General features: G+C 45.7%; 2 protein-coding genes across 6 annotated transcripts in view; both read right to left on the bottom strand.

The window, feature by feature from the left end:
- Nucleotides 1-4,158: 4,158 nt before the first annotated feature.
- On the bottom strand, nucleotides 4,159-32,123 carry nrg1 (neuregulin 1). Its single transcript, XM_056432804.1, has 9 exons — nucleotides 31,670-32,123; nucleotides 20,069-20,207; nucleotides 16,654-16,712; nucleotides 13,698-13,721; nucleotides 10,674-10,776; nucleotides 9,425-9,584; nucleotides 8,010-8,122; nucleotides 5,985-6,187; nucleotides 4,159-4,235 (listed from the first exon to the last, which is right to left on the bottom strand). The coding sequence occupies exons 1-8, from the start codon at nucleotides 32,109-32,111 to the stop codon at nucleotides 6,019-6,021; spliced, it is 1,209 nt and encodes a 402-aa protein (XP_056288779.1). The 5' UTR covers nucleotides 32,112-32,123; the 3' UTR covers nucleotides 4,159-4,235; nucleotides 5,985-6,018.
- An 8,342-nt stretch (nucleotides 32,124-40,465) lies between these two features.
- Nucleotides 40,466-64,614, bottom strand: part of slc38a9 (solute carrier family 38 member 9) — a 25,845-nt gene continuing 1,696 nt past the window's right edge. The window contains exons 2-16 of one of the 5 annotated variants that reach the window (XM_056433287.1): nucleotides 53,415-53,554; nucleotides 51,367-51,496; nucleotides 50,852-50,970; nucleotides 50,706-50,769; nucleotides 50,094-50,187; nucleotides 47,762-47,932; nucleotides 47,029-47,088; nucleotides 46,197-46,403; nucleotides 45,221-45,328; nucleotides 44,626-44,732; nucleotides 44,392-44,505; nucleotides 42,310-42,458; nucleotides 42,139-42,228; nucleotides 41,127-41,319; nucleotides 40,466-40,993 (exon numbers count right to left, since the gene is read on the bottom strand). In XM_056433287.1, coding sequence (XP_056289262.1) covers nucleotides 41,154-41,319; nucleotides 42,139-42,228; nucleotides 42,310-42,458; nucleotides 44,392-44,505; nucleotides 44,626-44,732; nucleotides 45,221-45,328; nucleotides 46,197-46,403; nucleotides 47,029-47,088; nucleotides 47,762-47,932; nucleotides 50,094-50,187; nucleotides 50,706-50,769; nucleotides 50,852-50,970; nucleotides 51,367-51,496; nucleotides 53,415-53,512 — 1,677 coding nt within the window. In that variant the 5' untranslated portion in view covers nucleotides 53,513-53,554 and the 3' untranslated portion in view covers nucleotides 40,466-40,993; nucleotides 41,127-41,153. Of the gene's footprint in view, nucleotides 41,649-42,138; nucleotides 42,229-42,309; nucleotides 42,459-44,391; nucleotides 44,506-44,625; nucleotides 44,733-45,220; nucleotides 45,329-46,196; nucleotides 46,404-47,028; nucleotides 47,089-47,761; nucleotides 47,933-50,093; nucleotides 50,188-50,705; nucleotides 50,770-50,851; nucleotides 50,971-51,366; nucleotides 51,497-53,414; nucleotides 53,555-64,614 lie in introns of all 5 variants that reach the window. The other 4 variants (XR_008833972.1, XM_056433286.1, XM_056433288.1 and 1 more) reach the window with 4 other exon arrangements.

Genomic DNA, 64,614 nt, shown 5'->3' with positions numbered 1-64,614 from the left:
AACATCTATAGACCGTCCTACATCTGTAGACCGTCTAACATCTGTTGACCGTTCTATCTGTAGACCGTCTAACATCTGTAGACCGTCCTACATCTGTAGACCGTCTAACATCTGTAGACCGTCCTACATCTGTTGACCGTTCTATCTGTAGACCGTCTAACATCTGTAGACCGTCTAACATCTGTAGACCGTCCTATCTGTAGACCGTCCTACATCTGTAGACCGTCTAACATCTGTAGACCGTCCTACATCTGTAGACCGTCCAACATCTGTAGACCGTCCTACATCTGTAGACCGTCTAACATCTGTAGACCGTCCTACATCTGTAGACCGTCCTATCTGTAGACCGTCCTACATCTGTAGACCGTCCAACATCTGTAGACCGTCCAACATCTGTAGACCGTCCTATCTGTAGACCGTCCAACATCTGTAGACCGTCCTATATCTGTAGACCGTCTAACATCTGTAGACCGTCTAACATCTGTAGACCGTCCTATCTGTAGACCGTCTAACATCTGTAGACCGTCCTACATCTGTAGACCGTCTAACATCTGTAGACCGTCCTACATCTGTAGACCGTCCTATCTGTAGACCGTCCTACATCTGTAGACCGTCCAACATCTGTAGACCGTCCTATCTGTAGACCGTCCAACATCTGTAGACCGTCTAACATCTGTAGACCGTCCTATCTGTAGACCGTCTAACATCTGTAGACCGTCCTATCTGTAGACCGTCCAACATCTGTAGACCGTCCTATCTGTAGACCGTCTAACATCTGTTGACCGTCCTATCTGTAGACCGTCCTACATCTGTAGACCATCCAACATCTGTAGACCGTCCTCTCTGTAGACCGTCTAACATCTGTAGACCGTCCTACATCTGTAGGCCGTCTAACATCTGTAGACCGTCTAACATCTGTAGACCGTTCTATCTTTCTGGGCAGATTTCTTTCAAGAGTTAAAAAGAAGAGAAGAACCCATCCAATTTATTTCTAAGGGCAAAGTTCATGTGGCAGTTAAGACTTGAGACTGAGTGGTCCAACCTGAGGTCTCTATTCAGTCTACGATGATCTTTGGGAATCTAATTTCACAAAATGTTCATTTTTAAATGTTTGCATAAATAAGGAAATCTGAAACTTCATAATGTGTCTCTCAAAATAATCGTTCTCGTTGCATTCTTCATTAGTAAAGAAAGCCAAAAACACTTTTAAAGTTTACATGTTGACACTTTGATGCACAAAACACAAAAAAATGATTTCATATTTAATAAGAATCAACAGGATTGAAGGTTTTAATGGTGTATTTACATAATTTAAAGACTCCTACACCTAAAAGCAATGCATCGTGAGTTATGTTTAGCATACAAGTGACAAAATATGCAAGTAGATAATTTCTAGTTTGGACTAATAACCATGTGACAGATGGTTATATTTATATTTTACATTCTAAACTCCACTGTTAAAATATAAATGTATACAGTACAATCTGTAATTGAACACACATTTCTAAACGAAGGATAAATAATCTTAAAATAACTTAATACACAGAAGAAGTATGAGTACTTACTCACACGCTAGGCTGATTCTACATACATACATGTTAAGAAACTATGGTTACAGAGCCCAATAATGGAGATGTTCATTTACTTTTTGCTACATTTCTTTCTCTTCTCTAAAGTCTAGAAGTCTTTGGCAGATTTTCATCAAATATGCTCACGTTAGCAGACGTTATAAAACCTTTTTTTTCTAAATCACACATACAATGAGACTTCAGATGTGAACACAAGCTGGGGTAGTAACATAAACAATAAATGCATATGCACTTATGTAATTTTGGAAAACAATACATGTCTGTCATAAACTAGATAAGACAAAGTACAGCAGTTAAACAGGTTTATATTTAGCCATCGAATTGAATCATCCAAAATGCATTAAAAACACTCTACAAAGAATATATAGTCATATATTCAATTCTCCATTCGGTTCACACAGAAAAATAAAGGTTCTTAAATTGTTCTTTAAGAGGCTTTGTGGTTCTACGAAGAACCATCACCGACTGGAGAACCATTCTTTTATTTGAGACACGTTTATAGGTTCTTTGAAGAACTCTTTAAGGAAATGGTTCCTTAGAGAACCCTGGCTTGAAAGGTTCTTTGTGGAACCATAAATGGTTCTTCTATGGCATCACTCTGAAGAATCATTTTCGGTTCCAGATGGCGCCTTAATTTTTCTGTGTGTAAGAAGATGAAGAAGAAGAAGAAGAAGAAGGAGAAGAAGGAGAAGAAGAAGAAGAAGAAGAGTGTTACTGGTCTTCATGCTCGTCGTTTTCTTGGTGGCACCACCTTCATCTGTGACGATGAAGATGTGGATACGTGCCAGCAAAGAAAGACGTGAAACTGAAGTTTCATAATGATGCGTTCAAGCATTATGGGAAATGTGGGATCCAGCATTTTTGCGTAAGTCATGATATTAGACCTCTGATGTCTCAGCATTTATTTTATTTCTCTATCTTGTCAGTAACTAAGTGCAATACTACACCAGTGGAGTACCCATTTAATCTTAATCGTAAACTTGAAATGTGTAAATCAAATCACAATATATAATTTAATTGAAATTAAATATCTACAAGAATGACGTTAAGCATATTAAGTGACAGTATTAGTAACACTACAGAGCCGCACCATTTATCTATCAGTTCTGAGGACTCCAGATGAGATGATCAATAAAACCATTTTGATTTGAGCCATCTCTCATCAGGATGCAGGTTAATAAGCTGATTTGTTGGAAGTTTAGTCTCAGGTCAATTGGTTAGAGAGGAATTTAAGGACGTAGCATGCACCTCGTGTGAATGTGACCCTTGTGCAGCTCTTCCAGCTGCAGGACATCAAAAGCAGCCAGCGAGTTATTTTTTGGATTGTTAAGATGGTGAATATATGTCCCAGAATGCAATGCTGCAGTTCCCTTTTAAGCACACTAAATAGAAAGGCACCGTTGATATTCTTCTGCACTGTAAATATACCGTCGTCCGTTGCTGCATACTAGTGTGTGGCACTTTACCTACAAGACATGAACACTTTGTAAATGTTTTTTCTTCTTTTCTTTCATGTATAAAACTCTTTATTCACTACATCACTAAAATAATTCATTTTTATTTTAGTCTTTACAAAGCAAATAGTTTATAGAAAATAAAGGTTTAATAGTGATTTGGTTTTCCCCTCGGCATCGGATGCTGCGCCATTTTAAAAAAAAACTCTACACGGCGACCGGATCTGGTTTGGTGGGGGAACCGGAAGACGGGTCTAGCACGTCATGAGTTGGTGATGCTGGGTTAGTCCTGCTGCGGTCCATAGCCCAGAGGGTTGTAGTGCTATCAGTACCATGAACCTCCTCTTCATCACCACTGGACTCCAGGATGTGCTGCACATGGCCATTGATGACTCCGTTGGCGACTTCGGTGACGACTCCGTTGGCGACTACATTGGCGACTCTATTGGCGACTCCCTTGGACACTCCATTGGTGATTCCATTCGTGATTCCATTGGTGACTCCATTGGACACTCCATTGGTGATTCCATTGGTGACTCCATTGGACACTCCATTGGTGATTCCATTGGTGATTCCATTGGTGACTCCATTGGTGACTCCATTGGTGATTCCATTGGTGACTCCATTGGACACTCCATTGGTGATTCCATTGGTGACTCCATTGGTGATTCCATTGGACACTCCATTGGTGATTCCATTGGTGACTCCATTGGTGATTCCATTGGTGACTCCATTGGTGATTCCATTGGACACTCCATTGGTGATTCCATTGGTGACTCCATTGGACACTCCATTGGTGCTGCAGCTGTTGATGTTGTTGTTTGTATTTATCAGCTTCTCAGGTAACGCTGAGAACATGTTGTTGTCCTGGTCACCTCCGTAGTGACCATCCTCCAGCAGGCTGGGCGGTAAGCTGTCCGCCACTTGGCCGTGGTTGTCGTGGGCCGAGCGCCTCTTCTGCTCGTCCCGGCTCACGGACCGGCGATGTGGCCGACGCGGGTTCGACAGCAGCAAGGGGCGCTCCTCCTCTTCCTCCTCCTCCTCGCCAGAGGGGCTCAGGGCCAAAGACGGGACGGAGATGGCGAGGCTGGACAAGGCGGCGTACGTCTCTGACGGAGGAGACCCCGGAGTCGCGGGAGAGGTCTGGGACTCGAGAGACAGCGGCGTCTGGGATGTGGCGGCGGCTGCACCCCTACAACACAAAGATGCTCACGTCAATGTTTGTGGACAATGCTTTGAATTGTAACATAAGAATAATAGTCTGATACACAATGAAATCAGTGTTTATTTTAGGAAAATAAATGTCCAGAAGGCTGTGGACCGACCACATGCCCCCTTGACCCCGTCCCGTCTCACATCCTCCAGGCTGTTGCTCCTGACCTTCTGACCTTTCTCACCGATCTTATTAACAGCTCCCTCTCACCTGGCTGTTTCCCTAACTCTCTGAAGGAGGCGAGAGTCAACCCTCTCCTGAAGAAACCCACCTATCTTTAACCAAGTGTCCTCCTATCTCCACAGTAACAGCCTTCTTGACCCTCACCAGTCTGGATTCAAGGCCGGCCACTCGACAGAGACTGCCCTCCTTGCTGTCTCTGAGCAGCTTCACTCTGCTAGAGCAGCCTCTCTCTCCTCTGTCCTTATCCTTCTAGACCTTTCTGCAGCATTTGACACAGTGAACCACCAGATCCTTATCTCTTCCCTTCAGGACCTGGTATCTCAGACTCGACTCTCCCTTTTCTCTTCCTACCTCAACGACCGCACTTATCGTGTAACTTGGAGAGGATCTGTGTCTGATCCTCTTCCTCTCACTACTGGGGTCCCTCAAGGCTCAGTCCTGGGTCCCCTCCTCTTCCTCTCACTACTGGGGTCCCTCAAGGCTCTGTCCTGGGTCCCCATCTCTAATCCTGGAACGTTATCTTTGTCTCAGGAAGGCGCTCTCACACTGTGAGTTCTCTCCAGCATCTTATAGTATTCAAGACAAACAGTATGAATGGAGGAGGAGGAAGCAGCCATTTAGTTAGCCAGCGGTCGGGGTGGAGCTTTTTGGATGGCCGTCAAGAGACCAATGTGATGGAAATGAAGGGATGTGTACGGTTAAAAGACGGGTAGAGAAAGGTATGTAGGGATGCTTTCATCCCTACATACCTTTCTCTACACTAGACATGGGCATATTGTGAATTCAGTGATCACAGAGACGTAAAGAAGGTCAAAGTAATCGGACCCCCAGTGACGTCACATGAGACGACCCCGAGGAAGCCTGAGGTCGGTAGAGCGTTCCAGAGATCTTGTTTGGGCAGATGGAATGAAGGAGCACGTCAGATATTTGTCTGTAGTTCGCGATCCATGGTGAGTTGGTTTTAATCAAAGCTATAGTGTTTGCTTTACTTTTAGATAGATGGATAAACATGATTAAGTCTGATGGTACTTATGCAGTGACCCCGTTGCTTAAGGTCACGGCGGATGCTTGTAGTTTAGTTTCGACGCGTGCAGTAAACATATGCAATCTCAAGTTTGTAATATGAAAGGTTATTTATTTATAAAGTTGTACGGCTTCCAACACAAACACAAATATGCTTCATTGTCCAACTGTTCCCAAAAAATGAAAGAAATCCAAAACACATTGTCACCTGATCTCACCTGGCAGATACTATTGAATATAAATATAAAGCCTTCTACATGTTTTTTTAGATATAACTCTAATTTCTGCTAATATGTACTTATTGAGAGTATTTGCAGCATTGTTGTCAGTTTAATATAAATATCTAGCCTTCTACATTATATTTAATTCTATTACTTGCAGCATTGTCGTCAGTTTAATATAAATATCTAGCCTTCTACATTTAATTTAATTCTAATTCCTGCACATGTACTTCCTGAGAGTATTTTCTGCCTAGTCGTCAGTTTATGAGCCTCTTGAACAGGTCAACGTATCACCAGTTACCTTGTACTTTAAGGCTGTTGGAGGCGGGTGTGTCTCAGCACTTCTCTGAGTGAGCACTTAAGTCTCTGCCGCCGCCGCCGGTGGCGTACAGACGACCTCGGCCGCCCTGTGAGGCGGCGGCGCGTTGGCTATTCTCCGGCAATGACATCACCGAGACAGACTCAGTGTCGGACAGAAGACTGCTGCCCCAGTCATTAGTCCAGCTGCAGAGACAGGGAGGGGTCGTTTAGATGGAGACAGAGATCATCGGGCCTCCGGACGAGACATGAAGAGAGTGCAGGTCAGATCTGTGACCCCTGGAGGCTTTTTACTGTTTTTCAATCCGTTTGCATGAATTCAAAGTCGTATTTAAGGATAATTAAAGCGACTGGAACTCCTTTTAAATGTGCAAGTACAGCCAATCAGTATTAGAGGATGGATTCCAGGGAACAGACATTACGGGGAAAGCAAAGACAACTGTCGTCTTTTTTGGGGCGATAATAGATATTAATAGAGAACACATATCTGTCTATTTCCAGAAGACGTGTCATTGGAGTTTTACCCAACATGCACCAGCGGAGGGTCAAGCTGGTTCCACCTCATTTCTCCAGTGAAGGAAAAGCTGCATCCACCTTTACAGGTAGAGAACACTAGACTTCTGCATTTGATGCTGAGTCACGGCGTCAGGGTTTTAGAGTTTTAAATGAATGTCTAGTTCCAGTATAGTTACTCAATAAACTGCACATGCTGGTGCAGAATGAAGGCTGTGTTTACATATTCCTTTATTCATACTCTATGCCACTGGCTTGGTAATCAGTGTTTTTAATATAAATGTGATTATTAAGGTTCCTGATCATCCATAGAGAATCTTCAATCTCATATTATAATCTTATATCTGCACATAAAGCCTCAGTAACTCTGGCACATTTTTCATGAATTATTTCCTGAATCTTTCAACATATTTTAGACTTGTGTGAAATTTCGGAAAGTAATGTTTAGTTTGACGTCATGTAGTCTTAATGAAATATAACCTTCATGGTCTCTTAAAATATGTTCTCTACAACACCGTGTCGTGTTTAGTGCGTTGAACTTTCTGCTAACGAGGTTAAACGGTTAGAGCGCCCGTGTCTCGGTCATTAGACATTTATTTTTGCACATTTTTGCAGATTATAAGAAAATAAATCATCTGTCTGTCAGAGATCGTGTTTATGAGGCATCTTACTTTGACATAGTAAATCATATTAACCAGTTAAAAGTGTGTTTTCAGTAAAGGGGTGGGGGGGGGGGGGGTGATGATGTGATATGATAGAACTATTAAATCAAAGATAACCTTCAGGCTACAACATGGAGGTCATACAAAGAGCAGCATTGCATCATCGAACCAGACGACCAACCAACAGTGAACTCTCCTACAGACATCTACAGCTAAACAACAAGCTGCTCATCAGTTATACAAATATATAAAGCCTTAGATATCCAGTAAAGGACAAAACTCAGACCATTATTCTGACAATAAACCAGCTTCATGGACACCACGGCGGATGCCACAAGCATTATTTATTTACATATGTATATATATATATTTATATATATATATATAAATATATATTTATATATGTATATATTTATATATATAAATATATATGTATATATATATATTTATATATGTATATATATATATATATGACATAAGCACACATCATAGAATATTCATTTGTTTTCTTCTTTTTGTTCACTTTATATGCATGTTGTGTGTAAGTAACCCTTAATATGTCATCATACACACAGGAACATGAAGGTGCCATCTAGAACCAAAAATGGTTCTTCAGAGTGATGCCATAGAAGAACCATTTATGGTTCTTTAAAGAACCTTTCAATCCAGGGTTCTTTAGAGAACCCTGTGCTTAAAGAGTTCTTCAGAGAACCTCTAAAGGTGTCTCAAAGGAAACACTGGTTCTCCAGTAGGCGATGGTTCTTCGTAGAACCACAAAGCCTTTACAGAACCCTTATGGTTCTGTGTGTCTGATGAACTGAAGAGGTTCTCACCTCTTGACGGACATGTCGGTGCTGGCTGAAGGTTCGTGACCCAGTAACGCCTTCTTACTCGTGGAGAGGTTCGTCTCCGTCTCCCCGTCACGCAGCGCAGGCCCAACGCACCGCTACGACCCAGAGAGGAGAACACACACTGAGGTCACACGGAGGTCACACTGAGGTCACACGGAGGTCACACTGAGGTCACACTGAGGTCACAGTAAGGTCACACTGAGGTCACACTGAGGTCACACTAAGGCCACACTAAGGTCACACTGAGGTCACACTGAGGTCACAGTAAGGTCACACTGAGGTCACACTGAGGTCACACTAAGGCCACACTAAGGCCACACTGAGGTCACACTGAGGTCACACTGAGGTCACACTGAGGTCACACTGAGGTCACACTAAGGCCACACTAAGGCCACACTAAGGTCATACTAAGGTCATGCTAAGGTCACACTAAGGTCATACTAAGGTCACACTAAGGGCATACTAAGGTCACGCTAAGGTCACACTGAGGTCACAGTAAGGTCATACTAAGGCCACACTAAGGTCACACTAAGGTCATACTAAGGTCACGCTAAGGTCACACTGAGGTCACAGTAAGGCCACACTAAGGTCACACTGAGGTCACACTAAGGTCATACTAAGGTCACACTAAGGTCATACTAAGGCCACACTAAGGTCACACTGAGGTCACAGTAAGGTCATACTAAGGCCACACTAAGGTCATACTAAGGTCACACTAAGGTCATACTAAGGTCACGCTAAGGTCACACTGAAGTCACAGTAAGTCATACTAAGGCCACACTAAGATCACACTAAGGTCATACTAAGGTCACGCTAAGGTCACACTGAGGTCACAGTAAGGTCATACTAAGGCCACACTAAGGTCACACTGAGGTCACACTAAGGTCATACTAAGGCCACACTAAGGTCACACTGAGGTCACAGTAAGGTCACACTGAGGTCACAGTAAGGTCATACTAAGGCCACACTAAGGTCACACTGAGGTCATACTAAGGTCACGCTAAGGTCACACTGAGGTCACAGTAAGGTCATACTAAGGCCACACTTAGGTCACACTGAGGTCACACTAAGGTCATACTAAGGTCACACTAAGGTCATACTAAGGCCACACTAAGGTCACACTGAGGTCACAGTAAGGTCATACTAAGGCCACACTAAGGTCACACTAAGGTCACACTAAGGTCATACTAAGGCCACACTAAGGTCACACTGAGGTCACAGTAAGGTCATACTAAGGCCACACTAAGGTCACGCTAAGGTCACACTGTGGTCATAGTAAGGTCATACTAAGGCCACACTAAGGTCACTCTGAGGTCACTCTGATGTCACACTAAGGTCACTCTGAGGTCACACTGAGGTCACACTGAGGTCATACTGAGGTCACACTGAAGCCGTACATCGGTGAGCTGCAGGTCCTGCAGCTGCAGGTCCTGCAGCGGCAGGCCGGAGCCCTGACGGCCTCTAGCTGAGCTCGTCAGGTTGGTGTTGTTGTTGTTGTTCCTCTTCTTCTTCCTCAGACTCTGCCTCAGGTGGTCGTGGAGCTTCTTCCTCTGCTTCCTGTTGGAGAACAACCGGAGACGGGGAAGTTCCCAACGTAGTTAAAAGAGAAATCGTTACCCCCATTTCATCTGACGGTATTATGGCTTGACTGTAGGAATGGTAATTATTGTTTACATATTTAGGTCACATTAACGTCACATTATTGCCTCCGATAGTTCTTCAACATCCTCACATACATCACCTCTTATAGTTTGGCTGCATCTCTCATCTATTTATGAATGTTATAATCTGGTTACTTTACATAATTTGTCTGAATAAGGTCAATTAGACATTTTTTAATGTTACATTCGATCACTTGGAGTGAAATTTATCTCAAAATGTTCACAAATATGTCAAAAAACTAAAAATATGAGTTAAAAATGTGTTTGTAGATCATTAAATGTAACATTTAAAACCATTTAAAGATTAATTTTACTCCATATCTGGCTACTAACTCAAAGTGTGTTTCTAAAAAACACTGTTTATTAATTCTTTAATGAAATCTTGACGATTGTAATGTAGATAAAGACAAAGATCAGTGTGCACATCATAATGAGAGCTTTTTAACATTTACATTGTGTTCTAAAATGTTGAGACAAGTTCAAGTTAAAAGTTAAAAGGTTATTAAACATTCTCCATATCTCTAACACCTACTCAACATGTTTGCTGACATTTAATTTTTCTTTTAGAAAGACAACACAGTTCATATTTATGGAGATTTGGGGACTCAAGGCACGATTAAAAGGGCGTCCTGTACCTTTAAGTGCTTAATAAAGCGTAATTACTTGTAGATAAAGAAAAAGATCATTATATACATCATACTGAGACCTTTTTGTTTTGAGCTTTGGGGACTTGAGGGACTATTGGGTCCTAAATGGTGTCCTGTCCCTTTAAGAGATGATACAACGTTGATTACATGGCATAGTTAATTGTTAATTAAACATGTCTCCATATCTCTAACACCTACTCATCATGTTTGCTGACAGTTAATATTTCATTCTGAAAGGCAACACAGATCATATTTGAGGAGCTTTGGGGACTTGAGGGACTTTTGGGTCCTAAAGTAAAAAGGTGTCCTGTCCCTTTAAGAGAGTAAAAGTTGATTACTTGGTCTTGCAGTAGGCGACGACGCACATGACCCCCACCACGAGGAGCGCGATGCAGATCCCTGTTATTGTTAAAATGCGTTTCTGATACAGCTCCTCGGCTTCTGGAAGAGAGAACAGGGCGATGTTCAAACACAGGTACACACACACACACACACACACACACACACACACACACACACACACACACACACACACACACACACACACACACACACACACACACACACACACACACACACACACACACACACACACACACACACACACACACACACACACACACACACACACACACACACACACACAACATTACAGCCCAAAACAATAAGAAAATGCTCTGCATGGAGTTTTTTTTAAACATTTACAGCAATCAACAGTCCAAATGCTTCTTGTATTAATATTTCATACCAATGCATTAATGTTTAATAATATTAATATTTAATACTATTAATATTTAATAATATTAATGTTTAATAATATTAATGTTTAATAGTATTAATATTTAAGCTGATGCAGCAGCGTGAGTTTCAATGTCATCAGAAATGTAAAAATATATGTTTGAGACCAATTAAATTAATTATTAAAACACGTTTTCTCCGGGTGGATCCACATAAAACATTTTGGTTTTAGTTTTTTTAATGTTTAAATCAGATTATCTGTAAATTATTTATAAATCCTAAATATTGGCTTTATTAATCTTTAGGGCTCCAGTCAGCAAAAAAACAACAACATGCAATCCATGAGAGCGATGATGCAACACTCAAAGCTCATATCTTTAAATGTAGGTGACAGTTGTGCATTATATTAAATAACACGTATCATTTGGTTATTTTGATCTCTCCGAGGTGACTCCTCGTTTCCTCTCTTCCGTTCTTCATTTATAAAATTATCCTCCATTGTTCATCAACGCTGACTCTGTAGCGCTGAGTTTGAACCACATATTAAATATATTTCTGCAAATTATGTATATTATATTATAATTCTGTCAAACCAGAAGCTCAATTAAACATTAATTTATCCATGTTGATTTTCTCTGGGACTGAAGTCATGTTTTCTGTATTTTAGCTGCTAATATTAAGAGATTTCTATATTATGACAAACACATATTAAAAGTGCATTTCCATATTGCTTGCATACCAAGTGGTATTTTCAAAATACAACATGTAATACATATTGTGATACTTATTCCCTCAATGGAGGAGCAGCAGCTCACTGTGTCATAATTATGTAATTATGGTGAATCCCAAAGTCAGTTGATGAATTAATTAAGATTTAACACTTAAATTGGGCGTAAAGTAGGAAATAGTTTTTTCTTAATTTAATGCAATTTACCAAAGTGCAATGAAATAATAATAATACTGCCGGTTTATGACATCAGTGTTTCATAAAGAGAGGATTGTTTAAATGTGATGAATAAACGGTTTGATGGAGAAATTTTAGTCTGTGCAGGTTGATATATCACACTTAAGTGCATTTTTTTACACAATTTAGCATTTCTAACGTGACTCTGTGATGATAATAAGAGGCAGAATCTCGAGAGCTGCAGAGGAAGACGAGGAAGAGTTGAAACCTCCACGTTCTCATTCCCAATTCGTCAAATACCAAAACACGTGACCAGAAGCTTCAAACCACGACGCCTAGCGTGTGTTAAGAAACGCTCATTAAATGTCTTTTCACAATAAACTTCATCGAAATAATTGTTTCGGGTCCATGACCAAAAAGTTTGTCATGGACGTTATTTTCACTATTTATTTATGAACTTTTATGACTAACGAGACGAACGCGTGACGAAATATATCCACTTCCACCCTAAATGCTAAATTAACTTTTATTAGTGACTTTCTAGTCTTCTGACCGCTAAAATAACTTTACACTACGCGTCAATGATCAACCCCGAAACATACATTCATACACGGAAGGAAGGTCAACGGCAAATATACATATTTTAAAACAGGTCCACGTTTACACAATGTTTGCATACAAATGGCACAGAGGTTGAGGTTAACGTTTTGAGCTGCATTCACAGCAGAAGCGTTGAAAATTGTTCGACGCGGCGCGAATAGAGCAAAGTGAAAAATGTGCCTGATAAAATATTTAAACTTCAGCGTTGAGCTGCTCCTCCGTTGGTGAATCTAACTGCTCTAATGACGCTGGAAGAGACAGTTATTCAGACAAGAGGTGAAGGTCACCGAGCTGTGTGAGTCTACGGGTGATGTCATGTATAAATATATATATATGATATTATTTTATGAACCCAGACACGAGGGCGTTACATGCTACCACGTTTGTGGGACGTCCTCAACAAGTATAACGTACAAATAATGGTTAATTATTCCGTGGTGGATGAAGGAAATGATAACTGTTTCCATGGAGTACAACCACAGAGATAAGCCCCGCCCCCTCGAAGGCGGGAATGACTCAAATCACGCGAAAAGCGACAAAAGTTCATGCGAATAAAGTCACGCGAGTAAAGTGTGAACGCAGCGCTACGCCTAACTGAGCTGACTAACTTAAAGACGACCGCAGCCCGGAGCGAGGGGCTCTGATCGCTGATCTGGGATCAGTATTCGACAAGTTGGGAGTGAAACCATGGCAACGGGAAGGCAGGTGGAAGGAGATGGGTAGAGTTAGGAGAGGCTCTATTGGCTCATGCTGAATACAACAGAAGATGCAGGAATGGAGAGCTGGAGGTTGTGAACATACAGCATTAAAATATAGAAATATAGACATATACAGCCTTATTTTAGGCTTTCATGTACACAAATAAATCAGCAGCATTTGGACTGTTTACTGGAATCAAATTGACATCATCGTGCTTTGTGTCTTAAATAATGTAGATGTGCTGTTCAGTCTTTATTGCTGTAATATGTATTCTATGTTATTTATGCTCATAATCAAGGCTGTATGGTCCGTTCACCTGGCAGAGGAAACTAGATCTACTGGAGAGTGTTTTAAAATTTGTTTTAAGCTTACAGTCTTACATCTGCAAACTAGGAGGAAGCAATAATCCATTAATCCATACCCATAAACTCAATCCCAAGATGTTCTGTCAGTGCAGAAAGGTGACAAAAGAAAGAAAATGTGGTTTTTCAGACGAGATGATAAAATATTTGTAGTTGTCACAGTATATTTATGGTAAAAGAGATGTAGCTTGAGGGAATAAGGGTAACACAGTAATTATACACACATTATACACTTTAGACTTTCTATAGGAACTTAAATCTATCTTTAATAAAGAACCGATAAGAAACTGAATACAATCACACATTGTGTTTCCACCTATAAAGGCACAACTACGCCCTGGTGGTGGCTCGGTGCATGCGCCTCCATCAGTGCGTCGCATCGACACCATGCCACACAGTCCACAGACGATACGGCAGAACAGGAGACAACAGTCAACACTCTGAAGTCAGCATGCGGTGACGGTCATGCAGAACGCCGAAACATAAAACTCAGTTAAAATTTAAAAATCTGTGAATTTATCAGATCATTACCGTCTGCTACAGAGACGCTGGCGTGTGTTTGTCATCTGTCAGCTGTGTAAATGCACTTGAGTCCTGCCTGAAACCAAGCAGGGCTACGAAGGATCAGATTGTGGCCTTTTATTTGTTAAATTAGACCTTTTTTTAAAATACATTGAAATTTAGTCTGTTGAGAGGACTGTTCTGAATGTTCTGAATGTCATTTTCGAACTAAGCTTAAGCTTTCTGAATTGCCGGAACGCCCCCAAATATGGATTAAAGTAGAATATTCAATCAGATACATCTGGAGAAGAGACGGTAGAGCCATGTTTCTGCAGAGGCGTCCAAACAAAAAACACATTGGGACAACAGCTGCAGGAACCGTGGAGGCAAATATCCTCACGAGGGAGAATGTAGAGCCCGTGGTCAGAGCAATGTCGTTCTAAAACTAAAGACAGGAACACAAGAGGACCACAGGACCAGGCTAACAACACCCTCAAGAAGTCCATCACGTAATGAAGGTCAAGAAACAGAGATCAACTCTTCCAGCACTGATGACGCCGATGTGTTTGGAGTGGATGCTGACACAGTCAAAGATACATGGCAGGCGCATGCTAGTTTGACTTCAATTAGGAGCCTCAGCAAACTGTTCAGTAAAAATAAGTTTAGAGAAACTGACGCCCCGTGCAGCCCCACCAGCACCAAGATCTACCCCTTCTGTCCACTGCGGGGCAGTAGGGTTTGGACAGGAGAAGAAAAATGTGCATTCTTTGTAATAAAATGGGACGAATTCAACGTTCTTAGCTACAAAACATCAAAAGTACTGGGACTGATTCAAAATAGCCACAGCAGTATCATTCCCACAGTGAAACTGGGTTTTAAAGAGGCCATCTAACATCTGTAGAGATCTCCACTCACTATTCTCCACGAAGACGATGCAAACGCATCAGCCACAGGGATGTTTACATCGTATCACACCTATGAAGCCATGCAGAAGGTTGTCAGTGTCCATGTCTCTACATTATATAAAGGACCCTATGAAGCCATGCAGAAGGTTGTCAGTGTCCATGTCTCTGCATTGGAAAAGGACCCAGGAAAGACGCACAGTCCTTGATGACGATGCTCCCAAAAGCCGTTGAGTGTTTGGTCTTCGCAGCTCGGCCTGAAACCATCTCATTATGCACAGCGAGACGGGAATGCTGTAGAGACATGGACACTGACAACCTTCTGCATGGCTTCATAGGGTCCTTTATATAATGTAGAGACATGTATATTGACAACCTTCTGCATGGCTTCATAGGGTCCTATCACACGCATTCCCGTATATATTGTTTAACTTTCTTCTCTCAGCCAGCCAAGTGAAAGGCTTGTTGTACCTTACACCGAAACCAGGAGGAGCGGATTAAGCTTGTGCGGTTACGTTGAGAGGAATCCCAATCAACAGGTAGATCAACCGCAGCTCTAGCACATGCTTAGTATTCAGGAATGGAAAGCCTTTGGAACATGTAGGCCACGCCGTGTCACTTTAAAAACATGGCCAAGATCACTGTGACAGAGACGAGGACTTCCTCCAATCGAGGTAGAAACATGGGATGCTGATAACTGCCTGCAAAGCGTCACTTCTTCTCAAAGAGCCACGTCTTCAATTGAGAGCTCTGCTTCATCAGACAACCGGGTCAGTAATAGTTGGTTGGTAGGTTGGTTCCAACGTTGGTGTCAAACACACTTCATCTCCGCATTCTGGTGAATCTTTCTGCATTCATTTAGAATTTATTTTGGTAGAGAAAAGCGCTACATCCAGGTGCCTTAAACCTCAGGAGGAACAGATCCCATTTGTCTGTGTTGTCTGGATTAAAAGGCATAAATCTCACACTAGTGAGCCAGAACAATGACATAAGCACCTTTCAATACTTCTAGGACAAATACTATAATGAATCAGAGCAGAGTGCTGCTTGGTCATCATTATTGATTTAGAAAAGCCACGATAGCAGCGCCAGCGCCGCCGGTAGTGGTCTCCATTGTTGTTGTTATTACTCTTCGGTTCCAAAGCCTGACAACGACATTAGTCCCGCCCCTGGTGCTGATTGGCTCATCTTTAGTCCCCCTGATGTGTTGATTACTTTTTATTGGAGAAATCGCTGTCACGATGCCAGTCGATTATCAATACTCTCAATACTCTCAATACTTTATACTTGACCCAGGCCAGTTTGATTGTGTTCTAATATAAAGAAATCTGGTGTTTTGTACATATATGTATTTAAACATACAGACAGTAAATAAAACCTTCCAGTTTAACGTAAATATGCAATACCCTTACTTTTATTTTGAAATACAGTCTACAACTTCTACGATACCACATGCAGCTTAAACAAAAACAAATATGTCGTGAATCAAAACTTCACCATGCAAAATGTTTCAGGCCGCGTGAATCACCTCAAGAACCGGTCGACCGCATGAGGACCGCTAACTGAGCATGCTCCAATCCAAGAACACACACAGCACAGGAAAGAGACTTACTGTAGAAGCTGGCCATTACATATTTTTGGCAGCGATCTCCAGTAAATTCATTTGGACATCTAAGCAGGGGGAAAAAAGAAAAAAGAAAGAAACAAGAAGAGAGGAGTTAGTTCACAGAGCCGGCAAGACCCACGACAGTCATCACTGGTGTTGGCAGGAAGGGCCAGAGAGACCACCCCGTCGAGCTGTGGTCTGTGAGGCTATCGATGGTCGCAGACCTTCACACACATCGGATCATAATCGGCTCAGGGCGTCATGTGGGTAAACAGATCGATTGTGCACAGGCCCTCCATCAAACTCTAAAACTGTAAAGGTCTTGGGAGCAGACTGAAATGTGCATGTACTCATGTCTAGTCTGGAGGAGGTGTCGCGACCCCTCGGAGACCAAGATGCATGGCGGTCGTACAGGATGGCAATCTGTTAGTTTACGATGTGCCAGCAGCCCAAAACCTCGGCATCAGAGAGCGACGCGCCAGCTACCCCACGAGCATTATTGATAAACGGCATTAGATGCACGGTGTCCTTTGAAAGGAAGTTTAGGTTTAGGCGAAACATCCACGAGTGTGGTTGACGATCATTTGACTGACGACTGGCATGAAAAGCTACCCCAGAGACTCGCTCAGTGCAACGCCAGAGCGGGCCTCCATGCGTCTCTCTCCGATGCCAAGGGGCAATGACCGAGCAGGCATTTAGAAACCATCGCTGCCTCACCAACCACCGAGTGGTCAGTCTAGGACTGCACCGTTGAGACGACGCGGGGGATGCAGGGAATACCTGTTCTGAGAGTGTTCTCTTGGGTGTGGGGCTGAATGGGAAGAACAGTAGATAGCGTGTCATATACCTGCTGACAAGGCAACTTCAACCATAGATGAAGGCAGTTTGGATGGGGTGTGTGATGAGATGTGAAGTACATGCATATTTTAGTGCACTAGTGTGCTGAAGACTTTTGGACCCATTTAGAGGGCTTTCCCCTGAGCTCACAGGAATAGAAGTACAGGTGTAATGCCTAGCTGAGCATCAGATTGTGGTTATCTGCATCTATGAGGGAAAGAAATGGAATTCTTCCACGAAATTCTTGACGAAAACATGGCACGGGTGAAACACCAGCAATGACGTGTGGGATTGATTACAGCTGTATTCACATACGTTTTGGGTCTGAGACTTTCTTAAGCACAGCTTGTTCACATCGGTGCCCAGTGAATCCAGCCAAGCACTTGGGCGGTGGGTAGAAAGGAAAGAGATCAACAGTACTGACATTTTACACACGAGACATGAGAACACAAAGACATCCGTTCATTCACAAAACACGGAAGGATCCCTACGACACATACGACCTGACGGCTCAGCAACGATGCGGTCTACCAAGTGTTTCACTGAGCATACCCCACAGAGTTAGAAGAACAGGTGTGTGCTATGATTCTCCATTCCACTGTCCTGACCCAGAGACCCTCTCTATGGTGCGATCAGCTTATCAATTTAGCCTTTCAACTATGTGTCATGAGGTCTGTCTTCATCTACAACTCGGCAGTCCTCAAAGGCACTTGCAATACCTTTTTGGTATTACCTTTTTTATATGAGTTTGATTTAGAACATTTCCTCAAATACTTGTACACTTGTGCACAGGGCACGGTACCACTTTGCTTTGAGGAGACCGAAGAAGTAGAGGAAGACTCTCCTCTTGAGAATGCGTAGGTCTACTGAGAGCCGGTCAAAGCAGAAGCTTGTCTCAAGCATAGAGATGGAGTCTCGACAACGGCTCCCTGTGTAAGATCTGTGATAATGGAGAATGATGTCACCACAACCTCATGAATCGTGGTCACACATGTGTAGTTGGACTGTACACTCGCCGACAGTCAGACATCAGGGGGTTTGCGTGTCCCTGTGGCCTTGGGAACTGGGTTTTCTGGGGTAAGAGCTCCTGGTAGTGTCTCCCTAGTCAAAGTACTCCCAGAGGAGGAGCCAGACTAAGACCCTATAATATATATATCGGCAAAAAAAGGAGCTGCAGCACAGAAAAGTGAATCTTTGGCAACCTTCTGACCCGGGAGGGGAGCTCACCAGCAAGCCTCTGGCGGCCCTGCCTTGAACCATTGGGCCCAACAACATGGAGCCATGGCCAACACTGCTTGGGTTGGGTGCATTGGGTGGAGAACTGAGCGTAACATCGAGGGACGTGGCTAGGGACCTCTCTGGAGCCGCGGTGGGAGGGGCAGACATAGATATGGCCGACTCACCTCGACGCAGAAAACCGCCAAACTGAAACCAAACTCCCGTAGAGGGGCTGGAGTTGCATTTTTCTAGAGTTGTCCAGGTTGTTCCGGGAAAGGTGCGCTCCCCAGGGGAGGAGACTCCTCCTCCATGCGACAGGCTGTGACTGTGGTTTTATGCACCAGAAGCAGCTCTTAGCACCCGGTTGAGTTTTTTGGTTGTGGTGAATCAGCAGAATGCTAAAAGTTTCCTGGCTGCAGAATAACACACGGAGACTGTAAGTGAAACTAACTATCTGGCATCTCTGGCCTCTTCCCCTTTGCCAGCTGCAAAATGTAAGTGATGCACACAATAAAATACATATATTATTCTGCATAACGACGACTGTAACTTTTAGCTGAGAGTGTTTCAAGTGAGGTTTGCAAAATAAGATACTTCATTTTATAGATTATACTCAATATGACCTCTGAGCATATACATAACTCTCTATAAATAGATTATATTCCTGTTAAAGGTTTTTTTTGGGAGAGTTTTTTCTCTTTATCCAATGCAAGTGTCCAAGGACTGAGGGTATTCCATGTTGTACACATCGTAAAGTACTCTTTGGGAGTTTTTCGGCAATACAAAAACATTTAAAATGTATTTTTTTTACAAATTGAAAACCTTTTAATGCCTGTTTTAAACCGCCATTGACTACTTTCTGACTGCTCCCTCACAACTCTTAACCCCTGATGACAGCCAAGTTCATTACCTCCAGACGCTCCTCACACACACACACAGTGCAGAAACAGCTTCATGAGTTTTTTTGTCAGATTGTCTTAAAGGATGTTTTTTATAACCGATTCTCTGCAAACGTTTCTGCTTGTGTATTCTAGAAAGCCTTAAAGGGCCTCTCGGTGTCCAGACGCATCGATAGCCCGTTGTTGGGTTGTTTGCATTGCATCACCAACACAGCTGAGGAGATCTGACCCGTCTGGTTAGTGTCTACTTCAGCTTATGATTCTAACAACCGATGTTTGCACTGTTTGGTTAATGATTGTAGTATCTGATGACAAACAATCACAAGATCCCTGATCACGACTCATCAGTCACACACCTACAATGAGTGATGTCATGTTTGCATCGCCCCGCATGTCGTGGATATCATTGATTACAGTAACTGTGTTTTTTAGCATATTCATTGAATCAAAGTCAGTGTTCTTCATACCTGCAAAGAAACTTGGTGGTGCCCGGCAGGATCTCCAGGGTGAAGCACTTCCCGCCGTTGACGCAGTAGTTCCTCTGTCGGTCGCTGCAGCGCGTCACGTGACTGGAGGTCTTGGCCGTGGTGGTGGTGCTGGTGGCGGCTGCAGGAGACACAAACCGCGGTTAGAGCGGCAAGAACCCCAGACTCAGTGGGACTGCACATGAGAAATAATATAAAAATACACGTAGAAACATTGCAAAACACTAACTCTATATGCATATGTTCAAAACACTCATACTGTGCACCGGCGTCATGGGCACTGTTCATTTATCTGCAAAGAACACATGTGAAATAAAAGCTATTCAGAAATATTATGGTGAGAATAGTATTTGGAGCAAGTTGTATTGCATTCTGGGAGTCCACACTACAAGTTGTGAACTTGTATTCTATCTACTAGCCAGCAGGGGCGACTGCTCTGGTTGCAAAAAAGAAGACTTTTCACTTGATTTATTACCTCAGTAAACATGATACATGTTAATATATACACATACATATATACATACATATATACATGCATATACTGTATATACATACATATATAGACATACAAGTCTAGCCTGACAGCAGAGTTTAGTGTATCTGGCACTCTGTTGGCATCACATATCAATCATCACCAGGTCCAGGGTCTGTGTCCCCACAGCGGCTCCTGAATGAAAGTATCCAGCGGGCCATGAACGAGACAGAGTGGTCACTACGCTCTCATTGCTCAACACAGACGCCTCGCACAGAGGCGTCATCAAGTGTCAATGTGGTGCCATCATGAGACTTGGACTTGTCTTTGTGTCTGTGAGGACGAACAGAATAGAGACGCTTGTCTGCTAAGACAACACTTCTGCTCGCTATCGCATCAGCGGAGCCAGTGGATGAACTCTACGCCCTATGAGCTCATAGGACCTCTGTCACCTCTCATAGGACCTCTATCACCTCTCATAGGACCTCTGTCACCTCTCATTGGACCTCTATCACCTCTCATAGGACCTATATCACCTCTCATAGGACCTCTGTCACCTCTCATAGGACCTCTATCACCTCTCATAGGACCTCTATCACCTCTCATAGGACCTCTGTCACCTCTCATTGGACCTCTGTCACCTCTCATTGGACCTCTATCACCTCTCATAGGACCTATATCACCTCTCATAGGACCTCTGTCACCTCTCATTGGACCTCTATCACCTCTCATAGGACCTATATCACCTCTCATAGGACCTCTGTCACCTCTCATTGGACCTCTATCACCTCTCATAGGACCTATATCACCTCTCATAGGACCTCTGTCAACTCTCATAGGACCTCTATCACCTCTCATAGGACCTATATCACCTCTCATAGGACCTCTGTCACCTCTCATTGGACCTCTATCACCTCTCATAGGACCTATATCACCTCTCATAGGACCTCTGTCACCTCTCATTGGACCTCTATCACCTCTCATAGGACCTATATCACCTCTCATAGGACCTCTATCACCTCTCATAGGACCTCTGTCACCTCTCATTGGACCTCTATCACCTCTCATAGGACCTCTATCACCTCTCATAGGACCTCTATCACCTCTCATAGGACCTCTGTGAGGTGATAGAGGTCCTATGAGAGGTGACATAGGTCCTATGATAGGTGACAGAGGTCCTATGATAGGTGACAGAGGTCCTATGAGAGGTGACAGAGGTCCCATGGGAACATCAGGGTCGCCGAGATCTTCAGAGATCGGCCCCGGGGACTCTGTTTCATCCCTTTCCACAGGGGGCTCAGACTCGTCGCTCAGATCCTGAAAGGCTCTCAGAGACTTAGCACCTGGACCATATTCTGGAGCCCTTCCAGTCCCTGGCGTATGTGACTATTACATGGTGGCTTAAGGTGGACTTCCTCATAGTATCGCAGAAAAAGGGGGGAAGCTAAAGGGTCTGAGGGCTACTGTCATTTCCTGATAGACAATGCACAGGGCATAGCAACCTCCTGGGCCCTGAGAGGAACAATAGAGGACAGTCTGTCTCTCCAGGGCAATGCCACTCGGAGGCCGTTTAAATCAATATTAATCAGTATACATGCACGCACACCCGGGGTTAATACCCTGGTTAATACCCTAGTGGTGAGTCTACCGTGCTCAGACCAGCCTCATCATGCCCGACGGAGGACAGAGATTCATGCAGATGTCTTTGCTTCGTCGCGTGGATCAGAGACATGAAGCCAGAGCCACCAGGCCACTTCCCTTCATTGCTGTCCAGGCTCTTTGGACGGAGCTCGGCTGGAGGCTATTTGCAGGGCAGTCGGTTTACTGCAGCGGATGGTGTTCCTGTGAAGTGTGGTCAAGGACAAACCGTGATGCACTGCAGCAGCAGAGAGAGAGAGCTCTGCATGTTTAACGGGAATCACAGGAAGTGAAGGGACATACTGAATTATACAACTTAATCCAATTTAAACTCAATACAACCGGTCGGTTGTAAATGTGGTTTTAAAATCAGTTTACAGCCGACACTTTTGGACATATACCATAAATAACATCGTTAAATTGTTGGATCTGAATTTCTAAAGCTATTTTTAACCATCTCGATTGCCAATTCAAAAAATCATGAAAAAATACTTTTATTTGTATCTATTCACAAAGAGAGAGAGAGTAGTAGTTAACCGTTTAACCACTAGGAATGGACAGACTCTCCTCTGACAGTTCATAACCAGCATGTCTCGTACATCAGAGACGGAGACGATCATTATCAACTCGCCGCTCACATCCAAAATGAAGGCACAGAAAATAAACCTCAAATATGATCAGAATCTTATCACATGAAGTCCAGTCAGGAGACCGTCTCCTCACTCCTTCTCATTCATAATCTCTTCTTCTTCTTGAGGTTTAACGGCGGTTGGCATCCATCTTATTGGTGCATTAACGCCACCTCTCAGGCTCCCTGGATGACTCCATTAGCTGATTGCATCATCAGACCTCCGCATCACTTTCTCTGGATCATCCAAATGCAGGATGGAGACCAATCAATCGCCAGAGACTCAATTGTTAAATTCTAAACACTTTTTAGGTCGGCTGTACCACAAGGTCCCCGGTTCGATCCCCGCTCTCCCCATAGTTTATGTTGACGTGTCCTTGAGCAAGGCACTGAACCCCTAGTTGCTCCTCGGTCTTAATAACTCAGGATGGGTCAATGCAGAGAAGAATTTACCCCCAGGGAGAGATAAACGTGTACATTTCTTTCTTTTTTTCTTCTTCTAAACAAGTTGAAATAAATGTAATGTCCAAACATCGATGTTAACGGAGGGAATACAGCCGGAACAAGTGGTTTTAGTAACCATAGGAACACCCTCTGCACATAAACACATGCAGACACAGGAACTCTGACCCAGGCTGCAGAGATGATGACATGATGACATGAGGACATGATGACATGATGACAGGGTGACATGATGACATGAGGACATGAGGACATGATGACATGAGGACATGAGGACATGATGACATGGGAGCCCCTCAGGGATGCGTGTTGAGCCCTCTCCTCTACTCCCTGTACACCCACGACTGCACGGCCATGCACAGCTCCAACGTCATCATCAAGTTTGCTGACGACACAACAGTGTTGGGGCTGATCACCGACGACGACGAGACAGCCTATAGGGAGGAGGTTGGATCACTGGTACAGTGGTGCCAGGAGAACAGCCTCGTCCTCAACGTCAAGAAGACCAAGGAGCTGATCGTGGACTACAGGAAGCGGAGAGGAGAGCACACCCCCATCTCCATAGACGGAGTTGCAGTAGAGAGGGTCAGCAGCTTCAAGTTCCTCGGCGTGCACATCTCCGAGGACCTCACATGGACCACGCACACCACTCACGTGGTGAAAAGGGCCCAACAACGCCTGTATTTCCTTAGGCGACTGAGGAAATTCAACATGGCCCCCCGCATCCTCAGAACATTCTACACCAGTACCATCGAGAGTGTTCTGACAGGTTGCATCACCGTCTGGTACGGGAACTGCACCGCCCTGGAGCGTAGGGCACTACAGAGGGTGGTGCGGTCGGCACAGTACATCGTTGGAGGTGAGCTTCCTCCATCCTGGACATATACACCAAGCGGTGCGTGGCCAGGGCCAAACGGATGATGAAAGACAATAACCACTCCGGCCACAAACTGTTCACCCTTCTACCGTCAGGCAGGCGATACCGCAGTATCAAGTGCCGCACAAACAGACTGAGGGACAGCTTCTTCAGTCAGGCCATCAGGCTGCTGAACAAAGACTGAGACCCTCATTAACACTACACACCAGAACATATTCTGTGAATATCTATGGCCATGGTGTATATTTTATTACATTGTTTATATATATATAGTATATATATATTGTATGTATATACATATATATATATATAGTCTCAAAAAAAAGTGTATATTTTATTACATTGTTTTATATATATATATTGCCATGATGTATATTCTATTACATTGTTTTATATATATATTGTTAATACTTTCTTCTTTTTTTTGTGTGTGGATATTGTATAGTTTATTCTCATTCTTATTCTTTTTTTAGTCTGCTACTGCTGTCGGGAGTTTTGCACATAAGAATTTCACGAACCGATTATACTTGTATAAAAGGGGATGTGACAATAAAAATAAAAAAAACTTGAAACATGATGACATGAGGACATGAGGACATGAGGACAGGGTGACAGGGTGACATGACAGGCTCTAACATAAATACTAGGGAAATAACTCCAGCTGGAGTCCAGTGATGACAGGGTTGGGACAGGCCCGGTAACAACCTCCAGGTTTGAAAAGTAAAGTCTTCAACCTGCGTTCTATCTAACAGCCAGCAGGGGGCGACTCCTCTGGTTGCAACAAGAAGTGTCATAGTATATGTTCATTTTATTTTCTTCTTTTTCCTCACCTGTTGTGTGGTTTCCTGTCATGTTTAATGTAGTATGTCTGTCTGCTCGGCATGTTTTATTGCATTGTGAAAATATTTGGTAAAAAAATATTTATAAAAAGAACCAAATATTCTTAGTCAGCATTACGCTGAACTCACGTCGGGGTGACTGTGTGACTGAGAACAGATGTACTGCAGTTACAGTCGCGGTAATAAGTACGAGTACGGGACAGGTGTGCTAATCCGGTGATGACGAGGTGGGAGGTGAAGGCCTGAGACCGGAGCGGAGATAACAGGAAGATGAAGGAGAGGATGATGAAGAGCAACGTATCACCGATAGGAAGTGTGTGTTTCAGCTCTGACCACAGCCAGCCTCGCTGCTTTCCCCCTCCAGCATGACGCTTGTTGACGTACTAATATGTAACATTACTGCAGGAGTAACCGATGTTACGGCTCCACTCTGTTACCCTCCGACCTGGTGGCTCCGCCCCCGCCGGAGGAGGAGCGCCGTGCACGCGGCGGAGCTGCAGATGGACTTCTGCACGGTGCATTAGCAAACCCTCGAGTACTATGCTGATGAATTATGAATGGGATGAATTACAACAACAAAATACTGAATGCATAGGTTATAAAAAAAACAATGTCCATGCAGCAGCACACACCCGACGATGCACTTCCTGTTTCACAGACGGATGAAGTTCATTCATTAATACGGTTCATGTATTCAGAATTATGACTTCTCCAAAGCATCACAGAGTGGACTCATGACTCTGAGTTTACAGATTATGGTGAAAACAACCCATCATGGTACGTTTTAGTGAACAGCATATTTGTTGGCCACCAGGTGGCAGCAGAAACGAGCGTTAACATATTTAACATATAATTACCTAATGATTCATGGTGAATGGGTTTAAGTAAACACGTTGAAATCAGGCTGTGAAATCTGATCAATGACAAAAAAAGAGGCTAAAAAAGCTAAATGTATATTAATTATGATGTATATATTGTTTTATTCTCATTTACCAACACACACTCTTACAACGAGGTACTGGCCTAAATATTCTGAATATTCGGGGTTCAGTGTCTCAAGAATACTTTGACACATGAATAGATAAGATAAAGGTTTTTTGTTGGTTGAAATTAAAATCACTAGATGTAGCTTTAAAAATAATTTACTTTACCAGATTGCCTTTTAGTTTTAGATGTATGATTTAACTTTCTTTCCTATTTATTCCTTAATCTACGCCGGGATCTTCCTCATCACCGGTGTGTTGGTACATTTGGGAAAGGAATTATAAATAAAAATGTTGAATTAAATCTTAAGTAAAGAGTTAAAAATGAAACATCGACCGACGTATGGGTTACGAGTTGAACTTTTTACCTTCATCATTTCAAGTGTGGATTGTAAACATAGATGTTATTTCTTGAAGATTGTTATGAATAACATACTTTTACATGTGAATTAAACATTCATGTCTTCACATGAATGAATCATACATGCACGGCCGTATCGACTTGATCCCACGTGAACATGTGCCGCTTGTTTCTGTGACTGTAACCGACTCTGAATGTTAATGTTTAATGTTGTCGAGTCAACGCTCACCTACAGATATTATAACATTATCTAATTCAATACTCATCGTATTCAGACTGAATACCAGATGAGATAACTCAGGTGTCAGAGCAGCAACGGCAATGAAACACAGGAGAGGAATGAGTTAGATAATAAGGATAAGAATAGAGATAAAGTAAAACACTAAGCCATATCTGCATTAGATCTATACACGAGTGAGTGAGTGAGTGTTCATGTGAAAAGCAGTTATAATTGGTAACAGTTCTTTGAGTTTATATTATTCTGCAACATATTCCAGGGTGACACAAACGCCCATCTTCCCATTTCCGTTGTGGCCTTTGGGACGGAGAGCATCAGGAAGTCACACAGGTCGTCTGGGAGCAGCCGAGGATCAACTTATAAATGAAGGTTGTACCAATGACAGCCCGCCCACCCGAAAGTATAACTCACAGTGGTGAGTCAGAGCTTTACGGCTGGTCATGAGCCTCCTGGTGAGCCGTGTCCACCACACGCAGACCGCTATCAGGGCGTGTGAGAAGATCACCGCAGTCCAACACGGGTACAAAAAATAGCTGCAACTTTCCACTTTTTTTTTACATTAGTTGTAAAGCGCAACTTATTTCCGAAATAAAAACCCTGTTTTCACCTGGTAGTCCGTGCACATGTTGCTCAAAGTGAGTAAATTATCAATTAAAATACCAATATATGTATAAGAGTCAACCTCCATACACACAGTGATCAGTATAACAGTGACAGTAAGCGTCCGCCGCCATTTTGGTCCAGATTATTTCAATAAATAGTAAATAAAAGAGGACCTAATACAGAACCTTGTGGCACACCTTTACAGACGGTTGCCATATTATGTCATACAGTAGACATGTCATATAGTACTCATGTCATATAGTACACATGTTATATAGTACTCATGTCATATAGTACACATGTCATATAGTACACATGTTATATAGTACTCATGTCATATAGTACACATGTTATATAGTACACATGTCATGTAGTACTCATGTCATATAGTACACATGTCATGTAGTACACATGTCATATAGTACACATGTTATATAGTACACATGTTATATAGTACACATGTCATGTAGTACTCATGTCATATAGTACACATGTCATATAGTACACATGTCATGTAGTACTCATGTCATATAGTACTCATGTTATATAGTACACATGTCATGTAGTACTCATGTCATGTAGAACACATGTCATGTAGTACACATGTCATGTAGTACACATGTTATATACTACACATGTCATGTAGTACACATGTCATGTAGTACTCATGTCATATAGTACACATGTCATATAGTACACATGTCATGTAGTACTACATGTTATATAGTACTCATGTTATATAGTACTCATGTCATATAGTACACATGTCATATAGTACACATGTCATATAGTACTCATGTCATATAGTACTCATGTCATATAGTACTCATGTCATATAGTACACATGTCATATAGTACTACATGTTATATAGTACACATGTTATATAGTACACATGTCATATAGTACACATGTCATATAGTTCACATGTTATATTGTACACATGTTATATAGTACTCATGTCATGTAGTACACATGTCATATAGTACACATGTCATATAGTACTCATGTCATATAGTACTCATGTCATATAGTACACATGTCATATAGTACACATGTCATATAGTACTCATGTCATATAGTACTCATGTCATATAGTACACATGTCATATAGTACTCATGTCATATAGTACACATGTCATATAGTACTCATGTCATATAGTACACATGTCATATAGTACACATGTTATATAGTACTCATGTCATATAGTACACATGTTATATAGTACTCATGTCATATAGTACACATGTCATATAGTACACATGTCATATAGTACACATGTTATATAGTACTCATGTCATATAGTACACATGTCATATAGTACACATGTCATATAGTACTCATGTCATGTAGTACACATGTCATATAGTACACATGTTATATAGTACACATGTCATATAGTACACATGTCATATAGTACTCATGTCATATAGTACTCATGTCATATAGTACACATGTCATATAGTACACATGTCATATAGTACTCATGTCATATAGTACACATGTCATATAGTACTCATGTCATATAGTACACATGTCATATAGTACACATGTTATATAGTACTCATGTCATATAGTACACATGTCATATAGTACACATGTCATATAGTACACATGTTATATAGTACACATGTTATATAGTACTCATGTCATATAGTACACATGTCATATAGTACACATGTTATATAGTACTCATGTCATGTAGTACACATGTCATATAGTACACATGTCATATAGTACACATGTCATATAGTTCACATGTTATATTGTACACATGTTATATAGTACTCATGTCATGTAGTACACATGTCATATAGTACACATGTCATATAGTACTCATGTCATATAGTACTCATGTCATATAGTACTCATGTCATATAGTACTCATGTCATATAGTACACATGTCATATAGTACACATGTCATATAGTACTCATGTCATATAGTACTCATGTCATATAGTACACATGTCATATAGTACTCATGTCATATAGTACACATGTCATATAGTACTCATGTCATATAGTACACATGTCATATAGTACACATGTCATATAGTACTCATGTCATATAGTACACATGTTATATAGTACTCATGTCATATAGTACACATGTCATATAGTACACATGTTATATAGTACACATGTTATATAGTACTCATGTTATATAGTACTCATGTCATATAGTACACATGTCATATAGTACACATGTTATATAGTACTCATGTCATGTAGTACACATGTCATATAGTACACATGTTATATAGTACACATGTTATATAGTACTCATGTCATGTAGTACACATGTCATATAGTACACATGTCATATAGTACACATGTCATGTAGTACACATGTCATGTAGTACTCATGTCATGTAGTACTCATGTCATATAATACACATGTCATATAGTACACATGTCATGTAGTACACATGTTATATAGTACTCATGTCATGTAGTACACATGTCATGTAGTACTCATGTCATATAGTACACATGTCATGTAGTACTCATGTCATATAGTACACATGTCATATAGTACACATGTCATATAGTACACATGTCATGTAGTACTCATGTCATATAGTACACATGTCATATAGTACTCATGTCATATAGTACACATGTCATATAGTACACATGTCATATAGTACACATGTCATATAGTACACATGTCATGTAGTACTCATGTCATGTAGTACACATGTCATGTAGTACACATGTCATGTAGTACACATGTCATATAGTACTCATGTCATATAGTACACATGTCATATAGTACACATGTCATATAGTACACATGTCATGTAGTACTCATGTCATGTAGTACACATGTCATATAGTACTCATGTCATATAGTACACATGTCATGTAGTACACATGTTATGTAGTACTCATGTTATGTAGTACTCATGTCATATAGTACACATGTCATATAGTACACATGTCATGTAGTACTCATGTCATATAGTACACATGTCATGTAGTACTCATGTCATATAGTACTCATGTCATATAGTACACATGTCATGTGGTACTCATGTCATGTAGTACTCATGTCATATAGTACACATGTCATATAGTACACATGTCATGTAGTACACATGTCATGTAGTACACATGTCATGTAGTACACATGTCATATAGTACACATGTCATGTAGTACACATGTCATGTAGTACACATGTCATATAGTACTCATGTCATGTAGTACACATGTCATGTAGTACACATGTCATATAGTACTCATGTCATGTAGTACTCATGTCATATAGTACACATGTCATATAGTACTCATGTCATGTAGTACTCATGTCATGTAGTACACATGTCATATAGTACTCATGTCATATAGTACACATGTCATATAGTACTCATGTCATGTAGTACTCATGTCATGTAGTACTCATGTCATATAGTACACATGTCATATAGTACACATGTTATGTAGTACTCATGTCATGTAGTACTCATGTCATATAGTACACATGTCATATAGTACTCATGTCATGTAGTACACATGTCATATAGTACTCATGTCATGTAGTACTCATGTCATGTAGTACTCATGTCATGTAGTACTCATGTCATGTAGTACTCATGTCATGTAGTACTCATGTCATGTAGTACTCATGTCATGTAGTACTCATGTCATGTAGTACTCATGTCATATAGTACACATGTCATATAGTACACATGTCATATAGTACTCATGTCATGTAGTACACATGTCATGTAGTACTCATGTCATGTAGTACACATGTCATATAGTACACATGTCATATAGTACTCATGTCATATAGTACACATGTCATATAGTACTCATGTCATGTAGTACACATGTCATATAGTACTCATGTCATGTAGTACACATGTCATATAGTACTCATGTCATGTAGTACTCATGTCATGTAGTACTCATGTCATGTAGTACTCATGTCATATAGTACTCATGTCATATAGTACTCATGTCATATAGTACACATGTCATGTAGTACTCATGTCATATAGTTCACATGTCATGTAGTACACATGTCATGTAGTACACATGTCATGTAGTACACATGTCATACAGACACATGCATGTAGACAGTATTATGGGATGTCTCCCTGTGGGGGCGGAGCCTCATTAGCCTCCTGCAGTCTGACCTTGCCTCGGAGCAGACAGAGAACAGGAAGTCGTGTTCCTCACTTATTGATTCTTCTTTCTTTTCTTTTTTCTGACTCTTTCCTCTCGATGAATGGAGCCTCTGCTGTTCTGAGAGCAGCTCACTGACGCTGAGCGAGGAGTGAGCGGCGCCTCCTCCCTCCGCTCAGGCCTCCACGCTGCACTCTGCAAGTCACAACGTGTCTCCTTCAGCTGCGTCCTCACACGCTTCCTACTTCCTCGTTCCTCCGACGCTCGTCTTACAAACCCGGTGACGAAGCAGACCAACCGTGTGAATCTCTCGCTCGCGAGCGCCGCCCTTTGTGTCGGGTACTCACCGATCGTCGGGACGATGATGTCGTTTAATGGCCGTTCGCTGCGAGGGGGGGGCGTCTGCTCGGGGCCGGCGCTGTACTTCAGTGTCACGGAGGGACCGGCCCGCGTCCCCCGTGGAGGCTCCGGCGTGGACGGCCTCGGGGGGGTCGACCTCTCCTCCGCCAGAACACCCGGACCCCCCGGGGTGCTGGCCGTGCTCAGGGAGGAGAGAGCCGGGTACTGAGGGGTGGACATGGCGAGTCCCAGCGTGGGAGTGACCGATATCAAAATGGGGTCCTGCCCGATGCGTTTGGGGTCTAAGTGGGTCGGCGGGTCGTACTGGAAGATCTTATCCACGAAGACCCACTTGAGGCCGGCGGTGCAGAGCGCCAGGCTCAGCAGGCAGGCCAGCAGCGGCAGGATGCAGATCTTCTCCGAGTGCAGGCAGCCGTTCATCTGGTCCATCTCGATGCACACGCAGCAGGTCCCGGGCAGGGCCGCGATGCCCAGAGCGCCCAGATGCTCCCCATCACCAGCAGCACCTCCCTCCTCCTCCTCCCCACTCTCACGGCCAGCTGCTTCCGTCGCCTCTGGTTTCTCCTCTGGGACTCGTCCGGTATCCACAGTGGATCCGGCGGGGGAGACGGATCCAGGAGGGGGAGCCGGCCCAGAAGAGGAGTCCTCCATTCCCTCAGTCATCCCCACACCCCCCCTACCCCGATGAAGGAGATCTCTGGAGCAGCTGCAGCTCTTAACTCAGAGCATCGCACAGCGGCTGCCGGCCGCCGGTCTCCTCGGGCACGTTCTCCATCGGCGAGGCTGCTGAGAGTCGGAGCTGGGCTGCGAGAGGAGGAGGACCAGGAGCTCGGCGGGGCGAGTTAACAGTCTGGAGAGGATGAGGAGCGCCTTCTGCGCGGCAGGGGGAAGAGCGCCGGACGCATCGCTCCAAAGAGCTACAAATAGAACTGTCAAAACTGGCTGCAGACACACACACACACACACAAAAGAAGATTTTCCAGGTGAATCTGATTCCTCAAATGTTGGAGTTGGAGAGCGACGGCGGAACGGCGGCTCACTCACCTGAGCGCTCAGGAGGCCGAAGAGGCGGCGTTGGCGTCGGCGTGGAGGTGATGATGCTGATGCTGCGGTGCAGAGGATGGGGCGGCCGGGCGTTGCGGCAGGAGGGACATGCCGTCTGCTCCGCGGAGCTCCGAGTGGCTGAGAGCAGAAGGCTGAATCATCGGGGAGCGGCAGGTGCCCTTCCTCCTCTCCTTCGGCACGGAAACAGATGAGTAAGGGGAAAAAAGAGAGAAAGAACCACAGAGAGGGGGAGGGCTGCAGTAGCAGAGGAGGGCAGAGAAGACGGGATACTCCCCTTTTCTTTTTCTTTTTTCTTTCTCTCACCCCCTCTCTCAGTCCTTCCCGGGGCAGCAGGTCTTCGGGCCTCCTCTCTCTCTCCGCCTCTCTTCCTGTCTGCCGGTGTCCTCCCTCTCTTCTTCTTCTTCTGCAGGCACAAAGCATCCAGCTAAGCAAGTTCCACTTGATCCAATTAGAGCGCATGTCAGCGAATCCCAGAGGCAAACTGTTGTAGCCGCACCCCCCCCCCCCCCTCTGCCCCCCCGCCCTCCAGCACCACTCCCCGTTGATCACGCTGATACTGAAGGGTGCGTTTTCTTTTTTTTGCCAAGGGGGAAGGAGACATACGATCCTCCCCAAGAGGATACGGCCATTGTGTTCCACTCCTCTAAAGTATAGAGATTCATTAGTGTAATAACACAGCAACGCACATGAGAATAATGACCAGAAATAAAATACACACACACACATATATATATATATATTATTATTTTTTAACACCTGTGCTTGACCTACTGTCTGCTATGAGCAGCCTACAGTAATAAAAGTGGTTGTAATGGAGCACATGGGCATAAAAGTATAAATATATATAATATATATGTGCATTGTTTCCATTATAACTCTTAATACTTGATTATCACAGCTGGGAGGATATTTTAGGAGTGTAAAATCTGTATTATTGGGAAATGAACTTGTTTTTTTAATCTTCTGATTTCCAAGAAATTGCTAAAAAAAAGAGTAATATACAAATCAGGCCCAGTCAACTTACATTATAATATATATATATATATATATATACACACATATAAATAAATATGTATTATCATGACTACATTTATATATATATATTTACATGTAGATATATATACATGTATATGACCAATACATACATATTCATAATGAGCCTATAGTAATAAAGACGGTTGTAACGGAGCACATGGGCATAAAGGTATAAATATATATTATATATGTGCATTGCTTATGTTATAACTCTCAATAATCGAGTATCACTGCTGGGAGGAAACCAGTATCAGGGAGGAGCTTTATGGTAAATAAACTTATTTTTTCAATATATTTTGAAAAATAAATTCCAAAAAAACAAAAACTAAGATACAAATCAGGTCATTTCCTAGACACACACACACACACTTAATTATCACTGCTTGGAGGATATTTTGTAGTGCAACATCAGTATTATTGGTAAATAAACTTATTTTTGTAATATTCTGAATAGCAAGAAATTGAAAAAAAAAAAAGACTAAAGTACAAATCCTGTAATTTCCTCAATTAAAACATAACATATAAAAATATAGACACAGATCACTCATAGTGCAACATTTATTTTGATGACCAGTTTTACGAGCCACTCTCTGGGGATATCGATCCCGGACACTTCCGTTGGTGGCGTGACAGAAAGCCCCCCAGACCGCCACTAACCCGCCCCTCCCCCCACCCGGAGGCTCGGGGACCAGCAGGACCACCAGAGTCCTCCTGAGGAGCCGAGGGCTTAACCAAGAAGAAGACGGTCACAGAGGTCACAGAGGTCACCGCTGAACACTGACACCGCGGTGACCCTTTCCCATCCGCACGGAGAATTAATACCAGTAATGGTATCTGAGCGAGAGCACTTCCTGTCAGGCCTGAATTAGGGACCCGCATCGATTATCTGCTTTTCATCCTGTGAGGAGGCCTGAGAAGGAGCGGAGGAGCAGACCACCACCGGGTACCACGCCAACACACACACAGTACAGAGTTTATGAATGAGAGGATGTACACATGTATTCATATATTAATCTCCACATGTATGTGTATGTTTGTTCTCCCCTGTCTCTGCTTCATGTTTAAGCAGCGAGACATGATTCTCAAAAAAGGGAAAATATGGAAAACATTTATTTTTTCATATATTTATATCCACATGAAGAATTTTAACTCACGCCCTCTAAACTAAAAAGGCAATCTGGTAAAGTAACACTTTTTTAGAAAGCTATAGGATCTTTTTTATTTTCTATATATTTAAAAAAAGCTTTAGGATCTTTTTATTTTTATTAAATCTTTTTAAAAAGCTTTAGGATCTTTTTATTTTATTAAATCTTTTTTTTAAAGCTTTAAGATCTTTTTATTTTATTAAATACTTTTTAAAAGCTTTAGGATCTTTTTATTTTATTAAATCTTTTTTTTTTTAAGCTTTAAGATCTTTTTATTTAATTAAATACTTTTTAAAAGCTTTAGGATCTTTTTATTTTATTAAATCTTTTTTTTAAAAAGCTTTAAGATCTTTTTATTTTTTATTTTAAATCAACAGGAAATGAGAATTTTTTTAACGTACAAAATATATTTATCTTCACATGTATGTGTATGTATGATCTCCCCTGGCTCTCATTGGCTCACAATAAATGCAACTTATAGAAATACAATAAATATAGGAGTAGAATGAACATTGCACACACACACACACACAAAATAAAGCTAAATTTCCTTTTTAAAACTATAAAGTCTTAATTATTCCCGCTAATTTCCTAGTGTATGATCTTCTCTTTGGGTTAAAATTAAGTTGAACCTGTTTGATCATGTGTGTAATACATTACATTACTTATTTATATATTATTTAGCTGATGCTTTTATCCCAAAGGACCTAGAATAAGTGCATTCAGCCATGTGGGAGCATCCAAAAAAAAGATCAAGAATCAGGAGAAACGTCTTTTAACTCCATTAAATATGCTGATGTATTTAAAGTGCTACAATTAGAGGCAATAAGAGATTTGGGAAGATTAGTTTTAGTTTCATAAGCCATGGTGCAGTCTGAGCTGGGCTGCTGGTTGTGAGGGAATACCACAGCAGAGGTAGAGGACGGGTCGGGGTGTTTGGTTTCACCGTGTCCTGGGTGAAGGGCGGGCCTCAGCCAATCAGAGCAAAATGGGCGGGTCAAGCTGTCACCGGGAGCCGGGTGTGGATGAGCGGTGTGGAGTGAGAGAACCGGCATAATGGATAAGCTTCAGAGGTCAGAGGTCACATGAAGCCACACCAGCCAGGAGCTACTTGCAGAAGTCTAGGCTGGACCATATCACCCCACTAGAGAGCTTGTAGTACCATATTACCCCACAAGAGAGCTTGTAGTACCATGTTACCCACTAGAGAGCTTGTAGTACCATGTTACCCCACTAGAGGGCTTGTAGTACCATGTTACCCCACTAGAGAGCTTGTAGTACCATGTTACCCCACTAGAGAGCTTGTATTACCATATCACCCCACTAGAGAGCTTGTAGTACCATGTTACCCCACTAGAGAGCTTGTAGTACCATGTTACCCCACTAGAGAGCTTGTAGTACCACATTACCCCACTAGAGAGCTTGTAGTACCATATCACCCCACTAGAGAGCTTGTAGTACCATATCACCCCACTAGAGAGCTTGTAGTACCATATTACCCCACTAGAGAGCTTGTAGTACCATATCACCCCACTAGAGAGCTTGTAGTACCATGTTACCCCACTAGAGAGCTTGTAGTACCATATCACCCCACTAAACAGCTTGTATTACCATATCACCCCACTAGAGAGCTTGTAGTACCATATTACCCCACTAGAGAGCTTATAGTACCATGTTACCCCACTAGAGAGCTTGTAGTACCATGTTACCCCACTAGAGAGCTTGTAGTACCATGTTACCCCACTAGAGAGCTTGTAGTACCATATTACCCCACTAGAGAGCTTGTAGTACCATATTACCCCACTAGAGAGCTTATAGTACCATATTGCCCCACTAGAGAGCGTGTAGTACCATATTACCCCACTAGAGAGCTTGTAGTACCATGTTACCCCACTAGAGAGCTTGTAGTACCATATCACCCCACTAGAGAGCTTGTAGTACCATGTTACCCCACTAGAGAGCTTGTAGTACCATGTTACCCCACTAGAGAGCGTGTAGTACCATATTACCCCACTAGAGAGCTTGTAGTACCATGTTACCCCACTAGAGAGCTTATAGTACCATATTGCCCCACTAGAGAGCGTGTAGTACCATATTACCCCACTAGAGAGCTTATAATAATTTAATTGAATAGCTGTCCTGGGAAAAGTCACGTATATATAACAGCCATGTTTGTGTCGAGAGAAAAGAGAAGAGGACCCAGAACGTAACCCTGAGGAATCCCAGTTGTAGCTAACACAGCTAGAATGAACCCATTTTTAACAAAGTATCTTGCTTTGTTTCTCTACATACTCTAGAACTCAATCTCCTCAAAGGGGCAATTTATGGCACAGAAAACAATAAATGTAATACAGCAACAACAACAAACACATATTCATAAATATATATATACAGGATTGTCTCAGAAAATTAGAATATTGTGATAAAGTTCTTTATTTTCTGTAATGCAATTTAAAAAACAAAAATGTCATGCATTCTGGATTCATTACAAATCAACTGAAATATTGCAAGCCTTTTATTCTTTTAATATTGCTGATTATGGCTTACAGCTTAAGAAAACTCTAAAATCCTATCTCATAAATTTTTTATATTTCCTCAGACCAAGTAAAAAAAAAGATTTATAACAGCTGAGTGTTTGTCAAGGCTCAGGAAACCCTTGCAGGTGTTTCGAGTTAATTAGACAATTCAAGTGATTTGTTTAATACCCTACTAGTATACTTTTTCATGATATTCTAATATTTAGAGATAGGATATTTGAGTTTTCTTAAGCTGTAAGCCATAATCAGCAATATTAAAAGAATAAAAGGCTTGCAATATTTCAGTTGATTTGTAATGAATCCAGAATGCATGACATTTTTGTTTTTTGAATTGCATTACAGAAAATAAAGAACTTCATCACAATATTCTAATTTTCTGAGACAGTCCTGTATATATTAGTTAATTTTTTTTACCGCATTTAACGCATGCGCAGAATGAGCTTCCAATACACCTCTTCAATCTTAATAATGTCCACTCTCATGCAGACGGTCGTGCTGTTCATCGTAATGATCCTTCCTTGCCTCAGCAGCTGCTAGAGGAAGACTAGAGGCCTTTAGATTGCATCATGGTGGAGTTAATGGTTGACAAAAAAGAGAAACATGTTCTGTTTAAACGTTCTGTTTAGGATGAAGATACATTAATGTTCCATATGGAAGAGAACTGCTAAATAACTGCTGAGTTGCAGCACCATTGTATAGAAGAATGTATAAATGTATATATCCGTCTTGTCATAAATCTTTATGTTCTCACAAAAATATACAGAGAATATCGGTAATATGCGTTTAATCATGATTAATCCACAGAAACCTGTGATTAATTTGATTAAAATTTGTAATAGTTTCACAGCCCTAATATATATATATATATATATATTGCCCTTTACATCCTCCTGAACCGATTTTGCTGATCACCCTTCCACAGCTTGTTAAAATGGGTTATTATTATATTACACGTTGCCCTACTTTGGCTTATTAAATTGTGACATTATGCATCAATGCTGGTGTTAAACTGGTCTGATACCGACCAATCGAATGGACAGAACTTTTCTTGATTTATTGTCATCCCAAATGCACGGACGACTCCTAATTGGATTGAGTGTCTTTAAGCCAATGAGCATTCCACATTATCTAAAGTGGACCGCAGCCACTCTGAAGCATGATGACCAGCTGTGAGGCAGTTTGATAATTAAAGTACATTTAAAATAAACACAAGGTTTTGACTGCATATACATATCAGTTTATTATAAACAACATCTTCTGTCAATGGAAGGAAAGTAGAGAACACTAAAGAGGGGGAATATCTTCGATGTATTTGAGAGTTCTGGTTTGATTTTCTAATGATGCATTCAGTGTATAATGCATCTTATTGATTATAGACAAACAAATAATTGTTTGTCTATAATCATAATAATATATATTATATAAAATAACATAATATATATAGTATGTAATATTATTTTATAATTATATATATAATTATAACAATATATATTATATAAAATGTTATTATATATATATATATTTATAACATAATATATATTATAAATAAATATAGTATATAATATTATAAATATATATTATGTTATAATTATATATACACTACCGTTCAAAAGTTTGGGATCACCCAGACAATTTCGTGTCTTCCATGAAAAATCACACTTTTATTTATCAAATGAATATAAAATATAGTCAAGACATTGACAAGGTTAGAAATAATGATTAATATTTGAAGTATTAATTTTGTTCTTCAAATTTCAAGCTCAAAGGAAGGCCAGTTGTATAGCTTATATCACCATCATAACTGTTTTCAGCTGTGCTAACATAATTTCACGGGTTTTCTAATCAGATATTAGTCTTCTAAGGCGATTAGCAAACACAATGTACCATTAGAACACTGGAGTGATAGTTGCTGTAAATGGGCCTCTATACACCTATGGAGATATTTCATTAGAAACCAGACGTTTCCACCTAGAATAGTCATTTACCACATTAAAAATGTAGAGTGTATTTCTGATTAATTTAATGTTATCTTTATTGAAAAAAAGTGCTTTTCTTTGAAAAAGTCATTTCTAAGTGATCCCAAACTTTTGAACGGTTGTGTATATCTATTTATAACATAATATATATATATTTATAACATAATATATATTATAAATATATATAGTATATAATATATATATATATCAAATGTTATAATTATATAATATATATATAATCTTTGCATCAAAACTTGGTTTCCTTAAATGTAAAATGAGTAAGATATTTCCCTAAACACTTGCCGGCTGAGTTCTTACAGGTCATTTACAGGTCTCATACTTTAATTGTTAAGTTTAACCCCCAATAACTTTTACATTACCGCCCTCTAGTGGACAGCGCCGGGACCTCCCTGCACCTTCAAATACAGGTACATGTTAAAACAACAATGAACTAAACACAAATAAACTAGAACGGGCACTCGGTAGAGCGCATACCTTCGCATATCACAAGATTGGGCATTGAATTATGAACATGTTGGCATTAGTTGCATGCCAATTGGACAAAAATGTATCGTGCTACGGTAAAAAAAAAGAGTTTGCCCTTGAGCTTTGACCCGATTGATCCCAAAATCTAATCAACTGGTCCCTGGATAATAAACAATCATCCCACCAAATTTCATGCGATTCGGTTCAATACTTTTTGAGTTCTGCGAAAGATTTTGACCTGTTCATGACCTTTGACCTTCACCTTTGACCCGATCGATCCCAAAATCTAATCAACTAGTCCCCGGATAATAAACAATCATCCCACCAAATTGCATGCCATTCGGTTCAATACTTTTTGAGTTTTGCGAATAACACGCATACAAATAAATAAATAAATGGCGATCAAAACATAACCTTCCGGCATTTTCAATGCGAAGGCAATAAAAGGACTGTGGAAACTATGCCGATGTTTGTTTGTTGTTGTAAGTTAGAGGCGCTGACACAGTTGCAGGTAAGATACAAATCACTAAAAAACAGCGTTGTTAAGTCCAAAAGTCAACATTTATTGAATAAAAACACATGTAATCATTTTCATGAATCACATTCTCTTTGAAACAATATATTCGGCTTAAATCACATATTTTTTTGCCTTTCAGCAACATCTGAGCTCCTTCAGGATTATAGTATTAAAGGTCTATTTCCATCAAATTAGGCCTTCCCTTTTTATATTACTTATTATTTCGTATGTTTTTAGATTCGCGCTTGTGAACAGGAAACTACGGTTTCTCCTATTGTCAATTTTTTCACGTGTATATTCCCTTTGTGTATCCCATTATTAGTTAAATATAAACAGTGGCACTATATAGAAAATAGTCAAAAAGTAAACAAACACACGGCTTATAAATATTTCCAGATTCTTCAAAAATATGCACACAGCAAAAGACAATAAGTTATCATATTTCATAATCACAAAGTAGTAATATTATAATCCGGTTGTCGGCCCGACTCCACGTGATCACGACGTCCAATCGTAAAGCTCTAAACAAGTTTGTGTAACGGCTGCAAACCTGCAGTAAAAAAAAATAGTTGTGAACGCAGCGTCGGCCTCATCTCCAACGTGGATTTGATGAACGCCTTAGCAGAAAGTTCCTCAGACAATTCACCAACGAGATTATGCATTTCATTATTCTACAATTTCACCTCCGAGATGTCAAAGCATTTGAATGTCTACATGAAGAACTGAGCCAGCAGGTTGGCCACGCCCAGCAGGATGAGGAGGCTGTGGAAGAGGGCCGAGGGCCAGCGGAGGAGCCCCTGCCTCCTCAGGGACACCATCTGGACCAAGGAGGGGAGGACGAACACCAGGGCCAGGCCACAGCTCGCTCCAGAGAACCTGCACAGGGGGGCGGAGTCAGCACGGAGCGTTTAGTTCAAGGTCAACGGGTCCGGTTGATCACAATCTGTGAGGTAAGAAAGCGTTTCACTGTGCAGCAGAGAGGGCGGAGCAGCAGCTGGGTCGGACTGGAGGACGATAACATCCTTATTTAAATAGAGAGCAGCTGCATGAGAGCCGCCGCCGTCACATTTTGGCCACGACCATCTTGTTCTGCAAGCAGCGAGCTGACGGGAGCGTGGAGGCGTGAGCTAGAGACGAGACCTGCCAATCACAGGCAGACCCTCCTCGCCCTGAACCTTCATTCACTAAATCAACTTTATTTTGTCCTGAAACATAAACTCTTGTTTACTAATCATGCAGCCAGGTTTTATTTATGCATTTATTTATATATATATATATATCAAATGTTATATATATATATATAAAGATATATATGAATAAATAAATATGTATGTTTGTTTATTTATATATATAAATAAATATAATTATATAGATATAAATAAATATATATACACACACATATATATATATAAACTAAAAATAGATGAATAAAAAAATATAAATACAGAATACTAGTACAAAGAGAAGTTCTTATTTCCTTCATGTAGGGAAAGATAACTTAATCAAGTTCTCATCCATAAATATTCACTTATTTTATCGTCTATTTATACATGCGTCTTTCTATATTATGATGCTCCATCTAGCCGTAAACGCTTAACTTTAATTCGTAGTTTAAAATGTCACGATCAACGTAAACAGTTTAAGAGCATAAAAACAATAGATTTGATTCATGATTATTGGCCAACATAAACACACCTGATGATGGATCCAATGTTGGGGTAGAACTTGGCCATCAGGACGCCAGCGGCAACGATGAAGACGTTCAGAGCCAGAACGTGGAAGAAGCTGAGGAGACGAGGGGAGAAGCGATGACAGAACCGCCCACAGACACACAGCCACTGGAACGATGATGTCATCTCCTGCTACCTGGGATAGTGGCTGCCAAAGATCTGGCCCATGACCTGGACCCGCACCAGGTAGCCCAGCAGGGGGTAGACCGTGATCATCTGGAACAGCAGGAAGGTCCGAGCCACGAACACCAGCACGTCGCCGGTGGGGAAGTTATCCAGGAAGTTCTGTCGGAGACATGAGGAGAGGAGACGAGAGAGAGGAGACGAGAGAGAGAAGAGAGGAGACAAGAGGAGAGGAGAGTGGAGGGTTCTTTAACAGTTTGCTCTTCAATCAGGATTTCTGTGCTACATCACCACGTTGTTGCTGCTTCCCTTCAACACGGACTAGAGCCTCACATGGACCACATTTTATAGAGGACTCCATAGACAAGTTCATAAACGAGTCCATAGAGGACTCCATAGACAAGTCCATAAACGAGTCCATAGAGGACTCCATAGACAAGTCCATAAACGAGTCCATAGACAAGTCCATAAACGAGTCCATAGAGGACTCCATAAACGAGTCCATAGAGGACTCCATAGACAAGTCCATAAACGAGTCCATAGAGGACTCCATAGACAAGTCCATAAACGAGTCCATAGAGGACTCCATAGACAAGTCCATAGAGGAGTCCATAGAGGACTCCATAAACGAGTCCATAGAGGACTCCATAGACAAGTCCATAAACGAGTCCATAGAGGACTCCATAGACAAGTCCATAAACGAGTCCATAGAGGACTCCATAGACAAGTCCATAAACGAGTCCATAGAGGACTCCATAGACAAGTCCATAAACGAGTCCATAGAGGACTCCATAGACAAGTCCATAAAGGACTCCATAGAGGACTCCATAGACAAGTCCATAAACGAGTCCATAGAGGACTCCATAGACAAGTCCATAAACGAGTCCATAGAGGACTCCATAGACAAGTCCATAAACGAGTCCATAGAGGACTCCATAGACAAGTCCATAAACGAGTCCATAGAGGACTCCATAGACAAGTCCATAAACGAGTCCATAGAGGACTCCATAGACAAGTCCATAAACGAGTCCATAGAGGACTCCATAGACAAGTCCATAGAGGACTCCATAAACGAGTCCATAGAGGACTCCATAAACGAGTCCATAGAGGACTCCATAGACAAGTCCATAAACGAGTCCATAGGGGACTCCATAGACAAGTCCATAAACAAGTCCATAGAGGACTCCATAGACAAGTCCATAAAGGACTCCATAGAGTCCATAGGGGACTCCATAGACAAGTCCATAAACGAGTCCATAGAGGACTCCATAGACAAGTCCATAAACGAGTCCATAGGGGACTCCATAGACAAGTCCATAAGCAGGACTCCATAGGGGACTCCATAGACAAGTCCATAAACGAGTCCATAGAGGACTCCATAGACAAGTCCATAAAGGACTCCATAGAGGACTCCATAGACAAGTCCATAAACGAGTCCATAGAGGACTCCATAGACAAGTCCATAAACGAGTCCATAGAGGACTCCATAGACAAGTCCATAAACGAGTCCATAGGGGACTCCATAGACAAGTCCATAAACGAGTCCATAGGGGACTCCATAGACAAGTCCATAAAGGACTCCATAGAGGACTCCATAGACAAGTCCATAAACGAGTCCATAGAGGACTCCATAGACAAGTCCATAAACGAGTCCATAGGGGACTCCATAGACAAGTCCATAGAGGACTCCATAGACAAGTCCATAAAGGACTCCATAGAGGACTCAATAGACAAGTCCATAAACGAGTCCATAGAGGACTCCATAGACAAGTCCATAAACGAGTCCATAGAGGACTCCATAGACAAGTCCATAAACGAGTCCATAGAGGACTCCATAGGGGACTCCATAGACAAGTCCATAAACGAGTCCATAGAGGACTCCATAGACAAGTCCATAAACGAGTCCATAGGGGACTCCATAGACAAGTCCATAAACGAGTCCATAGAGGACTCCATAGGGGACTCCATAGACAAGTCCATAAACGAGTCCATAGAGGACTCCATAGACAAGTCCATAAACGAGTCCATTGGGGACTCCATAGGGGACTCCATAGCGGACTAAAATGGAGCAGAACCTGCAGCAGTGTAAACTCACGGGTTCGATGCAGTCTTTGGAGAGCGGCGGTGAGGGGAAGGCAGCAAAGATCAACACTCCCACGTACAGGTAGGTGAGGCCCACGAGGAGGTATGCCACGGACAGGTCACGCACCTGAACGCACCACAAGGTCAATACCACAGGCTCCACAGCCGACCGAGGACTCTTTCCTTCAATGTGCCACCAGATTATAACTCTATGAGGCGTATACGTGTTCTGGTGGACGGGGCTCACATTGTTCTCCTGGTGCTTGTTGCTCTTCATCAACGTGATGATGCAGTTGTGAATGAAGAAGGCCAAAGTGAGGACACCAGTGAACTGAGGGAAGAGCAGCCGGAACTCTGGAAGACAAGTTAGACATCTGATACTCTACAGAAACAGAAAGTTCAGATTATATGAGCCATTGCAGAAGAGTAGAGTATTTATATATATCTAATAATACAAATATATATAAAAAATATGAATATATATGAAATATACATAAATATATCTTAAATAAACATATAAAATATATATATATATCCCCCACATATTGTATACATATATATTAAATAAATGTATTATATATATATAAAGTAAATAAATACATAAATATATCTAAAGTAAATAAATACAAATATATATATATTTATATAGTTTGGGAGAAGGTGAGGATTGTGTTTACTTTTAGGGAACCATTAATAAAACATATAATATCAAACTGCCTAGCAATCCATGTCAGCAATAGTTAAAAGTAACCAATATCCAGACTTAGCAATACGATATTTTACAATCTCGACTTGCCGTCCTCAAATATAATCAGAGTGCAGTTAGCGTCTGTCTGATTCACCTGGGACGTAGAACTGGCTCGGGTCGAACCAGTGGAACTCCAGGTGGAAGCCCAGTTGGACCGTTTTGATGGTGACCAGCACAATCAGGTAGACCACCGATATGGTGCCTAGAGGAGATGGAGTGATGCAGCACGAAGGTAGATTACAGGTAGAATATATGGCAGATTGCATTAGATAGTACATGCCCTTCATACGCTGACCTCAAGTCTCCATACCCTCGACCTCTCGTCTCCATACCCTGACCTCTCGTCTCCATACCCTCGACCTCTCGTCTCCATACCCTCGACCTCTCGTCTCCATACCCTCGACCTCTCGTCTTCATACCCTGACCTCTCGTCTCCATATCCTCGACCTCTCGTCTTTATACCCTCGACCTCTCGTCTTCATACCCTCGACCTCTCGTCTTCATACCCTCGACCTCTCGTCTCCATATCCTCGACCTCTCGTCTTCATACCCTGACCTCTCGTCTCCATACCCTCGACCTCTCGTCTCCATACCCTCGACCTCTCGTCTTCATACCCTGACCTCTCGTCTCCATACCCTGACCTCTCGTCTCCATACCCTGATCTCTCGTCTTTATACCCTCGACCTCTCGTCTTCATCCCTCTACCTCTCGTCTTTATAACCTCGACCTCTCGTCTCCATACCCTCGACCTCTCGTCTCCATACCCTCGACCTCTCGTCTCCATACCCTCGACCTCTCGTCTCCATACCCTCGACCTCTCGTCTCCATACCCTCGACCTCTCGTCTCCATACCCTCGACCTCTCGTCTCCATACCCTCGACCTCTCGTCTCCATACCCTCGACCTCTCGTCTCCATACCCTCGACCTCTCGCCTTTATAACCTCGACCTCTCGTCTCCATACCCTCAACCTCTCGCCTTTATAACCTTGACCTCTCGACTCCATACCCTCGACCTCTCGTCTTTATACCCTGGACCTCTCGTCTCCATACCCTCGACCTCTCGTCTTACCCAGGAACGTGAACCTGGCGAAGAACGCGGCGGAGCGGAAGCAGAGCAGCGGCAGCAGCAGCGGGATGAGGAAGAGGGGGATGGTGTTGGTTTTACTCCACCAGTGTTCAAAGGAGGTGTCAGAAGTTTCATTTCCACTGGCGGAGAGGTAAAGGCTGATGGTGGTGGAGTTCCCTCCAGGGTCAGTGTTGGGAAACGGACAGATCACTGGTGAAGGAAACAATAACAACAACATTCAGACATTTTACCAACTAAAATAGATGTTCTTTTCCCACTTGAGATTAACAGATAGTGAAGTATGCATTCCAGACACAGGAGCACAACAATTACACCAGAAAAAAGTATTTTAGCGATGAAGCCTCGATGACCACCAACGTTAATGACGGAGTTCCACAAGGCTCTGTGCTCGGACCACTTTTATTTACCTTATATATGCTTCCTTTGGGCAATATTATCAGGAAACACTCCATAAACCATCATTATTATGCAGATGATACTCAATTCTATCTATGGATCTAACTAGAGGAGACCAACCAGCTCACTGGACTTCAAGATGTCTTCAAGACAGAAAAACATGATGACCTGCAACTTCCTGACGTCAAAGACAGAACTGAAGTTATTTTATTGTGAACAGCTCAGAGATCATGATGTGGTTTCTGTAGACCACATTGCTCTGGCATCAGACACCACTGTAAAGAGTCTCTGTTATCTTTCATAAGGACTCGTCTGTTAACTCCACGTGAAGAACAAAGGCACATCTGGTCAACTTCTCATAAATTAACTAATGACTAAGGTCAGGGTTGAAAGTTGTATAGAATAAGAGACGTTTTACCTCTGTCCGAGCCGTTGGTTCCAAACTGTGAATCCGACACGTTGACATTGTGAGCGTAGTCTGTGGACGAAAGGAATCAGATCAATTTACTGGAGCAGAACTATGACCCATGAGCAGGGGTCCGTAAGCTTTTATTAGACAGTGATATTGTTAATATTCATAGGATATATTTTAACAGCTCACCGATTGTTATTTTTCATTCAGTAGATCATTTAAAATGCTGTAGTCCTGCTAACATGTAAAATAAGTCCAACATGCTTCTGTTATATACAGTAAAAAATGGTTCTCAATCCTTTGAGGATCAGAATAGATGATGAAAGTGTAATATCGTAATATATTATTATTTATCCTGTTAAAATAGCCAAACGTAGACTTGACTTCTAAAACATAATATCTAGTTACATTATATTTACAGAACGGACCAATAGTAAATGGTCTGTTCTTGTAGAGCGCTTTTCTGACCACTCACAGCTCTTTAACACTATGTGACATCACTGTGGGAGGAGCTACCATTCACAGACTGATGGGAGGAGCTACCATGCATATCACTCACACTGTGGGAGGAGCTACCATTCACAGACTGATGGGAGGAGCTACCATACATAACATTCACACAGTGGGAGGAGCTACCATGCAAGGGGTCACCTGTCAATCAGGACTATCTAACAGTCAAATCCAACAGAACCGCCTGCAAGAACTCATCCACATGGAGCATCCAGGCTCCGTGACTCACTGTAGATGAACTGTCCGCTGTTGTACAGGAAGTTGGACATGAGGACCCAGTAGACCACCATGGCGCCGATGAGGGACACCATGGAGAAGAACAGGCTGGACCACTGGCCCACCTTCCCAAAGTAGAACCGGCAGACATCGGGGAACTCCCAGTCCGAGGCGTCCACGTAGGCTGGAGGGAACATGGGGAACAGGGAGAATATAGATGAGGAGAACGTAGGCTGGAGAGAACATGAGGAGAACGTAGGCTGGAAGGAACATGAGGAGAACGTAGGCTGGAGGGAACATGGGGAACATAGATGAGGAGACCGTAGGCTGAGAGAACATAGATGAGGAGAACGTAGGCTGAGGGAACATGAGGAGAACATAGGCTGAGAGAACATAGATGAGGAGAACGTAGGCTGAGGGAACATAGATGAGGAGAACGTAGGCTGAGGGAACATAGATGAGGAGAACGTAGGCTGTTATTAAACCTTCATGACACTCAGCTGGTCATGTGACCACGTCTTGTGTGTGTGAATGAACATTTTTTAGTTTTTCTGCTATTCGACAGCAAGGAATTCATATTTTGCGTGTTTATTTAGGCGAGATCGTCCTCCCCTTTGTGGGAGGAGGACACGGACAGCACCCTGGAGAGCACCCTGTCCAACCACAGACCAGCACCCTGGAGAGCCCCCTGTCCAACCACAGACCAGCACCCTGGAGAGCACCCTGTCCAACCACAGACCAGCACCCTGGAGAGCCCCCTGTCCAACCACAGACCAGCACCCTGGAGAGCACCCTGTCCAACCACAGACCAGCACCCTGGAGAGCACCCTGTCCAACCACAGACCAGCACCCTGGAGAGCACCCTGTCCAACCACAGACCAGCACCCTGGAGAGCACCCTGTCCAACCACAGACCAGCACCCTGTCCAACCACAGACCAGCACCCTGGAGAGCCCCCTGTCCAACCACAGACCAGCACCCTGGAGAGCACCCTGTCCAACCACAGACCAGCACCCTGGAGAGCCCCCTGTCCAACCACAGACCAGCACCCTGGAGGCCCCTGTCCAACCACAGACCAGCACCCTGGAGAGCCCCCTGTCCAACCACAGACCAGCACCCTGGAGAGCCCCCTGTCCAACCACAGACCAGCACCCTGGAGAGCACCCTGTCCAACCACAGACCAGCACCTGAGAGCCCCTGTCCAACCACAGACCAGCACCCTGGAGAGCCCCTGTCCAACCACAGACCAGCACCCTGGAGAGCCCCCTGTCCAACCACAGACCAGCACCCTGGAGAGCACCCTGTCCAACCACAGACCAGCACCCTGGAGAGCACCCTGTCCAACCACAGACCAGCACCCTGGAGAGCACCCTGTCCAACCACAGACCAGCACCCTGTCCAACCCCAGACCAGCACCCTGTCCAACCACAGACCAGCACCCTGGAGAGCACCCTGTCCAACCACAGACCAGCACCCTGGAGAGCACCCTGTCCAACCACAGACCAGCACCCTGGAGAGCACCCTGTCCAACCACAGACCAGCACCCTGTCCAACCCCAGACCAGCACCCTGTCCAACCACAGACCAGCACCCTGGAGAGCACCCTGCCCAACCACAGACCAGCACCCTGGAGAGCACCCTGTCCAACCACAGACCAGCACCCTGGAGAGCCCCCTGCCCAACCACAGACCAGCACCCTGTCCAACCCCAGACCAGCACCCTGGAGAGCACCCTGTCCAACCACAGACCAGCACCCCGGAGAGCACCCTGTCCAACCACAGACCAGCGCCCTGCAGAGCCCCCTGTCTGTATGCTTTGGTATGGCAGGTTTAAATCGACCCAATTCAGTTATATTCTTCCTAAATAATCTGGAAAGCGCCTGATTTAAAACTACAGTATCTTTTTCTGACCAGAGTTTTTCTCAACTTATTAAAAAAAATGTGACTTTTATTTGTCTTTAACCATTAAATTGCTTAATTAAATAAAAATCTGGCAAACTTCCTGTTGAACTTTGGCAGTTAATTATTAACTAAATCAATAAATCACAAACAAATACAAATTGTGCGGAGGCTCAATGTCAACCACAATTTAAAAAATTGGAATAGACAAACCAGACTTAAAAAAATATATATATTTTCAAAATAAAATAAATCTGAATTGCCAGGGAAAATTTTATTTTATTTCTAAAAATTAAAAGATAAAAACACAAAATAATAAATGCAGATTGCTAAACTACAATCTACAAAATAAATAAATTCTAAGAAATGATTGCATCAGAACCATAAAGTAATTGTATTCCAGATTTTAAAGGATAATGTTGTTTAAAATCGTTTAGAGGTAAACTTACGTATTGCTTTGGGCGACTTGAGAACGATGTAGCAGCAGTACAGCATCAACAGGCCCGTGAAGACGAGGATGAAGATGCCCAGAGTGAAACCAGCCTACAGGGACCAAGACACAACGTTCAGATTTTATAATTTGTCCTGGAAGACATCAAATAAACTGTCCAGAAACAAGTGATTTTTCTGTTTTGCAACTTTAATTTAACAAGTTCAGTGAAAACAAAACATATGTTGTGTTGTCATCAGCCAGCTCACTGCCCCTTCACACACCCCTCTCTTAAAGAGACGGCGCCCCTCTCTTAAAGAGACAGTGCCCCTCTCTTAAAGAGACAGTGCCGCTCTCTTAAAATGGCGGCGCCCCTCTCTTAAAGAGACAGCGCTCTCTTCCAAAGGGACAACAAGCACTTTCCTCTCTTCACAGTTAAGTGTGTGTGCACACAGGTGATCAACGCATTCAAAGATAGGAACAATCCATGAATGACCTTCTAACACACATTTAAAGTAAATGATAAGAAATGGACACAGTTGTATTAAATCGGTAAGCTATATGACATCACACATTTCAGGGTGCTACAAAATCATCAATCCAAGAGTGTGTTTGTAATAAAGTGGGTCACCTGCTTTATACCCCAGGGTATGCTGAGGATAGACGTGCCCATCATCGTGTTCCATATCGCAAAACTGTGAGGAGGGAGAAGCAGTTAAAGTCGTATTAATTTAGCGGAGGGTCCCTGAACGCACCGTGGACCTCACAGGGGCTTACATGGTGATGATACTGGGGTTCTTAGAGGAGAGGTCGCTGCCCGTGACCTTGAAGGCCGTCCCCAGAGGGCTGTAGACGTAGAGCTCCTCCGGCCCGGGGATCACGTGGTCCGGTGGACTCTGGGGGAACCAACAGATGTTAAAGATCCTCCCAGGAACCATGAGGTCATCAATCCAGAAGACCCACGCGTCACCTTTCCATCGGACCGCATTCCTGTGGAGGTCGGAACTGATGCTCGCATTAAACATACTATGCATTTTATTTTGTTTTTATTGTAATTTTTAAGGAGTTTTTCCTGATCCGTTGTGAGGTCAAAGGTCAGGGATGTCGTACGTGTACAGGTTGTAAAGCAGAGTTTGTGATTGGTGCTTTTGGGCTGCGTAAAATAAACTGAATGGCACTACAATGGGATTAATATTAACAACATACAGTGATTGCTACAAAAGACCACTCGTGGTGCGTGTGAAGGTCATGTGGACAGGTGTGAGGGAGCATCATAATACAAGTGGACCGACCAGCAGCCTATCAGAGGAGCCCGTCAGCCGGCTGTAGTAGTGGACTCTGCTGTTGAGGACTGCAGCCTCAGCAGAAACCCTCTCCTGGGGGTCGTCCTTCACGATGTTCCTGGGCTCCACGTGGAACGGCCTGGAAGGAGAACTCAAGGTCACAGACACTGAACAGACCCTTACAACAGCAGGACTTAACCGATACAAATAGTTTTAGAATCCATTAAATGTTTAAAGCATAGGCGCTAATTTCCATGGTCATATACACACACACACATATAAATATATATATACACACATATTTATACATGCGTATATATATATATGTGTGTATATATATATATACGCATGTATAAATATGTATGTATTGGTCATATAAATATATATATATTTCTAAATATATATATATAAATATAAAGTGTTCATAAAGTTTACACTGAAGTATTTATGCTGTGTCTGTTCTGCACCAGCTGATTGGTCGATGGCTTTATGAACGGTATGAAAGCTCAGAAAAATGTGCATTGTTCCAAAAAACCATTCAGTTTCCACGTAAAGAAACTCAAAAACTGTTTAGACACACAGACACACACACAACACACACGTGTGTGTGACTTACTGGAAGGCAGAGAGTGTAAGGCCTCATTTATAGAAAGCTAGTCGCTCGCTGTGAAATACCAAACCGGATTAAAATGCACACAAAGTGCTAACGCTAGGCATGTGCCAAAGACACACACACACACACACACACACACACACACACACAGTCTTAGTATTTGCTTGTCAAGCGAATTCCAGACGAGCTCGTAGAAAGCAGCTCGTCTGACATGAGGAACCTACCGAGGAAAACTACGTTCATATAGTCGACCTCACAATATACAGCAGGAGTATAAGGTAGACTATAGGAGTATACAGCAGTATGTGGTATATAGGAGTATATAGTAATCTAGATTAAAACTATTGTACTACCATCTGAAGCCACACAGCAAAAGGACATCATATTGAATAAGATATATAAAACGAGAATAAAAGATCTATCGTCAAAAACACAATCAGATTAAAGCTCACTGGAGGATTGTTCCATCATGATAATAATCCAGACACATTTCATTTATAATATATAAATATTCCTTTATATATTTATATAAATGTATATGTATCAATATTTGTATAAATATATATATAAATGTATATATATCAATATTTGTATAAATGTATATATATATAAATATATTTGTATAAATGTATATATATATACAGGACTGTCTCAGAAAATTAGAATATTGTGATAAAGTTCTTTATTTTCTGTAATGCAATTAAAAAAACAAAAATGTCATGCATTCTGGATTCATTACAAATCAACTGAAATATTGCAAGCCTTTTATTCTTTTAATATTGCTGATTATGGCTTACAGCTTAAGAAAACTCTAAAATCCTATCTCATAAAATTTTAATATTTCCTCAGACCAAGTTAAAAAAAAGATTTATAACAGCTGAGTGTTTGTCAAGGCTCAGGAAACCCTTGCAGGTGTTTCGAGTTAATTAGACAATTCAAGTGATTTGTTTAATACCCTACTAGTATACTTTTTCATGATATTCTAATATTTAGAGATAGGATATTTGAGTTTTCTTAAGCTGTAAGCCATAATCAGCAATAAATCAGAATAAAAGGCTTGCAATATTTCAGTTGATTTGTAATGAATCCAGAATGCATGATATTTTTGTTTTTTTAATTGCATTACAGAAAATAAAGAACTTCATCACAATATTCTAATTTTCTGAGACAGTCCTGTATATACACACACACAAACACACACATCCTGAGACACGGACAAACACGTTTTGGCTCTGTAAAAAACACCTTTTGTTAGAATAGATATAAATGGGTTTCTTTATAATAAAGCTTAATGTCCAGAAACCCTGAATATGATGCAACACGGTGCAGTGTACGTGTCTCTGAGTGCAGGAGCAGCTCGGTGTTATCTCCTGAACACCGTGAACCTGTGTGCGGACGCCTCCCCCCGCTGGTCAACACGGCGTATCGATCGGCGCTCATCTACCTTTTGGTCTTGCAGTCCATCGAGTCGGTGGAGCCTCGGTCCGAGAGGCCCTCGGCGGCCGGCTCTGGGATCAGCAGAGGCCTGAGGTCGTCCTCCATGATGCCTGCTGCTTTCAGCTGGAGTCTCACCTCATCACCTGACTGGGAGCGCACAGGTTGTTAATCAGTGACGGTCACACAGAGACCATAAAACATTATGTTTATGTGGCTGACGTTATGAAAGCGTTGTTCTCCAGGTAGCCACCGGGTCCCAAACACTCCGGAACGATGTGGCGACGCCCCGGAGAGGCTTTGACCGCTGCTGATCCACAACAGTGAATATTGGGTCTCCTGGATTATCTTTTAATAAGTTTTAAATCCCTGGAAGCTGATTTTCATTTGAATATATTAACCTGCTGACCCGAGGATGAAAATGAGCTGCTGGGTCCTAATGCCCGCCTCCTCCGTGCAGCGGCACATGGCCCCGTGTTCGCCGTGTGTTGCCGTGTGTGGCGTGTGTTGGCGTGTGTTGACGTGCGTTGACGTGCGTTGGCGTGTGTGACTTGTGTGACTTGTGTGACTTGTTGGCGTGCGTTGGCGTGTGTGACTTGTGTGACTTGTGTGACTTGTTGGCGTGTGTTGGCGTGTGTGACTTGTGTGACTTGTGTGACTTGTGTGACTTGTTGGCGTGTGTTGGCGTGTGTGACTTGTGTGACTTGTGTGGCGTGCGTTGGCGTGTGTGACTTGTGTGGCGTGCGTTGGCGTGCGTTGGCGTGTGTGACTTGTGTGACTTGTGTGGCGTGCGTTGACGTGCGTTGGCGTGTGTGACTTGTGTGACTTGTGTGGCGTGCGTTGGCGTGTGTGCCGTGTGTTGACTTGTGTGACTTGCGGTGGCGTGCGGTGACGTGGCGTGCGTGGCGTGTGTTGGCGTGTGTTGGCGTGTGTTGACTTGTGTGACTTGTGTGACGTGTGTTGCGTGTGTTGCGTGTGTTGCGTGTGTTGCGTGTGTTGCGTGTGTTGCGTGTGTTGCGTGTGTTGGCGTGTGTGGCGTGTGACTTGTGTGACTTGTGTGACTTGTGTGACTTGTGTGACTTGTGTTGGCGTGTGTTGGCGTGTGTTGGCGTGTGTGACTTGTGTGACGTGTGTGGCGTGCGTTGACGTGTGTGACTTGTGTGGCGTGCGTTGGCGTGTGTGCCGTGTGTTGACATGCGTTGACTTGTGTGGCGTGCGGTGGCGTGTGTGGCGTGCGTGGCGTGCGTGGCGTGCGTGGCGTGCGGTGGCGTGCGGTGGCGTGCGTTGGCGTGTGTGACTTGTGTGACTTGTGTGACTTGTGTGGCGTGTGTTGGCGTGTGTTGGCGTGTGTGACTTGTGTGACTTGTGTGACTTGTGTGACTTGTGTTGGCGTGTTGGCGTGTGTGACTTGTGTGGCGTGTGTGACGTGCGTTGGCGTGTGTGACTTGCGTTGCCGTGTGTTGACGTGCGTTGGCGTGTGTGACTTGTGTGACTTGTGTTGGCGTGCGTTGGCGTGTGTGACTTGTGTTGACGTGCGTTGCCGTGTGTGACGTGTGTGACGTGCGTTGGCGTGTGTGACGTGCGTTGGCGTGTGTTGGCGTGCGTTGGCGTGTGTGGCGTGTGTGGTTGGCGTGCGTGGCGTGTGTGGCGTGTGTGGCGTGTGTGGCGTGCGTTGGCGTGCGTTGGCGTGTGCGTTGGCGTGCGTTGGCGTGTGTGGCGTGTGTGGCGTGTGTGGCGTGTGTGGCGTGTGTGGCGTGTGGCGTGCGTTGGCGTGCGTTGGCGTGCGTTGGCGTGCGTTGGCGTGCGTTGGCGTGTGTGGCGGGTGTTGGCGTGCGTTGGCGTGTGTGACGTGTGTTACGTGTGTTACGTGTGTTGGCGTGTGTTACGTGTGTTGGCGTGTGTGACGTGTGTTGGCGTGTTACGTGTGTTGGCGTGTGTTACGTGTGTTACGTGTGTTACGTGTGTTACGTGTGTTACGTGTGTTACGTGTGTTACGTGTGGTGACGTGTGTGACGTGTGTTACGTGTGTTACGTGTGTTACGTGTGTTACGTGTGTTGGCGTGTGTTACGTGTGTTGGCGTGTGTTACGTGTGTTGGCGTGTTGGCGTGTGTGGCGTGTGTTGGCGTGTGTGACGTGGTTGGCGTGTGTTGGCGTGTGTGGCGTGTGTGGTTGGCGTGCGTTGACGTGCGGTGACGTGTGTTGGCGTGTGTTGGCGTGTGTTGGCGTGTGTTGGCGTGTGTTGGCGTGTGTGGCGTGTGTTGGCGTGTGTGGCGTGGCGTGTGCGTTGGCGTGCGTGTGGCGTGTGTTGGCGTGTGTTGGCGTGTGCGTGTGGCGTGCGTGTGTGACGTGTGTTGGCGTGTGTGGCGTGTGTGCGTGTGTTGCGTGCGTTGGCGTGTGTGGCGTGTTGGCGTGTGTTGGCGTGTGTTGGCGTGTGGCGACGTGTGACGTGTGTTGGCGTGTGTGACGTGTGTTGGCGTGTGTGACGTGTGTTGGCGTGTGTTGGCGTGCGTTGGCGTGTGTGACGTGCGTTGGCGTGTGTGACGTGCGTTGGCGTGTGGTGGCGTGTGTTGGCGTGTGACTTGCGTTGCCGTGTGTTGACGTGCGTTGGCGTGTGTGACTTGTGTTGGCGTGCGTTGACGTGCGGTGACGTGTGTGGCGTGTGTGACGTGCGTTGCCGTGTGTGACGTGTGTGACGTGCGTTGGCGTGTGTGACGTGTGTTGGCGTGTGTTGACGTGCGTTGGCGTGTGTGGCGTGTGTGGCGTGTGGCGTGTGGCGTGTGTGGCGTGTTGGCGTGCGTGTGTTGGCGTGTGTAGCGTGTGTTGGCGTGTGCGGTGACGTGTGTGGCGTGTGTGACGTGCGGTGGCGTGTGTGACGTGCGTTGGCGTGTGTGACGTGCGTTGGCGTGTGTGGCGTGTGGCGTGTGTTGGCGTGTGTGGCGTGTGTGGGGTGTGTGGCGTGTGTTGGCGTGTGGCGTGCGTGTTGGCGTGTGTGACGTGTGTTGGCGTGTGGGCGTGTTGCGTTGGCGTGTGTGACGTGCGTTGGCGTGTGTGACGTGCGTTGGCGTGTGTGACGTGCGTTGGCGTGTGTGACGTGCGTTGGCGTGTGTGACGTGCGGTGGCGTGTGTGCGTGTGTTGGCGTGTGACTTGTGTTGGCGTGTGTTGGCGTGTGTTGGCGTGTGTGGCGTGTGGCGTGTGTTGGCGTGTGTTGGCGTGTGTGGCGTGTGTTGCGTGGCGTGTGGCGTGTGTGGCGTGCGTTGGCGTGTGCGTGTGCGTGTGACGTGTGTGACGTGCGTTGGCGTGTGGTGACGTGTGTGACGTGCGGTGGCGTGTGTTGGCGTGCGTTGGCGTGTGTGGCGTGCGGTGGCGTGTGTGACGTGTGTGGCGTGAGTTGGCGTGTGTAGCGTGTTGGCGTGTGTGGCGTGTGTGTGCGTTGGCGTGTGGCGTGTGGCGTTGGCGTGTGTCTCGTGTGTTGGCGTGTGTTGTGTGCGTGCGTTGGCGTGTGTGGCGTGCGTTGACGTGCGGTGGCGTGCGTTGGCGTGTGTGACGTGTGTGACGTGCGTTGGCGTGTGTGACGTGCGTTGGCGTGTGTGGCGTGTGTGGCGTGTGTGACGTGCGTTGGCGTGTGTGACGTGCGTTGGCGTGTGGCGTGCGTTGGCGTGTGTGACGTGCGTTGGCGTGTGTGACGTGTGTTGGCGTGTGTGACGTGTGTGACGTGTGTGGCGTGTGTGGCGTGCGTTGCCGTGTGTGACGTGTGGCGTGCGTTGGCGTGTGTGAGGTGTGTGGCGTGCGTGTGGCGTGTGTGCGTGTGTTACGTGCGTTGGCGTGTGGCGTGTGTGGCGTGTGTTGGCGTGTGTGACGTGGTTGGCGTGTGTTGGCGTGTGTGGCGTGTGTGGCGTGTGTGCGTGTGTGTTGCGCGTGCGTGTTGGCGTGTGTGGCGTGTGTGGCGTGTGGCGTGTGTGGCGTGTGTGGCGTGTGCGTGTGTGGCGTGCGTTGGCGTGTGCTTGCGTGTGTGTGTGGCGTGTGTGGCGTGCGTTGGCGTGTGCGTGTGCGTGGCGTGTTGGCGTGTGTGGCGTTGGCGTGTGGCGTGCGTGTGGCGTGTGGCGTGTAGCGTGCGGTGGCGTGTGTGGCGTGCGTTGGCGTGTGTGGCGTGTGTGGCGTGTGTGGCGTGCGTTGGCGTGTGTGGCGTGTGTGGCGTGCGTTGGCGTGCGTTGGCGTGCGTTGGCGTGTGTGACGTGCGTTGGCGTGTGTGACGTGCGTTGGCGTGTGTGACGTGCGTTGGCGTGTGTGGCGTGTGGTTGGCGTGTGCGTGCGTGGCGTGTGTGGCGTGTGTGGCGTGTGGCGTGCGTTGGCGTGTGTTATGTGCGTTGGCGTGTGTGCGTGTGGCGTGCGTGTGTGGCGTGCGTGTGGCGTTAGCGTGTGTGGCGTGTGTTGGCGTGCGTTGGCGTGTGTGCGTGCGTGTGCGTTGGCGTGTGTGGCGTGTGTGGCGTGTGTTGGCGTGTGTTGGCATGTGTGGCGTGTGTTGGCGTGTGTGGCGTGTGTGGCGTGTGTGGCCGTGTGTGGCCGTGTGTGGCGTGTGTGGCGTGTGTGACGTGTGTGACGTGCGTTGGCGTGTGTGACGTGCGTTGGCGTGTGTGACGTGTGTGGCTTGTGTTGGCGTGTGTGGCGTGTGTGACTTGTGTGGCGTGCGTTGGCGTGTGGCGTGTGTGACGTGCGTTGGCGTGTGTGACGTGTGTGACGTGCGGTGGCGTGTGTGACGTGCGTTGGCGTGTGTGGCGTGTGTGGCGTGTGTGGCGTGCGTTGGCGTGTGTGGCGTGTGTGGCGTGCGTTGGCGTGTGTGGCGTGTGGCGTGGCGTGTGTGGCGTGTGGCGTTGGCGTGCGTTGGCGTGTGTGGCGTGTGCGTGTGGCGTGTTGGCGTGTGGCGTGTGTGGCGTGCGTTGGCGTGTGTGGCGTGTGCGTGTGCGTGTGTGGCGTGTGTGGCGTGTGGCGTGTGTTGGCGTGTGGCGTGTGTGGCGTGTGTGGCGTGTGTGGCGTGCGTTGGCGTGCGTTGGCGTGCGTTGGCGTGCGTTGGCGTGTGTTGGCGTGTGTTGGCGTGTGTGACGTGCGTTGGCGTGTGTGGCGTGCGTTGGCGTGTGTGGCGTGCGTTGGCGTGTGTTGGCGTGTGTTGCGTGTGTGCGGTGGCGTGTGGCGTGTGTTGGCGTGTGCGTGTGGCGTGTGTAGCGGTGGCGTGTGGCGTGCGTTGGCGTCGTGCGTCGGCGTGTGGCGACGTGCGTTGGCGTGTGGCGGCGTGCGTTGGCGTGTGTGGCGTGTGCGTGTGGCGTGCGTGCGTGTGGCGTGCGTGTGGCGTGTGTGGCGTGTGGCGTGTGGCGTTGCGTGTGTGACTTGCGTTGGCGTGCGTTGGCGTGTGTGGCGTGTGTGACGTGCGTTGCCGTGTGTGACGTGTGTGACGTGCGTTGGCGTGTGTTGGCGTGTGGCGTGCGTTGCGTGTGGCGTGCGTTGGCGTGTGTGCGGTGCGTGTGTTGGCGTGCGTTGGCGTGTGTGGCGTGTGGCGTGTGTGGCGTGTGTTGGCGTGTGTTGGCGTGTGTGGCGTGTGTGACGTGTGGCGTGTGTGGCGTGTGTGGCGTGTGTGGCGTGTGTGGCGTGTGTGACGTGTGTGGCGTGTGTGGCGTGTGTGGCGTGTGTTGGCGTGTGTGGCGTGTGTGGTTGGCGTGCGTTGACGTGCGTTGGCGTGCGTTGGCGTGTGTGGCGTGTGTGGCGTGTGTGGCGTGTGTGACGTGCGTTGGCGTGCGGTGACGTGCGTTGGCGTGTGTTGGCGTGTGACGTGTGTGACGTGCGTTGGCGTGTGTGACGTGCGTGGCGTGTGTGACGTGTGTTGGCGTGTGTGACGTGTGTTGGCGTGTGTGACGTGCGGCGGCGTGTGTTGGCGTGTGTGACGTGTGTGGCGTGTGTGACGTGCGTTGGCGTGCGTTGGCGTGTGTGACGTGCGTTGGCGTGTGTGACGTGTTGGCGTGTGTGACGTGCGTTGGCGTGTGTGACGTGTGTGACGTGCGGTGGCGTGTGTGGCGTGTGTTGGCGTGTGGCGTGTGTTGGCGTGTGTTGGCGTGTGTGACGTGGTTGGCGTGTGTTGGCGTGCGTTGGCGTGTGTGACGTGTGTGACGTGTGTGACGTGTGGCGTGTGTGGCGTGTGTGGCGTGCGTTGGCGTGCGTTGGCGTGTGGCGTGTGTGCGTGTGTTGGCGTGTGGCGTGTGTGGCGTGTGTAGCGTGTAGCGTGTGTGCGTGTGTTGGCGTGTGTGGCGTGTGTGGTTGGCGTGCGTTGACGTGCGGTGGCGTGTGTTGGCGTGTGTTGGCGTGTGTGACGTGTGTGACGTGCGTTGGCGTGTGTGGCGTGCGTTGGCGTGTGTGGCGTGTGTGGCGTGTGTTGGCGTGTGTGGCGTGTGTGGCGTGTGTGGCGTGCGTTGGCGTGCGTTGGCGTGCGTTGGCGTGCGTTGGCGTGTGTGACGTGCGTTGGCGTGTGTGGCGTGTGCGTTGCGTGCGTGTGGCGTGTGTGCGTGCGTCGTTGCGTGTGTAGCGTGTGTTGGCGTGTGTGGCGTGTGTGGCGTGTGTGGCGTGTGTTGGCGTGTGTGACGTGCGTTGGCGTGTGGCGACGTGCGTTGGCGTGTGTGACGTGCGGTGGCGTGTGGCGTGTTGTGGCGTGCGTTGGCGTGTGGCGTGTGTGGCGTGCGTTGGCGTGTGGCGTGTGCGTGTGCGTTGGCGTGTGTGTGGCGTGTGGCGACGTGTGTGACTTGTGTGACGTGCGTTGGCGTGCGTTGGCGTGTGTGACGTGTGTTGGCGTGTGTGACGTGTGTGACGTGCGTTGGCGTGTGTTGGCGTGTGTGGCGTGTGTGGCGTGTGTGGCGTGTGTGGCGTGTGTCGCGTGTGTGACGTGCGTTGGCGTGTTGGCGTGTGTGGCGTGTGTGCGTGCGTGTGGCGTGCGTTGGCGTGTGTGCGTGTGGCGTGTGTGGCGTGTGTCGCGTGTGTTGGCGTGTGGCGTGTGTTGACGTGTGTGACGTGTGTGGCGTGTGTGGCGTGTGTCGCGTGTGTGACGTGCGTTGACGTGCGGTGGCGTGCGTTGGCGTGTGTTACTTGTGTTGGCGTGTGTGGCGTGTGTGGCGTGTGGCGTGTTGTGTGGCGTGTTGTGTGGCGTGTGTGTGTTGGCGTGTGTGGCGTCTGCGTGGCGTCTGCGTGGCGTGTGTGGCGTGTGTGGCGTGTGTTGGCGTGTGTGCGTGTGTGCGTGCGTGTGGCGTGTGTTGGCGTGTGTTGGCGTGCGCTGGCGTGTGTGGCGTGCGTTGGCGTGCGTTGGCGTGCGTTGGCGTGTGTGACGTGTGTTGGCGTGCGTTGGCGTGTGTGACGTGCGTTGGCGTGTGTGACGTGTGTGGCGTGGGTTGGCGTGAGTTGGCGTGTGTGGCGCGTGTGGCGTGCGTTGGCGTGTGGCGTGCGGTGGCGTGTGTGACGTGCGGTGGCGTGTGCGTGTGTGCGTTGGCGTGTGTGGCGTGTGTGTGTGTGGCGTGTGTGGCGTGTGTGGCGTGTGTGGCGTGTGTGACGTGTGTTGGCGTGTGTGACGTGTGTTGGCGTGTGTGGCGTGTGTTGGCGTGTGTTGGCGTGTGTTGGCGTGTGTGACGTGTGTTGGCGTGTGTGACGTGTGTTGGCGTGTGTGACGTGTGTTGGCGTGTGTTGGCGTGTGTGACGTGTGTTGCCGTGTGGCGTGCGTGTTGGCGTGTGTGCGTGTGTGCGTGTGTAGCGTGTGTGGCGTGTGTAGCGTGCGTTGGCGTGTGTAGCGTGTGTGGCGTGTGTGGCGTGTGTGGCGTGGCGTGTGGCGTGTGTTGGCGTGTTGGCGTGTGGCGTGTGTTGGGCGTGTGTAGCGTGTGTGGCGTGTGTGGCGTGTGCGTTGGCGTGTGTGGCGTGTGTTGGCGTGTGTTGGCGTGTGTGCGTGTGGCGTGTTGGCGTGCGTTGGCGTGTGTGGCCGTGTGTGGCGTGTGTGGCCGTGTGTGCCGTGTGTGACGTGCGTTGGCGTGTGTGACGTGCGTTGGCGTGTGTTACTTGTGTTGGCGTGTGTGGCGTGTGTTGGCGTGTGTGACGTGTGTGACGTGTGTTGGCGTGTGTTACGTGTGTTGGCGTGTGTGACGTGTGTTGGCGTGTGTGACGTGTGTGCGTTGGCGTGTGTTGCCGTGCGTTGGCGTGTGTGGCGTGTGTGACGTGCGTTGGCGTGTGGCGTGTGTTGGCGTGTGCAGCGTGTGTTAGCGTGTGGTGTTGCGTTGGCGTGTGACGTGCGTTGGCGTGTGTGGCGTGTGTTGGCGTGTGTGGCGTGTGTGGCGTGCGTTGGCGTGTGTGGCGTGTGTGGCGTGCGTTGGCGTGCGTTGGCGTGTGGCGTGTGCGTGCGTGTGTGGCGTGCGTGGCGTGCGTGTGGCGTTGCCGTGTGTGACGTGTGTTGGCGTGTGTTGGCGTGTGTGGCGTGTGTGGCGTGTGTGGCGTGTGTTGGCGTGTGTGACGTGGTTGGCGTGTGTTGGCGTGTGTTGGCGTGTGTGGCGTGTGTGGCGTGTGTGACGTGTGTGGCGTGTGTGGCGTGTGTTGCCGTGTGTTGCGTGTGTAAGCGTGTGGCGTGTGTGGCGTGTGCGTGTGGCGTGCGTTGGCGTGTGTGCCGTGTGTGACGTGTGTGACGTGCGTTGACGTGTGTTGGCGTGTGTTGGCGTGTGTTGACGTGTGTGCGTGCGTGTGCGTGTGTGGCGTGTGGCGTGTGTGCGTGTGGCGTGTGTGGCGTGTGGCGTGTGTTGCGTGTGGCGTGTGTGGCGTGTGTGCGTGTGTGGCGTGTGACGTGTGTTGGCGTGTGTTACGTGTGTTGGCGTGTGTGACGTGTGTTGACGTGTGTTGACGTGTGTTACGTGTGTGACGTGTGTTGGCGTGTGTGACGTGTGGCTTGTATTGCGTGTGCGTGGCGTGCGTTGGCGTGTGTAGCGTGTGCGTGTTGGCGTGCGTTGGCGTGTGTGCGTGCGTTGCGTGTGTAGCGTGCGTTGGCGTGTGTTGGCGTGTGTTGGTGTGTGTTACGTGTGTGGCGTGTGTGGCGTGTGTGGCGTGTGTGGTTGGCGTGCGTTGGCGTGCGGTGACGTGCGTTGGCGTGTGTGACGTGCGTTGGCGTGTGTGACGTGCGTTGGCGTGTGTGACGTGTTGGCGTGTGTGACGTGCGTTGGCGTGTGTGACGTGCGTTGGCGTGTGTGACGTGCGTTGGCGTGTGTGACGTGTGTGACGTGTGTGGCGTGTGTTGGCGTGTGTTGGCGTGTGTGACGTGGCGTGTGCGTGTGGCGTGTGGCGTGTGTTGCGTGTGGCGTGTGTTGGCGTGTGGCGTGTGTGACGTGTGTGACGTGCGTTGGCGTGTGTGACGTGCGTTGGCGTGTGTTGGCGTGCGGTGGCGTGTGTGACGTGCGTTGCCGTGTGTGACGTGTGTGACGTGTGTTGGCGTGTGTGACGTGTGTGACGTGTGTGCCGTGTGTGTGCGTTGCGTGTTGGCGTGTGTGACGTGTTGGCGTGTGTGGCGTGTGTGGCGTGTGTTGGCGTGTGTGGCGTGTGTGACGTGTGTGACGTGTGTGGCGTGTGTGACGTGCGTTGCCGTGTGTGACGTGTGTGACGTGTGTGGCGTGTGTTGGCGTGTGGTGGCGTGCGTTGGCGTGCGTTGGCGTGTGTTGGCGTGTGTGACGTGTGTTACGTGTGGCGTGTGTGGCGTGTGTTGGCGTGTGTGACGTGTGTTGGCGTGTGTGACGTGTGTTGGCGTGCGGTGACGTGCGTGGGCGTGTGTTGGCGTGCGTTGCCGTGTGTTGGCGTGCGTTGCCGTGTGTGACGTGCGTTGCCGTGTGTGACGTGCGTTGGCGTGTGTGACGTGTGTTGGCGTGTGTGGCGTGTGTGGGCGTGTGTTGGCGTGCGTTGGCGTGTGTGACGTGTGTGGCGTGTGTGGCGACGTGTGTTGGCGTGTGTTGGCGTGTGTTGGCGTGTGTGACGTGTGTTGGCGTGTGTTGGCGTGTGTGGCGTGTGTGGCGTGTGTTGGCGTGTAGCGTGTGGCGTGTGTTGGCGTGTGTAGCGTGCGTGGCGTTGTTGGTGCGTGTGTGGCGTGTGTTGGCGTGTGTTGGCGTGTGTGAAGTGTGTGACGTGTGTGACGTGTGTGACGTGCGTTGGCGTGTGTGACGTGTGTGACGTGTGTGGCGTGCGTTGGCGTGTGTGACGTGTGTGGCGTGTGTTGGCGTGTGTGACGTGTGTTGGCGTGTGTTGGCGTGTGTGACGTGTGTTGGCGTGTGTGACGTGTGTTGGCGTGTGTGACGTGTGTTGGCGTGTGTGACGTGTGTGCGTTGCCGTGTGTTGGCGTGTGTTGCGTGTGGCGTGTGTGCGTGTGTGGCGTGTGCGTGTGCGTGCGGTGGCGTGTGTGGCGTGTGTGGCGACGTGTGGCGGCGTGTGTGGCGTGTGTTGGCGTGCGTTGGCGTGTGTGACGTGCGTTGGCGTGTGTGACGTGCGGTGGCGTGTGTGACGTGCGGTGGCGTGTGTGACGTGCGTTGGCGTGTGTGACGTGTGTTGGCGTGTGTGGCGTGTGTGGCGTGTGTTGGCGTGTGTTGGCGTGTGTGGCGTGTGTTGGCGTGTGTTGGCGTGTGTTGGCGTGTGTTGGCGTGTGTGGCGTGTGTGGCGTGTGTGGCGTGTGTTGGCGTGTGTTGACGTGTGTTGGCGTGTGTGACGTGTGTGGCTTGTGTTGGCGTTTGTGGCGTGTGTTGACGTGTGTGGCGTGTGTTGACGTGTGTTGGCGTGTGTGACGTGTGTGGCGTGTGTGGCGTGTGTGTGGCGTGTGTGGCGTGTGTGGCGTGTGTTGGCGTGTGTTGGCGTGTGTGGCGTGTGTTGGCGTGTGTGACGTGTGTTGGCGTGTGTTGGCGTGTGTGGCGTGTGTGGCGTGTGTTGGCGTGTGTTGACGTGTGTTGACGTGTGTTGACGTGTGTGGCGTGTGTGGCGTGTGTTGGCGTGTGTGGCGTGTGTGGCCGTGTGTGGCGTGTGTTGACGTGCGTTGCCGTGTGTGACGTGTGTTGGCGTGTGTTGGCGTGTGTTGGCGTGTGTTGGCGTGTGTTGGCGTGTGTTGGCGTGTGGCGACGTGTGGCGGCGTGTGTTGACGTGTGTTGACGTGTGTTGACGTGTGTCGCGTGTGTTGACGTG

This window comes from Pseudoliparis swirei, chromosome 15 (genome assembly GCF_029220125.1).
Source record: "Pseudoliparis swirei isolate HS2019 ecotype Mariana Trench chromosome 15, NWPU_hadal_v1, whole genome shotgun sequence".
Lineage (NCBI taxonomy): Eukaryota > Metazoa > Chordata > Actinopteri > Perciformes > Liparidae > Pseudoliparis > Pseudoliparis swirei.
This window is presented reverse-complemented; position numbering and strand designations above follow the sequence as displayed.

Coding starts and splice junctions, on each gene's coding strand:
- nrg1 (XM_056432804.1), bottom strand. CDS start 32,111: ATGGACCAGATGAACGGCTGCCTGCACTCGGAGAAGATCTGCATCCTG. Junction 13,722..16,653: donor TGTAATGGCCAGCTTCTACA/GTAAGTCTCTTT, acceptor CTGCACTGACAG/AACATCTTGGGATTGAGTTT. Junction 10,777..13,697: donor TCTTGGGATTGAGTTTATGG/GTATGGATTAAT, acceptor TCTCTCTTCCAG/AAGCCGAGGAGCTGTATCAG.